Below are 64701 nucleotides of genomic sequence, written 5' to 3'. Positions count from 1 at the left end.
TAAAATAATTATTGTAGACTTTTTTAGCAAATTATTATTATAAACATAATATTTTTTAATAAAATAATATTACTACTTTTTGCTGGAATTAGTATATTTAAATGAGTTTAAGTTATATGCACTACTAAAATAAAAAATTTAGAACAAATGTGTTTTCAATCTTTATATTGATGAATTTAATTCTTTAAAAAATGTGTACATTTCTTTTAAGAGATAATGATTTCTTAGAAAAGAGGAACTAATTCCACGTTTTTTTAATGGAATCAAATTTATCAATATGAAAGTATAGAAACTTTAATCATGTTGACCGAAAGTATAGGAGCTAAAAATATTTTTTTCTCAAAAATTTAACAATATGAACCAATAAAAAAATAATCATTGATGTAATTTTTAAGATATTATTTAAAAATTTAATTATCATATATGATAATTTGTAATTGCATAACAATATAAAAAAAAAAACTTTATACGGCATACTTTATTAATTATGTTTAAATTAAATTCTTGTAAAAAAATTATTGCATACTAAAAAATGTTAACAATACACTCTCAAACACATTCATTATTATTGTTTAGAATTAATTGAAATTCTCAAAATTTAGTTAGTTTCACTTATGATTTTATAATTTGTAATAATAAAATATGTGCTAGAAAAAATAGATAATAGTCAAAATACGTTGCAAGCACTCCTCTTATATATTAAAGGAAAATAGGCACTTCATGTCTGCCTTTGACAAATGAAATATATGTGGAAGGTTATAGGTGGTACGTAGGAAGAAAAAAAAAAGAAAGGAAGGTTATTGGTGGTTTATAACCGTTAGAGAATAAATATGAGAGAGATTTGAGAAGTTAAACTTGTTTCGTATATAGTGAATTGAATAAATGAATATGATTATTTTCTTTGAATTACATCCATACAGATAAATACATGTGTAATTATTAAGACTAGAATAAAGTAAGAAGATTACACCCAAAAAAAGAGAGTAAAATAAGAAGAAAACTAGGATAATTGGGATTACTGTTACTGTAGATTTTATACCCATTGATTGAGTGAGTTAATTTATTTGAAAAAAAAACAGTTTTTATTTAATTTTATTTTCCTGTAAAAAACAGGAATTTGTGTGGTTGTACGGTTCGTTTATAAGGGACCAATTCCATGCGACGTAGGAAGCCACGTAGAGATATATTCATAGCTAGTCGTGTACGCAAAACTCATATCCATGGCGGGGCAATCGCGGAAGTGGATGATTCTGGTGGCCACCATATGGATTCAGGCATTCACCGGCACCAATTTCGACTTCTCCGAGTACTCATCTTCCTTGAAGTCCCACCTCAACATCTCTCAGCTGCAACTCAACTACCTCGCCACCGCCAGCGACATGGGCAAGGTCTTCGGCTGGTCCTCCGGCCTAGCTCTCATGTACTTACCTCTCTCCCTCGTCTTGTTCATCGCCTCCTCCATTGGATTCATCGCCTACGGCCTCCAGTGGCTTGCCATCAAAAATCTCATCACCTTGCCTTATTATCTGGTGAGTCCCTCTATACATGCTTATCAAACTCTCTATAGACTCTATATACTCTCTTAAATAAAATCGAGTTTCCGAGTCAACGAGTCAGCAAATTAAAAAATTTAGACTAAGATGTAAGTTATTTTAGATTATTTTTTGTCTATTTATTGTTCAACATATATTCATATAGTGAGTTATTTTCAAATAAAAAAATTCTCATCTTTAATACCATCAAATTCTATTCTCTAATAACATCAAATCATCGATGGGAATGATTTACCACTATTATAACATCTACAAATTATTATCTAATAAGTGATACATTACTAGACTTAGTTATTTAAGTATTATGAAATTTATGATTTACTATTTTATTGTATTATATTATTGAAATATTTAATTGATATGTTATTTATAAATATTTTGTTATTATTTTTATATGCAGTGGATTCTTACAAATGAGTTGAGTATCCACGAGTTGAGCCTATGAAACTCTCACTAAATTTTCTTGAGTTGGATAACCTTACATGTATATATATACTCTCTTTTTTTCTTCCTTTGGTTTGCTATTACTGAATTCTCCGTTTTCTCTCCAATTCAAACACGGAACTTTGTCAAGGGGGGTTGGGTTTAATCACTTTAAACCAATTAAAAATCATCTTTGCTACACGATTTTAAATACAATTATTATTAAAAAAAAATAAACTTACTCATGTGATTGCATAATAGTGTATAAATTTGACAAGGTTTACTAAGTTGAGTAATCAATAATCATCAACAATAATTTGCGATAGCATTGAGGGTGTGCATTAGTATATATATAATTATTTCAACTTAACATGAATTTTGTCGTGCAAAATATTTCTATTCGGTTTGAGCAAAATTTTCACCGGTGAAAGATACTTGTCATTCTGAAAAAGACATGAATTGTCAATGCATTTTAAGTAGTTAGGAAGCAACTTGCCATTTTTGAATTCTGGAGGGAGTTGCGGTCAGTTTCTCGGGGTGGCCTTGTGGTCTAACATTCGTTACCCTACGAATTTTTTTCAAAAGAAAAAAATAGACAAATGTTTTTTGTTGATCAGATTCACGTAAAATTATGAATATTTTAAATAAAAGAAGTTATTTTGAATAGACATTTTGATCATTAATTACAATTTTCTAATATCTAATGTGTTTTTATTTTAAAATTTATGGACCTAAAGATTAATTTTTTTTAGTAATACCTATTCCGTTACGCTTATATTTTTCTTATTTAGTATTTTATATTTTATTTTAAAGGATAAAAAGTACTTATTCCGGCCAAAGACATTAAAACTAAAAGATTTCCTCGGGAGGGAGAGAGGAAAGTGTTTTTGAGGATGAGAAAAGTTTTTTATTTTTTTCGAAAATAGGATGAGGATAGTTATCATCATATTTTTTTTTATTAAATTTTACTAAATCCATATTACCAACTTTTCTCTTCATTAATTATTCTGGGTCCCCTTAGATATGGGGCGTTCGCTTTTGGAGCTTCTATCCATTTTTTCTCTTTTTGAGAAATTAGAATAGTTTGCCTGAATTATGCATTTTCCAAGTGCCACTGATTAATTTTTATACTTTTTTTTTTTTTAGTTTGAGTGGAAGAAAAAAATTTGATCATATCAAGTGTCAGCATTTTTTTTACTATTTATTCTTTTAAATTTTAATTTTAACAAAAAAATATATATTGTATCAATGAAACTTATTGAAGAGTCGGAATCTGCTATGATGATTTTTAATCACTACAGACAACCCATTCCCAAATTTCAAGATGTGTCTAATAAAAAATTGTAGTTTTCGCAAGTTTAAAAAGGTCGTTATACTATGTTAACTAGTATTTGAATGGATGACATACTTTCTGAAAAGGATAGAAGTTATGAGGCTATAAGTATCCTAATTAATTGCCTCCATAAATCTTTTATGCTATGTGTTGTTGTGTTTTGTACTTGTGGTCATGTTTTCTAGGCACATCCTTTTCATTTAGCAACTTTTCAACTGTATTTTCGTTCATTCTGCTGATCTCAGAGTGACCAAACTCCGAATTAATCAATTGATTATGGTTTCCAAACCCAACAGACGTGGTTCTTTTCCATACGCTACTAGATCATATAACACACACACAAAAAAAAAAGTTATCCATACAATAAATAGAACAATGATACTTACACAATAAAATATTCGCGAAAATGATAAATGACAAATGAAAACAACTTTTGCAAATTCTCTTTCAATTTAATTTCCACTTCAAAGCTTTTGCTTTTCCCCCAAGCTTTACAGTTTAAAATTTAAAGGACTGTTGGCAAGTGATAGTATGATGTAGTAAAGAAACATGCATAATGAGATTAAAGTAGTGGTTACTAGTGGTAATTACAGTATATATGGTTGATAACTGGAGAGTAATAAACCTAGCGAGGTGTAATATATCAAGTGTGATAGAAAATGTGTTACTAGTATTTCACATATACTAATTACAGAAAACTACTTATGTTTTTATTCAAGTTAATTAGCTTTTACTTTGTATGTGGCAGTTCTTTCTTCTGTGTCTGTTGAGTGGCTGTAGCATCTGTTGGTTCAACACAGTATGTTTTGTTCTCTGCATTAGGAATTTCCCAGTTAACAGACCCCTTGCATTATCACTCACTGTGAGTTTCAATGGTGTGAGTGCAGCACTCTACACACTTGCTGCGAATTCAATAGACCCTTCATCTGATGCATTGTACCTGCTCTTGAATGCCCTTGTTCCCCTTCTCACTTCCCTTGCAGCACTAGTCCCAATTCTTCTCCAACCCCCTTTAGACTCTCTCAATAGATCTCCAGAAGCTTCTCGCAGGAACTCAGTGATATTTCTAGTACTCAACTTCCTAGCCATTTTCACTGGCATTTACCTCCTTCTCTTTGGCTCATCAACTTCTGATGAATCCACGTCGAGGCTCTACTTTGGTGGTGCCATTTTGTTCCTCATATCCCCACTATGCATCCCTGGCACTATATATGCTCGAGATTGGTTTCACCATGCCATCCATTCCAGCTTTCGGATGGAAGGCTCCGGCTTCATTCTTGTCCATGTCGATGATCTTGAGCTGCATAAGGAACTCCTCACGCGTCAAAACAGCACTCTCAGTCTCAGCAATGGGGACGGTCATGGCCTGCTGAGTGAGAATGGATCCAAGTATAGAAGTCAGAGTGCAAAATCTAGTGATGTGTGTTGTGGCAAGATGTTTGGCCAGGATCAGTTGGCAATGCTAGGTGAAGAGCACACTGCTGCAGTGGTTGTCCAGAGGTTGGATTTCTGGCTCTATTATGTTACATACTTCTGTGGAGGCACAATAGGACTTGTTTACAGCAATAATCTGGGACAGATAGCTCAATCTTTAGGCCTCAGTTCAAGTATATCTACCCTTGTCACACTCTACTCGGCATTTTCCTTCTTTGGCCGCTTGCTTTCAGCTGTACCAGACTATATTAGAAAGTAAGTATTATCCTCGCCATTTATATATTGTATCATGTTTATGGAGCTTATTAATAAAGAATGTGTCATAAGGGGTATGTTAGAGGAGAAATAATTGTATCAGGCCAATCTCCACCTGATGTCTAACCACATTTTTTTTTTTCAATTTACAAGAAAGAATTAATAATGTGTCATGTGTAGATTGGTCAAGACTATAATAGGGTTCGACAAATCTCCACGTGATATGTAACCACATTATTTCAATTTACCGATAAGAGTTAATAGCATGTCACTTGGAGATTGGCCAGGACCTCATAGTCTCAGACTATGCAATAATTTCTTGTGCTAGAGATTATGTTTTAGCACTTCTAAAAACAAAATGCTACTGACACATTCTTTAACACATCATTTTGTTGGTTTTACATTTTATTTAATGAGTTCCACTTGGGATTCTATATTAGAAAAAGTGGGTTGCTAGTACTCCTATCTTAAGTAGAAAAGCACCTAAGATGATAGTATTTTTCCAAAATGCAGCAAGTTCTACTTTGCAAGGACCGGATGGCTAGCCATTGGACTTGTTCCAACCCCAGTTGCATTCATACTGCTTGCTGTATCAGACAGTGCCGCGGCACTTAAAACAGGCACTGCACTGATTGGTTTGAGTTCTGGCTTCATATTCGCGGCTGCTGTGGCAGTTACATCGGAGCTATTTGGACCCAACAGTGTGAGCGTCAATCACAACATTCTCATAACAAATATCCCCATTGGGTCGCTTCTGTTTGGTTTTCTGGCTGCGTTGATTTATGATGAGAATGCTTACAAAATCCCGGGAGAGTTAATGGCTGACACACTGGTGTGCATGGGAAGAAAGTGCTACTTCTGGACATTTGTCTGGTGGGGAGGAATGTCTGTCCTAGGACTATGTTCAAGTGTGTTGTTGTTCTTGAGAACCAAACACGCGTATGATCGTTTTGAGAGACACCGGATTTCAGCTCAATTGATTGTGTCTTAGATTTTAGCACAGGCCATGGAATTGTTGATACTTGAAGGTGGATGTATAGGGGTTATGATTTTGGAGGCAGAGCTGAAGCAAGGGAGAGTGAAGATTTTGTTTCTCTCTCCAGCAATGCACCAAACAGGAAAAACATGGAAGCTTTGGAAGCATGAGGTTTGAAGAAATATACAACAATGACCCTCTGGAACTTGAATGAGGTTTTGCCACCATGAGTTGGGTCAATGTGAGCAGATAAATATTCTGCTTTGTACATACTACATAGTTTTATGTTTTCTAATAGCTGCTGAAGAAGCAGAGGCAAGATGTATATATATGCTTGGAAGAGATTTATTTACAAATTTCTGCAACAATTTTTTTCTCTCCTTGTTTTGGGCAAAAACAAAAGCTATCACTTGAAAATTCAGGACTTATTGGGATACGAAATTATAATTACCAAAACAATATCTCGAATTGACAATTTTTTTTATAATTTTGATACAGTCGTGTCCGAATAAAAGAAGCAATGATAGAAAGAAAAAGATTAAACCTCAAGGATAGTTACAAAATCTATCTTCTTTTATGCATAGGAATAGTCTCTCATATGCCAACGCCATCTTTGTTGCAGTAAACATAGAAATTGCATATTCACGGCATGCCTTTCCCCTCCTTGCAAGCCTTTCCTTTCCTTCCTTCACCACTGCTTCGAGTGCCTCCAAGAGGGACTCCACATTGGGAGAGAACATGAAGCCAAATGCATCATCAACCACAACACTACCTTTGATGCTCGGAAACCTCGACGCCAAAAGTGGCTTCCCACTCATCATGGCTTCCATCATAGTAAGATCAAGCCCTTGTGGCCTAAGTGTAGGATTGACAAAAATGTCAATAGCATTATAGAATGCTCTTAGCATGGAAGGACTCATTGATCCAAGAACAAGAACATGGCTCCCTAAGTCCCTATACCGATTCTCCCACGGTCCTGAGCCAGCTACAATCAAATACACATTGGGGTACTTGGTTATTAGCATAGAGTATGCTTCGTGAAGGAGAGGGTGACCTTTGTCCTTCACCAATCTTCCAGCTACACCAAGCACTAAACTAGCATTGCTTGGAATGCCAATTTTGATTCTAAATTCCTTTCCCAATTCCACATCTTCTCTGAATTCATCCTTATCTACCCCATTGAGAATTACATGCACTCTTTTGTTGGGAATTTGGTACACATCTCTTAACATCTCACCACAACTATCACTAATGGCAACATGGTGTGCATATTTCCTGAAGAACCTTATCTCATTTAGAATCTTAGGGAGAACACCTTGTAAGCCTTTGTCGAAATTCGGGGATCTAGGCTCGTCTTGCGTACGAGCCAAGTCTTGGAAGATACTAGATTGCAAGCTTTCAAGAGCTATGCCATGCCATGAAACTGCAAGGTTCGGAAGTTCGCGAGCGAGCCAGTGAGGGAGTGCTACACTTTCTGAGTGAACAACATCGAATGGTTCTTTCTGGTTTTGTTCCAGAAACTGTTCCCATGCTTTGTTGTAGCGCCACTTACCCGGCTCCCCTTCATGACAATGGATATAAGGTGAAGAGGGTGCGTTAGCATCTGCTTCTTTGGTTGTGTCTGAAGAGAAGGTTGAAGTGGTTTCTTCTTGTGGGGGAGAGGTGAAGATATGAACCTTGTGGCCACGTTGAGCTAGAGCAGTGTGAAGGGTGTATGCATGGCGCTCCATGCCACCAGGAATGGTTCCAATAGGCCATTTTCTAGAGAAGACAGCGATTTTGAGAGGTACCGGTGAAGGGTTGTGTTCAAGAAATGGGAGTTTGTTCCATGCAAATTCGGCTAAACGAAGATCACCTGACCAGGTTTTGGAGAGGGTGGTGCTTGTGGTGGATGTTTGGAGGAGTAAGAATACTGGTATGGTGCAGAGGACAAGGAAGAAAAGGGTGATGAAGAAAGTTAAATTAGAAGGGGAACTGGACTTCTTGAATTTGTTGTTGAAGGCCATTTCTTAATGGGATTCTGAAATTTTGGACATGGATTTTATTTTTGTGTTTGAATTCTGTGGTCTCTGAGGTGGAAGTTAGATATTATCTATGGGGGGTAGAAAGGCACTAAGGCATGAATGCAATGAACCATGAGCGTTTGTTGGGATGGATTTTGCTTTAATTGCATTTCTCACGCCCCTTTTGAGGGAAAAAAGTGGATTCATGTGGCAAAGGTTTCGTAGGTTTGTGAATCAGAAACTGTATTTAGCATGCACACTACCCGTTCCAAAATGGACCTGAGAGAAATTGAGGATCATTATTAATATGCTGGATTCCTGGTTAAGTTTTGTCTTTTTTATGTAGAAAGAAAGAAACCACACCTTTGGTTAATTAGAAGTTTACAACTACTTAGTACTTTCTTCTTGTAATTTAGAACTACATGTTCTGTTGCCACACAAACTGAAGCAAAGTAGCTGGCCTAAGATATTTGAACACTAATTTTTCTACATTACTTGAATAGTAGATCGTGGTAAAAAAATGGGTAGGTCCTGTTTAACATTTAATTTGGTCATTTTAACTTTCTGTTATTATCACTCAAACAACCCTCTTAAAAAGCCTATTTTGATAATAGAAGTCAATTAGGATGGTTGGTTTGACGCATGTGCTTCCTGAAGGACCGCTGAGCACATTGAAGCTATTGCAATTGGCGTACATAATTTGAAAGGCTTACAATTTGGTCCCTTCTCACCATTAATGAAATATATTAATAGTAGTCAAATCATGTGACGTAATTGTAGGATTTGTTCAGTCCTAAAGCAGTTGAAAATTTACTCCTCTTACTGGCTTAGTGGTTTTCCTTCTCGAGCATGCATATAACTTTAAGTACATAGCAGCATTTACATGCTATTGGAATCTCCCTTGATCTGTAAATCACATGGTAAGGCTTTAACTTGAAGAAAAGAGTTATGTTCTCATGCTAAACCAACCACGTAATTTAGTGGCATTTTTTTTTCTCTGAAGATATCTTAACGACAATAAGATTTAAGGATGGATGAGGCAGCAAATATTTTAGAAAAAGATGGCTCGACCCATCTAGCTGATTGGTCTAAAAATCTAACTGATTTTCATTTTGATCATGGATTGAGAAGATTTCAGTTGTCAAAGGAAGATTTTAATTAATGTACACTCAATAGTTTATCTATATTGCATATATATTTTATACATTTAATTATGCACATATATAGGGTGGTTTGACAATTACTCTTAAACCACATGTTATAGTTAATTAAAAACCACTCTTGTAAAAAGTAGCAATCAAGTTTTTCTGCTAGGAACTGGTGAAGGTTGCTTGTGGTTTGCACCGGCTCTAGCTTTCACATTCACCTTATTATTGTTGGAGACTCTATTTTTGGTAGATTTTGGTGACACTGGCCAGTGTCCACTGGTAACAGCCATGTCCTTGTACTGTTGCAAGCCTTCAAGAGTTTCAACAATCGTTGGCATTCTTGGTCTGTCTTTAGGATTCAAACTTATGCATTGCAATGCCAAATGTGCCATCTCCTTTGCACCCTTCACAGAATATTGGCCTGAAAGCCTTGGATCCATAATGTACCTCAACCTCCTACTGCTACTCAAGTAAGGTTTAGACCAATCCACAAGGTTTTGCTCAGTTTTTGGTCTTGTCTTGTCTGTTGCTCTCCTTCCTGTAAGCAGTTCTAGCAGGACTACCCCGAAGCTATAGACATCACTTTTGGTGGTCAAGTGCCCTGTAAATTAACACTCATATGTTGCATTAAGATCAACAAACAATACCCAATTTGATAAGTCAGACCATATGATATAAACAATCTCCACGTGACATCTAATCATATTTTAATTTATAAAAAATAGTTAATGTGTAATATGAAGATTGTTCTTATCAATCTTCACATGACACATTATATTTTTTAATTTACAAAGAGTTAATAATTTGTCATGTGAAAATTAATCGAATCAATATTCACATGACATGTTATATATTTTTCAATTTACAAATAATTTATGTGATATGGAAATTTATCTTATCAATCTTTATGTGACATATAATATTTTTTTTATTTTTAAAAAGAATTAATAATATGTAGTAAGAAGATTGATCAAGATCCCATCATTTTCAATTATATAATAATTTTTTCCCGGATTAACACCTGCTATTGATTGAATTCCACCTTGGTTCTCATTATAGATGTAATAAAACATATGGCCAGGAAATAGGTGCAAATCACTGATTTATTAATCTTGCCTGTTGAGATGTATTCTGGGGCTGCATATCCATAAGTGCCCATGACTCTAGTCGAAACATGTGTGTTTGATCCCTCTGGCCCCATTTTTGCAAGTCCAAAATCTGACAATTTTGCCGTGAACTCCTATTTTAGACAAAAGCACATGATGCATAAGAGCTCTTTGGATTTAGTTTCTTGTGTTATTCTTCCGTTTTAACCAATAACAAGAGAATGGTTGGTAGTTAATTACGTACTGAATCAAGCAAAACATTGGAAGTCTTGAAGTCTCTATAAATGACTGGTTTCTCAGCTCCATGCAAGAAGGAAAGGCCTTTGGCAGCACCTGTTGCGATTTTTAATCTTGTTCCCCATGGCAGTGATGTTAGCCCTGCAATTACATTCAGTGGTTAACTGAGTAAGTTAAAAAAGAGATAAGTAGACAACAAATAGTTGCTAAATGAGGCTTTGTAGCATATGTTTCAAAGATAAAAATAAACAAGGATTTTGATGCATACTTCTGAAGAGGTGATTCTCCAAACTTCCTCGTGGCATGAATTCATAGACAAGTAGTCGTTCTTCATCTTCACAACAATATCCAATCAACTTAACCAAATTGGGGTGTCTTAGCTGCCCAAGAAAAATCACTTCTGCCTGCAACCCAATCAGATTATTCAATTGGCTCAGCCAAAAAAAAAAAAAGTCTACTTCTAATTTGTTATTATATTGTCTGTATAAAATTCTTTTTTGATTCTCTCTGTTATTAATAAACGATTTTTATATGAACTCTAGAAAAATTTTATGAATAACAATCTTATTTGCGAAAATTTTTTCTCTAATAATTATGCACGTGTGAAGATAAAAATTTTCATAGGACTAAAACTTACAATAGAGATAATTATAAGTGTCAAATCAATGATTTAACTTTTCTATATCCAGATTGAAAGAGAGAAAATTAAACAACTCAAAAAGAGGATGCTGGAATAAAAGTGCTTTTAACAATAATAGTTTAACTTTTTTATATCTAAATAGCAAGAGAGAAAATTGAAAAACTCAAAAAGATGGTGCTGGAATAAAACTGCTCTTAATAATAATGATTAAAAATTGCATGTGCATTTGTTCCCAAAACAAGAGTTTACAAAAGCACAAAAAAGCTTTTGCGCTGGCCTGTATTGGGTTCCAAAATCTCAGGCCCGTAGGTAGAAAAATGGGTTTGGGTCTTTAAAGGGAATATAAAATTTTAAAACGGCAATGGTTAAATATACCTCCCGTAGTTATTACATATACTTCCAAGTATTTTCCCATGGATTTCTGACATTTAATTTTTTTTTTATTAGTGGCAATGAGAGATGAGTATAAGGCAATTTACCATAATTCACATACTCTTCTAAATTTAGATTCTTTAGTTTTGACATCTAATGTGATCATTCTTGTCTCTCTATTTTAGTTTCTCTTAAATATAATAAAGGATTAACTAAGTTTTTAGTTTTTTAATTTTTTTGAAATTTAGTTTTTAGTCCTTAAATAAAAATCTGACTGATTAAGGTCCTTCAATTTTTTTTTCCATTAAGATTTTTAGTTTCTAAATTTTTGTTTGATCAGTCAAGATCCCTATATTTTTAGAAATTTCAGTTTTTAATCCATAAACAAAAGTTTGAACTCATTTTATTTGTTTGATGAGATTCAAGGATTAAAAATTGATTTTTTTTCAAGACTAAAATCCTTAATAAAAAAAAAGTTAAAAACTAGTCAAATTTTTGTTTAGGAACTAAAAATCAAATTTCGAAAAAATTTAGAAAACTTGACTAATCAAATTTTTGTTTAAGGACTAAAATCAAATTTAAAAAAAAAAGTTTAGGGACTAAAAATTTAATTAACCCTATAATAAATAATATTTTTGCAAACTCTATTAGAATATCTCTAACTTAGGTGCTTAAATAAAGTACTTAAAGTTAAATAATGTTACATAACAATTTTTTTCATTAGAGTTAATGATTTAACCGTGTGTTGCTTAAGAGAATTACTTATATAAGTAATCGTTATTTAATTAATTATTATAAAAAAATAATTTTTTCAATCCTAAATTTAATATGACTCAAGTTAAGTACTAACTCTTACAACTTTAGTATTTATTAATTTTTTATATAAATTTTTAAATCTATATGATATTAAAGGTTCACAATTTTAAAATAAACAATTTATTTAAAGAATTTTAAATCTTACAGCATATTTTATTTCACCTTTCTTGTTAAGTAATTGACTCGCACCCATCCTCCAAGAATCAAAATAATATAGTAAGTTATTTTTGCCCTAAAGTAGTGCGTGTCAATATTAAAGTATTCTAAGTTACAAAATTGCCTGACTTTTCTCTTTAGATACCCCCAATCAAATGGGTTGATGGGGCGTTTAGTCCACTCCCACTAGTTGGATCACGCTCATCGTAATTAAAAATTAATTGCGAAGATTCTAATTCTAACAACTACGACAAAAGTAAACGACCCTGATAATGACTAGTAAATTTAATTGCATCAATAAAAGGCCTTTCCTCAAATCTCTATTGTTATGAAGCATAAGAACTTAAGCAGCAACCAATACTCGATCACATATATGCATGAGTTTTTAATTTTTTTTTACTGTGACCACGTATGCAATCATGCATAATACAATAATAAACTTAAAAATCTAATTCTGATATAACTCATCTCCTCTTAATATATTATGATCAACTTGATTTCTAAATATTTTTGTCTTATTACTTCCGCTATAAATTGAGATTATTAGAGTGGGTAAAGGTCACAACCTTTACAGCTAATTCTTAAATTGTTACAGTACGTACTCTTCATTCCATATTAATATATGAAAGGAAACCAAACAAATAAACATAAAAAAAAAATGTAAAATTCAATAAAAAATTCAACTCATGTCATTGAAAACTATTAATTTTTATAATAATTAATTATTTTAAAAAGAATTTATCTATAATGCATCGATTTATATATATATATATATATATATATATATATATATATATATATATATATATATACACGATAATATTATTGTTTTTACAATAATAATTTCTAGTTAACTAATTTGTATAAATGCAGTGTGAAAATTATCTTAATTTAAAAGTCATATATAAGATAATTTCTAATGGTTGATTTATCAAAATTAAACACAATAAAGAATGATATGTGACACTTACAAGCCATTCACGGTGTCCTTGTAATCCTTCAATGTCAAGAAGCTTAACTGCAACAGGCTGTGCCTTCAAACCCAGCCTCAAATTGTCATCTATGTAACCCTTATGCACTGTTCCAAAGCCACCTTCACCCAGCAAGAAATTGCTAGAAAAATTCTGAGTTATCGCACGCAGCTCACTCAGCTGAAAATCAAACAAATCCGAGCCAAAAGACTGTGCAAGATCCTCGTTGATTCGCGTCGACGACGAACGGCTGAGATCGGAGAAAGAGAGCCTCCTGAATGATGGCAAAGGTGCAATGTTCTTTGACAAATCTGAACGTGATGGCTTGCACCTGCTGAAGTTCTTAAAGATGGTTTGGTCCTCTGTGGAGCAGCAATTTGCCGTGAAGGGTCTCCATGGCTTTGATGGCTGCTTCATTTTTCTAGCAAAAGTTGGAGTTAGGGTGCTGTGGGAACGGGTTGTGTGAAATATAAGTACGACCAAGATCATATAATATAGTAATATGTACTATAAAGTTTTTTACTATGTGATAGAGACGGAGGAAAAGATATTCTTTCTTCAACTGCTCTAACCACTCTAGTAATTTTTGGGGGCATTATATGTTGTCAAGTTTATTAACTTATATACGTTAATGTTTTGTTCTTTAATTTGGCATCTATGTGGTGTCTTCATGCACAATACACCAATGTCTTTTTGCCTTTTGGTACGTAGTATTAGGTCCACGCCAGACACGTACCTGTACCTTTTGCCTTGCCTTACCTAAGTGGAGGCAGTAACGTAACGAGCTAGGACTAGCTAGAAAATTAAAACTATTTAGTGTATTTTGCATTTTGGCTACGATAAATTTTGCTTTATATCTAGCTTTGTATTAGTGTCTGAATTAATACGCTATTGGTCTCCTTATATGAAGCAGTAAATTAAGGTACGAATTTTGTTTCTGGTAATTAAACAAAGGAAAAAGATATTTGGACACCCATTAAGGGGTGTTCAAATATCATCACCCATAAACAAAATAACTTGTATAACATGTGTATCTTAAACCTGAAGGTTGGAAATTATATATAGATCAGTCCTAATCATGATTGACATGGATACTGATATTTATGCTGTTTGCCAATATATATGATTTTTTAATTTTTATGTTTTAGTATCTTTAGAAGTGTGTATTACCAAAAAATTATTGGTTATAATTAAGAAATAAATTTAGTGTGAAGTTACTAAGATGTTATATTATATACTCTACTTACTCTAATCATGACCAGGTGGCATGAGGATGTTGGACATTTTAGTGTAATTGATCTCTTTATTATGTTAAAATAAGAGTGCACGCTTGTTTTAATGTAATAACGAGATGCTCGGTTTAGGCAAATTTTGGAAGTTACATGGAAGTCAAATTTTGGAAGTTACATGGAAGTTATTTTTCAAGAAAAGACAGTTTTTTAAAAAGATAAACTTCCATCAACCGCCAACCGTTTTTTTTTTCAAAGGATAAAACTTCCATAACTTCCTTCAACCGCCAAAAACCACCTGTTCTTTGATTATAAATAATCATCCTGGTTCAGAAAGCATAACATGTGAAAAACTCACAAGACCAAAACAAAACTCTTGAATTATAATCTTCTGATTTTATCCGATTGAACAATTTTGGTTGAACCCCGAAATTTGATTCAATCTGAAAGTGTTTATACACGACTTCAGATTTATCCAGGATTATCTCGATTTTCAAAATTAACCAACAAAAGATTGAATCAAATCTTTCGAGATGACGAACGATAGTTCGAAGATGACAAGCAAGTTTGCGAAGTTGGACAAGTTTGAAGGGCAGGATTTCAGAAGATGGCAGAAGAAGATGCACTTTCTCTTGACAACATTGAATGTGGTGTATGTGCTGAGTACACCGATGCCGGTGTATATGGAAGGCGAAACTCTGGATCAAACAAGGAAGCGTTCGAAATGGGAGAACGACGATTACATTTGTCGTGGACACATTCTGAACGGTATGTCTGACTCTCTCTTTGATATTTATCAAAATGTTGAGTCTGCTAAGGAATTATGGGACTCTCTTGAATCCAAGTATATGGCAGAAGATGCCTCAAGTAACAAATTCTTAGTTAGTAATTTCTTTAATTACAAAATGATTGATTCGAGGCCTGTTATGGAGCAATATAATGAACTGCTACGGATTTTGGGTCAGTTTACTCAACATGATTTGAAAATGGATGAATCCATTGCAGTTTCATCTATAATTGATAAACTGCCTTCTTCTTGGAAAGACTTCAAGCATACCTTGAAACATAAGAAGGAAGAGTTGACTCTGGTTCAACTCGGTAGTCATTTCATGATTGAGGAGTCGCTGAGGGCTCAGGAAATTGACAAAGTCAATGATAAAACCGTAGCAGGTTCCTCTTCCGTTAATATGGTAGAGGAAAGTGGAACAGTTAAGCAAAATTACAATGCTAAAGGTAACAAACGAAAATTTCAAGGAAATAAGAACAAAGGTCCAAACAAACAGACAAAATTGTCATGTTGGAAGTGTGGGAAACCTGGTCATTTAAAGAGGGATTGCCGGGTGTTCAAAGGAAAGAACAAGGCTGGTCCAAGTGGGTCTAATGATCCTGAAAAGCAACAAGGTCAGATTGTAGTGAATAATTTTAATTCGAATACGAATTCAAATTATGTATCACTAATATCTGATGCATTCTATGTGCAGGATGATGACGTTGCTTGGTGGTTTGATTCGGGAGCAACAAGCCATGTGTGCAAAGATCGTCGTTGGTTCAAGGAATTTAGACCAATCGATGATGGCTCTATTGTGAAGATGGGCAATGTTGCAACTGAACCAATCCTAGGATTAGGTTGTGTGAATTTAGTTTTTACTTCCGGAAAAAGTTTGTATTTGGATAATGTCTTATTTGTACCTGGTATTCGTAAGAACTTATTGTCTGGTATGGTTTTAAATAATTGTGGTTTCAAGCAAGTACTTGAAAGTGACAAGTACATCTTGTCAAGACATGGTTCGTTTGTTGGATTTGGTTATCGTTGTAATGGAATGTTTAAATTAAACATTGATGTTCCTTTTGTTCATGAATCTGTTTGTATGGCCTCGTGTAGTTCTATAACTAATATGACAAAATCAGAAATTTGGCATGCTAGATTAGGACATGTTCATTACAAAAGATTAAAAGATATGTCAAAAACAAGTATGATTCCTCCTTTTGATATGAACATTGAAAAATGCAAAACTTGCATGTTGACCAAGATCACTAGGAAACCTTTTAAGGATGTTAAAAGTGAGACTAAAGTCTTAGACCTTATTCATAGTGATTTGTGTGATTTGCATGCTACTCCATCATTAGGTCATAAAAAATATCTTGTTACTTTTATTGATGATGCATCAAGGTATTGTTATGTATATTTATTAAATACAAAAGATGAAGCTCTTGATAAATTTAAAATTTATAAGAAAGAGGTAGAACTTCATCAAAATGGGCTAATCAAAACTCTTCGTACGGATAGGGGAGGTGAGTATTATGATCCGGTTTATTTTCAATCTACTGGAATAATACATCAAACTACAACTCCCTATACACCACAACAGAATGGTGTAGCCGAAAGGAAGAATAGAACCTTGAAAGAAATGGTGAATTCCATGTTATCCTATTCGGGTTTAAGTGAAGGATTTTGGGGTGAGGCTATGTTGACAGCCTGTTACTTGTTGAACCGAATTCCTAACAAAAGGAATAAGGTTACCCCATATGAACTTTGGCACAAAAAGACACCAAATTTGAGTTATCTCAAAATTTGGGGATGTAGGGCTGTAGTCAGGCTTACAGAACCTAAAAGGAAAACCATAGGTGAAAGAGGTATAGATTGCATATTTATTGGATATGCTGAACATTCTAAAGTATATAGATTCTATGTGCTAGAATCTAATGATTCTGTTGCTGTGAACTCGGTTATAGAGTCACGAGATGCTATCTTTGATGAACAAAGGTTTACATCTATACCTAGGCCAAAGGACATGAATTCCATGTCGAAAGTCTCAGTTAATATTGAGGATATACCTTTAACTAGTACTGAAACTAGAAAGAGTACGAGAGTAAGAAAAGCTAAGTCATTTGGTGATGACTTTCAACTCTATTTGGTTGAAGGGTCAAGGAATGATATTGAATTTCAATATCAATATTGCCTTAATGTTGAGGAAGACCCAAAGACTTTTAGTGAAGCAATGACTTCAAGGGATGTTGTATTCTGGAAAGAAGCAATCCAAAGTGAGATGGATTCCATCATGCAAAATAATACATGGAAATTGGTTGACTTACCTCCTGGATGTAAGCCATTAGGATGTAAGATGATCTTTAGGAGAAAGATGAAAGTGGATGGTACTGTTGACAAGTACAAAGCCAGATTGGTTATCCAAGGCTTTAGGCAAAAGGAGGGTATTGATTTTTTCGATACATATGCTCCTGTTGCTAGGATATCCACTATTAGACTGTTGTTAGCACTTGCTGCTATCCACAATCTGATGATTCACCAAATGGATGTGAAAACTGCATTCTTAAATGGTGAATTGGATGAAGAGATATACATGAAACAACCTGAAGGGTTTGTTATGCCAGGAAATGAAAATAAGGTGTGTAAACTGATGAAATCTCTTTATGGCTTGAAACAAGCGCCTAAGCAATGGCATAAAAAATTTGATGAGGTTGTGTTGTCTAGTGGTTTTGTTATAAACCAAGCAGATAAATGTCTATACAGCAAGTTTGATACTCATGGCAAAGGAGTTATCATTTGTCTGTATGTAGACGACATGTTGATCTTTGGTACCGACCAAGATCAAGTTGATGAAACTAAGGCATTTTTGTCTTCTAAGTTTGATATGAAAGATATGGGGGAGGCGGATGTGATCTTAGGAATAAAGATCAAACGTGGAAACAATGGTATTTCCATCTCTCAATCACATTATATTGAGAAGATATTGGAGAAATTTAATTTTAAAGATTGTTCTCCGGTAAGTACTCCCATTGATCCTAACCTGAAGCTATTACCTAATAAAGGTGTGGCAGTGTCTCAACTTGAATACTCAAGGGCGATAGGATCACTCATGTATGCAATGATTAGTACTAGGCCTGATATAGCTTATGCTGTTGCTAAACTCAGTAGGTTTACAAGTAATCCTAGTTCTCATCATTGGCAAGCTATGAATAGAGTATTCAAGTACTTAAAGGGAACCATTGACTATGGTTTGACATATACTGGATTTCCTTCGGTTATTGAAGGTTACTCTGATGCAAGTTGGATAACCAATATGGAGGATTATTCATCCACAAGTGGTTGGGTATTCCTCCTTGGAGGAGGTGCTATCTCTTGGGCATCCAAGAAACAGACCTGCATTACAAATTCAACAATGGAATCTGAATTTGTAGCTTTAGCAGCAGCTGGTAAAGAAGCTGAGTGGCTAAGAAATCTAATCTATGAGATTCCATTGTGGCCCAAACCTATACCTCCCATGTCTATCAGGTGTGATAGTCAGGCAACTTTGGCTAAGGCATATAGTCAAGTGTATAATGGGAAGTCTAGACACTTGGGTGTTAGACACAACATGGTTCGGGAGTTAATCATGCATGGTGTGATATCAGTGGAGTTTGTGAGAACTCAGCATAATTTGGCCGATCATTTAACCAAAGGGTTAAGTAGAGATCTCGTAAAAAGGTCGGCTGTGGGATTAGGATTAAAGTCCATCGGAAATCTCTTATGTTAAGATACCCAATTCCCATCTAATATGACATTAGGTGCTGAATTCAATGTGGAAAGCTTAACATGTAGAGATTGGAACACATCATCGAAAGTATCCCAAAAGGAATGTGTTCGGTTCTGTAAGTTAAGGAGGTTGAAGTATAACTTCTCAATGGTTCTTTTGAAAAATTGCATTTACAGGTGCAAGAAAGAAAAGGACTACCTATATAAGCATGAAGTTTAGCCGCTTCAAGAAGCTGGGACTTGGCTTTGATATGCTTATGAAGGATAGGGACACAGGCTAGTAAAACTAGTGTCGAGCAAGAGTAATGTTATAAACTATTGTGCAGATTATCTTCATGTATTCATTATGAATAGAAAGGGTTCAATCCTTAGTGACACCCTGATATTCGAATATTTGAAACGTGTAATTTGCTAAGATGAAATTCAATCGTCACGATATTTCATCTATGCAGTAGTTTGTTGTATGTTATGACTTTGGTGATTTGATCGGTAATTACACTAAAATGGGGGAGGTCTGTTGGACATTTTAGTGTAATTGATCTCTTTATTATGTTAAAATAAGAGTGCACGCTTGTTTTAATGTAATAACGAGATGCTCGGTTTAGGCAAATTTTGGAAGTTACATGGAAGTCAAATTTTGGAAGTTACATGGAAGTTATTTTTCAAGAAAAGACAGTTTTTTAAAAAGATAAACTTCCATCAACCGCCAACCGTTTTTTTTTCAAAGGATAAAACTTCCATAACTTCCTTCAACCGCCAAAAACCACCTGTTCTTTGATTATAAATAATCATCCTGGTTCAGAAAGCATAACATGTGAAAAACTCACAAGACCAAAACAAAACTCTTGAATTATAATCTTCTGATTTTATCCGATTGAACAATTTTGGTTGAACCCCGAAATTTGATTCAATCTGAAAGTGTTTATACACGACTTCAGATTTATCCAGGATTATCTCGATTTTCAAAATTAACCAACAGAGGATATATTTAATTTAAACCGTAAAATATTTCTGATTAGATAGAACCTTATCCGATCCATAAGGATAGTGCTAATAATATCTATGAAGTTATTCTAACTTTAGTTCATAATTTACGTTCACAGATGTAATTAAGAAAACTTAATTAATCGCACCCCTTACAATGAATACATATGCCTGCTAATGATTTGGTAACCTTTTTTTGTTTACGGAAATGATTTGGTAACCTAAGTAACGTATAAACCGCAACAGTCATGACGAAGGGAATGATAGCATCAATTATGTCTTTATTGATAAATACAACTACTGACAAGTAGTAAATGGTGCCAAGCGAAGAGGAGCAGTTGCATGTTGAAGTGCTGGATAAAGTATTGAACAAGCTAGTCCAAAAAGTCATTACAAAAGAGGAAGAAAATAATAGCAAGGTAGTGAATGAGGTATACACACTAGTCTTCTGACTCCAATTAATTTCAACTACCAGATAAAAAAGCATCGATCAATCTAATGTTAATTTTGTCAAACTTAATTTGATCGATCTTTGAAAACGTTGGTCACGGCAGTATCATTTGAATCACTTTCAACCTTGCTAGAATTGCCGTTCATACGATTTTGACTGATCCACATCAAGCCATGTCTATGGTGCTATCTTGGACTACATTTAGGATACATTTGATTTAAAGTTACAAAAATATGTTTGTAAATTCTAATGTAAAATTATGCGTTTTAATGCATAAAATGAATTTCTTGTCTTGAAAGTAAAAATATTTTTAATCTCTTCTAACTTTAATTCAAACATGTACATGAGGAATAGATTTAAACAAATTAAGATTAATACCAACAATTAATGATATACATTATTTTCACTTTTTTTTTCTAACTTTTTTCTCTGACTTTCTTCGTATTTCATCACATTACTTATCATATATTTCACTTACTTCTCTTCTTTTTTTTAAACTTTAATTCTTATTATATAAATGATATAGTATACACCCAGCTGAAACTGTATGCATATCATTTTTCCTCTTGGTATTCACCAATTTTTTTGCTCTGGTGACTGTTGAGAACTCTGCACCTGATGTGTCAATTTTGGTGCATTCTTTTTGTAAGTCTGACCTCTATTATTTTTCCCTTTTCAACACCAAAAGATTTAATCTGAAAATGCTTCGTACCCTTCTATCTTCTAATGTGTATATTAAATTAATCCCAAAATTGCTTTCACTAGAGTTGTAGGACATAAAACTCAATGATTTTATTTGCAACCAATGTATGCTTCAATATAATTAATGAAGTGTGGGTTTGTTAGTGTTGTTTATATGTATATATATATATATATATATATATATCCCAACTATGAAAATGCGGTAGCTATTTTGTTAGTCATCCACTTGCTCTAATGCAGTACTGTATTCTATATATTGAATTTAATTTTTTATATTTAACCGTTGCTTTTATGTTCAACTATCTTTAAAGCTGGTAGAGATATATGTATTGTTTAAGAGTATTGTGTTTGAGAGTTTTTGTATTCAGCTACCTTCTCAGTCAACGATAGCTTTGGTGCAGTGAACTAAACTGGTTTACATAGGTTGCGCTTTGCGGCCCTTGTATTTCTTAGAAAACTAAAAGCTATTATTAATGAATCAAATATGTATCAGGCATGTATTGGTGCCAGATACGTATCAAATATTGATACTTTCACATCTTTAGAGAATCTGAGCTTCATAGATCCCCAGTTATACTGAACTTGTTAATGCATGTACTTGTTAGTGCAGTCCTAGTTTATTTCTAAAAGTAGTTCAGTTTTAGTTCAATTTATTTGCTAAACAGTTCAGTTCTTTTAAGTGCAATTCGGTTCAGTTTTTAATATATTAGTTCCAGTTCAATTCGGTTTCTTATTACCTGGGAAGCAGAGTTATATTTGTGTTTTCTCAATTACTGTCTGTGTCATGTCAACCATATATATCAATGACTTGTTTCTTTGTTTTTCCCATCAAAATATTTCTAAACACACCACTTTTTAACTATTTATAAACCAGGTGCACACAATGAAAATGGAGTTGTTGTACTCAGAAGATCAGTCAGTTGGGTAAAACAACTCTAATGTTTCAATTCCTAACAAGAGGACCTTGTCTAATGACAAAGCAGTATCTTCCTCATGCAGAATTGAACCACTTAATGAACAGAGGAAAATAGAAAAAATGGAGAAAGAATTGGCACCTCGTCTTACTTTCAGCCCTAGTGGCATTGTAAGTCTAATTTATAGAGCATTATAATTCTAACGAGCTATGAAACAAGAGGATTATAATTTTTTTATATTTTTTTTCAGCCTTCAAGCTCTTACAAACATGGTAGCAATGTAAGTATAATTTATAAAGCATTGATTATAATTCTAACTAGCTGTGAAACAAGAGGATTATAAACTTTTTTTGTATGTTTTTTTTTTCAGTCTTCAGTTTCTTGCATCGGTGATGACATTTTAAGTATAATTTATAGGGTATTAAAATTCTAACTAGCTGTGAAACAAGAGGATTATAATTTTTTTGTATTTTTTTTGTCAGCCTTTTAATCTAGACACACTGGCTTATGTTAATTTTACGAGTAGTCGTTTTGATCTTATTCTGAGATTTACAAAGACATATGCTTATCCAAGAAAATATAAACACGAAAGGTATAATGATGCAGAGTGTTAGGATTTTAAATGTTATTAAAAAGACTGATAGGGGACAGGAGGAGAACAAAAATAAAGAATTTTCATGAGGTTAATAAAAATATCTTTTACTGTAATACTATAAAATTATAAATTATAATACTTGATATTTCTAATGCAGTTGATTATTCTTTTAGACGCCCTCGATTTTCATTAGCAGACACAGTCAAACACACACAACAACAACACTGTTAATGAGCAAACACACAGTATGCAGTCGGCAGATATAAATGGTAGGAGTGTGTAAAAATCGGTTTGGAAAAGAGATCGAACCGAACTGGTTTAAACGGTTTGGTTTTTAAACCAAATTTGAGAATCAATTTTTAAAATCAGTTTCAAACTGATTTTAAAATCTGATTCGAGGACTAAACTGGTTTCGAACTAATTAACTGTTTTTTTTTTTTTAAATATTATTCTAATTTCGGAAAAAAAAACAATTTGGTTATTAAGTGAAATTAGTTTGGTTCAAATAAAACGTATTTAAAGAACTAATTCAATTTTATTTAACCGAACCAATTTGGTTCAAAAACCGATTCAGTTCAAACCAGTCTATATGCACACCCTTGATACTACACACATTGCATTTAATAAATGCATATCTATAGCATGCAAGATAGGATATAAGTGCAGTCACTGTGCACACACACCTAAATTATGCAGTATACACTCAAACTACCAACACACACCAGTCACACTAAACCCCACACACCAAAATACTCCTGAGTCCTGAAATAAGCCACAACTTGACTCTGTGAACTGCAGCATACAAAGCAAACATACAGTTTAGCACACTGTGTTAGGACACTGCGTTTGGGCCTAAGCCCAACAACTAAGCTAAATAGGGGAGTTAGAGACATGCCGCTGATGTGGTAGTTGGTTAGGATACGTGAGTTGTTACAGGGAGAGGGAGAAGGAGTGTGACCAGGATTTTAAATATCGGTCTGTGTGTGACCGTGATTTTACTTGTCTGCAACAGTAACTTGGCCACAATTGGGACTGTAGTCGCATTTGTCCGCCATATCTACCAGCGTGATGAAACCCTAAGGCAATCATGACCAATATTTAAAATCTTGAGTATGATTATTCATTCAGTGTCTTTTCTGTTAGAAACCTTATGGGTTGGGCAAAGAGAGGAGTGTGGCTTCCTTAAGAATGAGTGGTTGATGTCAATAAATAAATTACATTCACAAAGTTCCTTATAATTCTGATATTTAATTTTCTAAGTGAAGTGTATAAGTCTTAAGGTCAAAGGAACCAATTCCAAGTCCTTTACTCCACAACTTCCTATGCATGTCTTAGAATGTGTTCTTTAATTTTTTATATATTTAAATTTTCATATTTACTTGAATGTGAACCGACCTTTGAGGAATTTCTAACCATCAACAAGCCTGATGAAACCGTAACATGATCATGATCAATATTTAAAATCTTGAGTATGATCATTCATTCAGTATCTTTTCTATTAGAAACCTTATGGATTGGGCAGAGAGAGAATGATCTCTTCTCTGAGTAACTTTGCTCTGGGATTACAGGGGTTATCTTCTGTAACAGCTCTAGTTTTTCCAATCAATAATATTGTTTTGAGCTTCTATTGAATCTTGTTCCTATCACACTGGTTCATGCAGCAATTCACACACATCTTTTTACTGCAATACTGTAAAATTATGAAATTCTAGTATCATTTCTAATGATATTGTATTGTTTTTCAGATTGTGCATTACTTAACTATCGCATATGAAGAATTCAAAAATTATAGCAAGTTAACGAAATCAGGGGCGAGCGGAAGGAAATTTGATGTGAATACTGGTGCTCTTTATCCATCCAATCCAAATTTGGAAAAGGTTAGTTGTTGAAACCAAATAGCCATTTAAGTTACTTCATTTAGCCATGTTAATTGTCATTTGTGGTTCCTATATCGACTATCGCTATGTTGTGATTCTTATTCTTATGTGATATATTTGTAGTAGCACGCATCCCTCTTCATGAATCAATACTACGGAGTGATTAAACATTTTGAGGCCTTGAAACTTGTGTTTCAATTCACGTGGCAAAGGATTTTTTACCCGTAAAAAGGAATTGTATAGTCACGCAATCTTAACAGGTCTGGAAGTTCGATGCTTTGGTGTTCACCTCCTTCACCTTTCGAAAGCGACAACGATGAAGATGAAAAGGCGGTAGGTTCTTAATGTGTGGTTTATATATAGGCTTAATTATGTTTTTTTTGTAAGTTAATTTTTTTTTAAAGTTTAGTTTTAATTCTGATAAGTTTAAGTTTTTTTTTTAATTTTGATTCCGGTGCAATGTTTTGTTTATTTTTAATTCTTGTAAACGTGTAATTTTTTAATTTTGATCTTTTAAAATTTTTATATTTTTATTTATAATCTTTATAAGTTCAAGTTTATAAGGACTAAAATTTAAAAAATACAAACTTACAAAAACTCCAATTAAAAACATAAACTTACATGTATCAAAAATAAAATAAAAAACACTTACAATTATCAAAAATATATTTAAATCTTATATATATATATATATATATATATATATATATATATATATATATATATAATCCAAATTAATCCAAATCAACTCAAACAAGTTGAGTTGGATAAATTTTGTGTTTGAGTTAGACCCGAATCGAACCAACAATTAAATCTATTGAGTTTTAGGTTGGATCACAGGTTTTGATATATGAACCTATTGACCGGTTAACTTGGCTCGTTAATTTGTTAATTTGTATTAAATTATTATTAATATATGTAATATATAATATATATTTTTAAATTTAAAAAAAAATATTATTGATTATTGATTACATGAACTTATCATCATGAATTGAATAAGTATTAATACATTCTTAACCTTCAAAATCAAAGCAACAATGACTTTATTTATTGAAATCACTTTAGATGAACTTCTAAAAATATTTGGAATCTATTTACAAAGAGTATGCTTTGTAATGTCTTATTGGTTTTGATAGAAAAAAGTGTTTGAAAAACATTTTCACTATGTTTATTGAAACTCCTTATATTGAATATGATATGCTTAATTTCTTATCCCCATGGATAAATAGATAGATATGAGTCATTGGAGTGGAGTGGAATAGAGTCTGAAAACATTACAAAATTTTCTTTTTAATAAAAAATCTAACAAAAAATAATTGCATTTGATTCATTTAATTTATAAAAAATATTGTGCTTTAAAGAGAACAGATAGAATTAAACGTTTTTGTACTTTAAAGAAAACAAATAAAATTAAATGTTTTAACTTATTGATCAAACAAATTAGTTTAAGTTGGATTTCATATTTTTTCTTGAAAAAACGAATAAAAACAAACTGTTCAAATTTAATTGAATTATGTATTTAACCAAACTAAATTCAAACGCTTAATAGAGAGAAGGACAGCTCATCCGAATCCTATACATCTCTTTCAACCTTTGTTTACTTTCTACCACTAATTAATATAAGGGGCTAGAAGCCAATTTTACTTGGTACTTCAATTTTTACTTCATAATCACCATAACCTATAATCAAATGTAATTTCCAATCATGACATGTAGGCATATCTTCATATATGTGAGTGGGACATTTCTCTGGGAACAATGGAGCTGATAGACAAGTCCAACACACCTCCTTCGTGGACAAGGTCAACGGATGTTTCTTCTTCGTTATTTCCTTTTACGACGCAATCTGATGCTTAACTTGAAGCCAAAGGAATACACCACCCAAAATCAAAAATGTAGACAACTACTTATCAAAGATTTTAACTCAGTCTACGTACTAGTATCAACAATATTTCACGGTCAATTAAAATACTTGGTTATTTCCAAAGAGACAATAATGTTTAAGTTCTTCTTAATCAGTGTTACAAGGGAGAATTTTTTTACCGGAAATCATATGAAACTTATTTAAAAATTACATTTTAAGCATTCTAATAACTCTTTAAGGACAATGGTTAGCATGCCTCCGGTTAATTTTCTATACACATTCGAATTTCTTGTAATTACAACTTACCAAAATAAAGTTTAAGAGAAAGACAACAGAGATCAATTACAAACTCACAAGTAGTCAAGTATCACTTAACATTTGCTTCTTTCTCGTCACTGAGAATTGATTTGATTGCAGAAACATCAATTCTAGCTGATTCCTGCTTCACCCATTTGACAATCCTCTCAGCTTCCTTGCTTGCCCTCTCTTCCTCTTCCAACGCTTTCTTCAGCCTCCTTTCTTGTTCTTTCACCGAAAAGGTGCTCGTGTCTGAGAGTATTTCATCATTCTTACCCCACTCAACGTGTTCTGAACTCAACAACACTCCACTGCTTCTTTTACCATTCCTTGCAACACTCTTCTTGGTGGACGGGAAGCAAAAGCAACATGCTGATTCTCCTGTGTACTCTGGCTCCATCATACAATTTTGGGGCATGAAAAAATTGGATAAACTTCGCTAAGGGAATTTGACACCCTCTGAGCTAATTAGTGGGAAAATGAAGAATGTGATAATGTGGAGTTGTTGGGATGAGGTGTACGTTATTTGAATTAGAATCGGAAGGAAAGAAAGGTAGGAGATTATTCTAGTAAGTGGGGTCTTGTTCCTTGTCAGCATGCTATATATATAACGTGTTGGCACCCAGTTTATGCAATTCTATTGAAATTGTGACCATTGTTTGAGCTGGTGAAGGGTTTTAAGTCAAATGTGGGGCTTCTTGACTTTTTTTTCCTAGCTAAAGCTAGGCATTGGAGATGGAAAGGAACTACTTTTTTTTCTGAATAGGAAAGGGCCTAATTATGACATGCATATTTATTTGATCAAACCTAAGTATATTATTCTTAACAATTATTTATATAAATTATAACAATTTGTGTCTCTTAATGAATCGATTCAGAATTTGAAACAAACGATCTAATTCGATTTTTTTTTTTAACAAAATGAAAACTACAATTGATAATTCACCTTAAAAAATGAGTAAATAACATTAATACTTTATGATATTTTTTATTTTCTTAAATTACACATGATATTATTTTTTTAAAATTTTACAACATATTTTCTTATAAAAATATAAAATGTGATACTTTTCAAATAATTAAAAAGATTTGTGTAAGATATAAAGAATATCAAGTGTAATATTTTTCAAAAAAATAAGATAATTAGTATAGAAAGAAAAAAAGAGTATTGTTTGAAAAGTAAAAAGTCTCAAAATATGCTAGAATGATTTGCTCAAAAGAATGAAAAAAAAAGGATTATATTGGCCATTGGAAATTCTTTAGGGGCCTTATTTAGGAATGAGTTAGAAAGTAAACATATTTTTTATTATGTGGATAAAATAATATTTATGAGTCTTGAGTCTTTTAAATATATGACAAGAGTTTGATTTTTTTATTATGTGAATAAAATAATATTTAAAAAAGAAAAGTTGTCTCTCATTAATAATTTGTTTTCTTATTTAAGAATTAGTCTCATGACTTTTGCATGTTAGAATATCTTGTCTTCAAAAGAAAAAAAAATTGAGATAGTGAGCCTTTTTCAAAATCTCATATTTTTCGGTTGAAAAATATTTGATGGAGAATCAATATGTTATCCAGCACCTTAGTGAGAAAAAAATATATATATAAATATAATAAGATTTATCATACGATGGACATAAAAAATAAAAAAATTAAGAATTATTAATGAAATATATAAAATTATGAGTGATTAATGTAATTTAAAAAAATATCTCCATGGTTGTCGGTATCCCCAGGTAGAAAGTGGGGTAGTGGGTCCCTAAGAATGCGGGGGTGGACACGCCCAGTTAGCCGTTGTCGAACTGAAGCAGCTCACGCTCTAGCTACTGCCCCTCTTCCATTTCCTTTTCACACACACTTCCAATGATCACAATTCACAACAACACTCACTCACCTTAATCAAACAAAACCACACACTCCACTCCCAACAACAACAATGGTGGGATTCTACGACCTCTCCGACACCGACAACGACTCCGCCGTCGAAGAAATAATCTCGCAGGCCCAAGACGCAGTCGTTCTGGACCAAGTCTCCGCCATCAACTGCTCCGCCTTCACTGACGACTCCCTTCTCCCCTCCCACCTTGAAACCCGTTTCCGCAACCTCAAATCCTTCCCTCCCACCAAACCCAAACCCAACACCATCGCCAAAGCTCGCACCTTTTCTTCCAATCTCTCTTCAGCAAACCCCCAAAGTCCCAATTTTTCACCACCCAAACAGAACCCAGATTCTGGGTACACCTCGTCGCACGAGAAAAAGAGTTTCAGAGAAAAAACTAAAGACGGGTCTCTTTCTGTTTCTGCTTCTTCACCCCCGTCTGCTTCTGCTTCTGCTTCTTCCCCTTGCTCTGATGAAAGTTCCATGTCTTCCTTGTTCAAACCGAAGCAAAAGGAAGAAGGTTCCAAACAGGACTCTTCTGTGAGGTCTTCGAATTCTCCTTCGCCTCCTCGGAGGAGGGGTTGTTTGTGGTTCTTTCCGAAGAAGAAGAAGGAGGAGGAGAAGGAGAAGAAGAAGAAGAAAAGCAAGCAGAATTGGGGTGATGACTTGTTGTCGGAATTGGGAAGCTTCTCGAGGAAGGAACAACAAAAAATGCTCAAGAAGGCGATGAAGGAAGAAGAGAAGGTTAGCCGCGAGGCTGAGAAGATCGTCCAGTGGGCCAAGCAAGCATCTGCAAGGTTCAACCTTGAGGATGAGCTCAGTGATTGATGACTAGAATACAGAACACTGAATTTTGGGTTTTCTATATCATTTTAGGCTTCGTATAATCATAGAAGAAGAAAATTAGGAGTTAAGCTGTTGCAAAGTAGTATATTGTTTTCTTGTTTCATTTGGGGATAATGGGAGACTATCAATTTCATTTGTTTGTGTTTAGATCGATACAGATATGTTTACATAGTTTGGGGATTGGCTGCACTGCGTTTACACAATGAAGAATGGAGATATGGCAATTTTGTTTTGGTTTCATGATCTCCTTAAATGGGAATTACTTTATTGTATATGTAGCTTTACAATATATTGTACGCTTGTAATTTGTTACAGATTAACAATCCTAGTTCGAACGAATTTGGTGTTTGTTTTGGACTTTTATTTTTTTTCATCTAAACCACAAATATTTTCCATAAGAAACAATCCTATTTCAGCCAGTCAAGGTGATATAATTAATGGCAAGCATAATTATGTTTTTTGGGTTGTTAAAATATATTCTTGTTCTTATTTTCAATTTATTTCTGTGGAAAAAATAAGTTTTCAATTATGTAAATCGATTCTAATACTGTCCTTACATATAATAATTGTCATCTTTAATGGTCCTTTCATAAACACTCTTCACTTTGTTTTCTTTATTCAATCTCATTTGTACATGCGATTTCAAGTAAATGTTTTTCTTGTTATATTTAGGAGGTGCTTGTTAATGAGGAAATCATCTAAACAAGCGTAATCATTTAACTTGGGAATTTATCTTAAAAGTTCACATATTGAAAAGGGAAACCATTAATGAATGTATCAGGCTTTTCTTTCTGTTCAAATGGACCTGTTTGGCTGGGAATAAGCAAATATAAAATAAAACTGTCATATATGATCTTAAACAAGCTGGAAAGTTCATACTTACTTTCTTTTTCTCTTTTATTTGACACACCCTTGCAGATAAATACATTACATGCATGTGAAAAACAGAGCGGGGAGAACTTGGTATAAAGTTTCAGCAGGAATAAAAGAAGCTGTTTATTAGCTGACTCTGATCTTAAACAAACAAGAAAGTTTATAATTTTCCCTGTTTCAATTGGTACATAAATGAGCAGGTATTGCAGCCACAGCTTCAGAAACTGACTTGGACAATTGTAAAGTATTAAAAAAGAATCCGATAATGTGATTAACTTTTCTGAATCAATTAGTCCAATATATCAATTCATCGCATTATTTTAGATCTTATGCTCGCATCTAAGGAATACCTTTAAAATTTAATACAATTCAACAAAGCTTTGTACCTTAAGCCAGTACCTTTTGTCGTTCATTTATGCCAACAGATTGTACCACGCAATAGTTGCATGCGATGATATCTGTTAGTTTCCTTCGACTATATATGCCTTCTCCCTTTTCTTTTGCATTCAATGTTTAACAAGAATTGTTGTTATGGAGCAAAAAAAAGAAGAGAGAAAAAAGAAAGTTGTTAAGGTTGGCGTTTGAAGGGTGGAATCCAATTTATGTTAATCTATGATCCGAGTTTTGTTATAGTTTTCAGATAATCTATTAACACCATTTAAATCCCTAAGATCCAGTAAACGTAGGCCATAATTTAATTCTGCTAGACGAGAAAAGTAAAGATACAAATTACTTTTTCCATATTGATGCATAGGAAGATTTCTTAAATACAATGTTTCTCGCCATATCTTTCATTTAGAATTACAAACAATGCTATAGAATATGGACAGCATAAAATTAACACTTACCCACCTTACTAAGCTTTTCATCTCGAAAACTAAGTTCCTTAGAAAATGACCTAAGGGCTTAAGCAGATGCCAATAATATATCAATCTAAATATTCAAACTGCTATTTCCTATTGCAATTATGCTCTCACATATACAACATACTGCACAGATGATAGAACCACCCAAAAATAATGGCAAGCACATGCTATGGCTTTTCAAATGCTGCACCTATTCCGTGATTATAATATACAATTTTTGCCTCACCTAATCAAAAGACCAATGTTGGTATCGTGTGAAGTTATTCTGTTATCTTGCTGGCTGGTATCATGTCCTGTCTCTGTACATAAGCAGAGGGAAACCATCCAGCATTGCCTTTGCATTCTCCTTCAGACCATCCATTGGGGCCAACCTGGAAATGTAACAACCAAAAGGATAATACAAATACAGCTCAAATCAGTCTGATACTGGCAATAAAGATTATAACTTAATGTCTGAAAAAAATATCACAACATTTTTGTAAATAGTTATTCAATAGTGGCACTTGTAGGTCTTGGAATTTGAGCTTGAAGACTAACTCAACCTCACAAAACGGATTTGTAAGGTGACGACTATCCAAGCTTTATAAGGACCATATTAATCATATCTATAGTCAATAGGAAAATGCACATTAACCATACACCTGTGGTAAAAGATTTCAATATTTAAATTATCTGTTTCATATGTTTAAGTAACAGACAATGGGTATTAGAGCAGATGAAAGTATGAAAATCAAATAAAAAGAATTAACTCCATAAGACTATTTCATTTTTGGTCATTATGTCTTGGGATAAAAAATTTATACAAGTGAAATTTTATTAAATTTGAATTACATGTCTATTTTTCCCCTCTGCTTCTGCATAACAAGAAGACGAGTGATTTATGAACTATGACCCCAACCAATAACCCATAATTAAGGACACCAAAAAGTCCATCTTTTAGTTATTTACACAAGAAAAAATTAAGCTTTTAAAGAATCAGGTTTATCTGAAGTACAGGTGATGATGGATCATAAATAGCAGAACAGTCGTCAAGGAAATACCTGACGAACTACAACAAAATCATCAACTGATAGGCTTAACTCCCCCTCAGCTTGAGCATCAAATGGATGTATGACCTACAAGACAAATGATGATGAACATGAATCAATTTAGGAGAATAATGTAAATGGAAATTGCATTGCACCGAGTTCTAACAAATTTTGGATTATATCATATGGAAAGACTTGATTTTCTTTTTTTGCAGAGATTTGTCAATGTTTTATGTGTATGAACTTGAATGTAATGATCTCACAACATTCATTATTTTACACATCTTGTTTTCTGTAGTTCCTTCGTCATAAAGTATATGAAAATTTGATAATGAAAAGAGGTATCTAGAGTGAGAAGCCATATATTTTATAGCTTAAAATAATTTCATAAATATAATATAGTCCATAAATTCAAATATGCTGATACAAGAAATAGTAATAAGAAGATCAAGATGAGATATCGGTTGCAACAAAAGCAAAGTTAAATATCTGTATAGGCTTCATCTTGAGCAACAGTAAACTGCAAGAATATAGCTGTATGTAATGACGAAGCTGAAGAGAAAGATTTATTCATCTGTTCACACATGACTTACCTTTGCAAAAAAGTATGTGCCTGTTTGACTGTTGTGTTTATAATCGATGCCATTTGAATTAGCATTCTCATCTGCAGGTTGATTATATCCATCTTTTGGCAGTGGAAATGATGTAGCCTCTTTTGGTTGTCTCTCTTCAATTATCTAATTCCAATAACATCAAATTTAAGGTACAGATTATTAATTTAATCAGCACCAGAAAAATGGTCAAAATATTATGCCAGAAGCTAGTAATTATTCTTCCAATTTGAAAAAAAAGAATCAGGCTCTATGGTGAGGGTGACTAACCTCAGTATATAGTTTCTCTAGAATAACAAGGACATGCTGATGATAGGATCTCTCAGCATCCACCTGCCAAAAAGGGGGAACAAATGAAAAAAGAAAGAAAAGGTTTAGGAGAGCAGGATTTTCTCTAGGCTCAGGAATACAAAATATAACTAGAAAAAGAAAAATTGCAACCACCGTACACAGTCAAGCAAACATTAGTTACTATCATAAAAGTCAAATCAGTAATCATATTGGCAAGAGATTACTTCCACAAGGAATCTAGCAATACCATTGTACGAAGACTCTGGAGAGTCATCTGTTGCTGTTGTTCTTCGACAGACAACATAGCAGCAGTTGCTTCTCTACCAAGTGCTGCCAAGGCAGATTTAAGTTCTTTCAACCTTGTTTCTGCATTTTGAAGCCTCACAGCACTCTCTGCAGAAACAGAAGAATTCCTCAACTTTGATCGGCGCCTCAAAACTTCAGCAGCCTGATGAGAAGATAGCTATGATAAATACCATGCAAAGCATACCACCATATGCATGCCATTGTGGAAGAAAATTATTACCTGGGCTTCTACCTCTTGATGAAGTTTGTCATAGCGGTGAGTGAGGTGGCGTGCATCCTCCAAAGGAGCTCCTGTTATCTGTGCCCGCAGTGGCTCAGAGATCTATACAAAAACCTGAAGCAGAATTAGCATAAAAATTGGGGATTTGGGGGGGGACATGATTGGAACTTGGAAATCACCAATACCATGTGTTTTATTTTACTTGGATAGAATGGAAGACTAAAAATATTGGTATATAACTAACATACAACTGAAGGGAAAGACAAAAAAGTTGTCTTACATAATAAATGGTCATTTAGTAATAATTCCAAAAAACCAGGTTTCCCTTAAGTAGCACTAGCAAGTAAACAGTTTCCTTGTCTCAGTGAATAGTTTGGAAGAACTAGGGCTTCTTATTCCCTATCAAGCAAAAAAGAAGTAATGTCCTAATATAAATATGGAGAAGCACGTGAATGTTTCTATTGATTTGCTTTTGGTCAAGTTGAATTCCAGAAACCATGTGCATGTGTTGGTGTTGGTCAAAAATCATTGCAGCAAGGCTACCACCAATAAATAAGGTAGGTATAATGTTACACTAAAAAAACATTAATTTTCACATTAAATATATCATATGCTACACTATAATTTCACAAAATGAACTCTTACGAACTATGCTTGAGAGTACAAAAGAAATTCACCAAAAGATTACCTGATCACCCAAGATCCCGAGCAAAGTTTCCCTCTCATTTTCCATTGTATCGTATGTGTTACCAAATTGAAGAGAAGCCCTTGCAAGGGGGTAACTACTACCTAGATTCTCAGTCCCATACTTACAGCAGTCCCTTGCCATCCTCCTCACTGAATTATAGAAAACAAAATATCAATTATCAATCTCAAGGCATAAACCAAAGCAGCAAAGGTGCAAAAAGCCAAAAGCCAAATTCACCTATCTCCATCTGCTTGGAGCTAACAGAAATGAATCCTTCAATAGCACGAACAATATGCCGCTGAAAATGCTGTGAGCATTGAGCAACACATTGGTTATAAACATAACCAAGCAAAGCTTCCTGAACCAATTAAATAAGATACATGGTTTGAAAATATATATATATATATATATATATATATAAGAACCTTGGCTGTCTTTGTAGAAGTGTATAACTTTTGAAGTTGCTGGAGACATTCAATTTCAGATTCATCAGTCATGAGCGGTTCATTGCTAATTTGGCCCAACTGTCTAAGTATAGCCTGCAAAAAAAAAAAAGCACCATTATGATAGAAGACCAAAGTCAAACAAACAAAACCACTAGAAACACACAGAATCAACACTTTTTACATAAGGATCCCACCCCATCAGTTCAAATCAAACCAAAAGTAAAAAACTGACCCTTTTCTTTAAAACCCCACTTTTAAAAAAAAATTCAAGGTAAATTGATATATGATCACATGCTACAGAAGCAGTTATAACCTAAATAGTAAGTAAATAAATAGTAGCAGCACTGAATTGAGAAACACCCCACAAAAAGTTTCCCATTTTTCATCTAAGAAGAAGAATATGAATGAAGACCTGCTGTTGCCTGGCAACTTGCTCCCTCAATTTGCTTGCTTGCTTCCTTATAGCATCCATTCTTCACCCCTTTTATTGTTTACAATAAAAACAGTTACTTTTTTTGCAGTTCAAATAGAAAATGATAAGAAAAACATAGTCTTTGCGTTTGGTTTTCAATTTGTTGAGGCAGAAAAGCAAGGCAGGGATGGAAAGAAGAGGATTGATTGATTGATTATTACCTTTACCAACCTGGCTTGCTGGGTCTTTCTAGAGAGAGAGAGGTTTCCAAATAGTAACTTAGAAGAGAACAGAAACAGAACACATAAATTATGATAATAATTGAATGAGTTATGAGAATGAAAGTGAAAACTGAATCATGTTGTAAGAGAAAGAGGAGAGAGAGAATCTTGGGGGAAAAAAGCGTCTTTTTTGGACTTTAACAGCACCGCACAGAGACACGCGCTTGACTTAGGGACATAAAGTGTAATTATAATAAGAACTGAAAATATTTCTTTTTTATTTTTAATTGTAGAAATGAAGCATAAAATAAAAATAAGATGTGATTTTTGTAAAAAAAAAAACAACTTTCTCTAATTGAACGAACTATAAATATTAAGCATTCTACGAATTATATAAATGACTTTTTCATGGCATGGGTTAAATGGAGTAAAACTATTTTTTTTCTTGGAAAAAATACATTAAAAATAAAAAATAAAAATCTATTACATAATTTTTTTTATTTCTTAGCCTTTAGCATATTTCAAAAAAATAAGAATTAAAATTATTAACATTAGTAATAAAAACAATATTAACTATTTTTAAAATATAATTAAGCATTAAAGTTAGAGTTTAATGATAATACATTGTTATTTAATTATAAATTATTATTAATATAATTTTTAAGATTGTTCATTTAAGTTAATAAATTTATCATAAATATTAAATTTTAATTAAGATTAAGTAATGATGTAAAATCATTTTACAGAAAGTTATTTTAATCTTAGTGTGTTTTAGTGTGTTAACCTGAGTATAAAAGAATTCAAGATTAATTTAAAGAATTTGATTTTTTTTCATTTTAACCAAAGTAAGTTAGAAAACTAAATCTTTATTTTATACAAATATCTTGATGTATAGAATTTCTGTTTTGTGTAGAATATATTTTGAGACATTTTATAGAATAATAAAGAGTACTGATTTTAAATGCAACGATATTTATCTTTCCAATGTCATATACAAATAATATTTATAAGGAACATTTTTTATTTATAAATGTTAACCATTTTTTATTTTTGATATGATTATGGGTTTTAAGTTTTTGAAAATTTTTAAAATTAAAATGAATTTTCAACTTCATGATTTTAGTTTAAATTTTTAGGATTTTTAATTTTTAATTTTTAATTTTTGATATCAAATCTTAAATTTCAGTAATTGAAGTGACTTTTTATTCCTTAATTCAAGCTCATTTTGGTGACAAATGAGGAACCAATATTTTTTTCCTTTCTTCTCCAATAAACATTTTATTTATAACTATTAAGTGAATTTTATATCTTCTTGATAGTAGTAGACTTATGACAATGAAAATAATAATAATTATTATTATTATTTTATTTATTTATTTGTGTTAAAGAAGAAAGACCAAGGAAACGATCGAAATTGCTAAACATGCCACCACTGATGATTGTCATTTACATTGTTTTCACCTTCATAATTGTTGTTACTATTAATTATTGTTGTATTCATTATAGTGTGTTTTAAAAGGCTTTTAAAAAGTTTATAAACTTCTTTAATTCACTTATAAATTACTTTAACTAAAATAAATTTATTTGATACACGAATTTATTTTAATAACTTATTTTTTATTTTTCATAAGCTAACAAGCTCTTACACAGTTACACCTTTTTTCTTGTCTTTCATTGAAATATGCCAATAGCATTTCATGCTAATACCAAGCAACCAATAGCAGTTTTTCAATGTAGCTGTTGGCTAATATTTGTTTGCAGCTGGCACTAATTTTTGTACGTTTTTAGTCCTCACAAAGCTTCAAAATCAGCATAAAATAATGGTACATAATTGAAGAACAGAAAAACCACAATACTTAGTGAATGATCAAGTCTCACTCTGACCGGCTGGACATGAGTCAGATTACAGATTTTGTTTAGTTAGAAGGATTTTTCGATTGAAAAAAGGAAAGCACAATAAAGAATTAAATATGTGGGATATGTTTACTAATCCATCAAACTAGTCATCATTTTTAATACTTGATAAGAAGGAAAGACCGCAATTAGCTGAATTAATTATTTTTCATGAAAACATGTACAAAAATACTCTAAATAACAAGAATCACTTGCAAAAGTGGGGCCCCTAAGCTTATACACTTAAAAATTGGACCAACTAAATGTGACAAACATTACAAATGATAGGATAGTTTAGAAAAAAAATATTGCGTATGAACTTGTCCATTAACAAAGACTAGGGAACGTGTGAACTTGTCCCGCGATGGCACCTGACCTAGAATCACAATTTCTGTCTACAGTGGTGTAATCAAGAATATTATTATAAATTACATATTAGATTATCCTAATTTTCCTTCTATTTTTTTCTCAAAAAATTTTCCTTTTATTTTATACTTTTATTTTAAAATGTTTTTATTTTAAAATTTTACATAAAAATTCTCTTATATTATAAATATATTACACTTAATCAAACTATTAACTTTTATTTTATATACAGCAAAAAAAACTATTACTTTTATATGCAAAAAAAAACACATATAATGGCACATTACATTCCCTCACTTTATTTTTTTATATTTTTATTAAATATATCAGAACTAAATCTCCTTCACTAGAATAAAATTTTGACATTATTTAATAGTTAAATGATAAAAAAAAACAAAGTAATATATGAGAATAAATACTAAAATAAATTATAGTTTTTGTATCTTTGAAATAAAACTAATTTATTAGGATTAACTTAAAATAAATAAATAAAATCTTGATACCTGGATTAGGATAAAAGATCCAATTGAAAATCTAAAAAATTAAACGACGTTTATGGAAATAAATTAATATTGTCATTTCATAATAGTTTAAATTTTATGTTAAGATTCATATTTCAAGAAATTTATACTTATTCGCTTTATCAATTGATTCTAAAAAATAGTAAATTAACTTTATTAAATCAACTTTGAATCATCTTATTAGTTAATAGTTATATATGTGATTGACTTTTTTTATTAAGTTTTCATTACGATAATTTATACCAATTCTCGCCATTTCAAAGATACAATTATATATTATTTCTAATGTTATTAAGTTATTTTAAGTTTTTTTTTGTTCAAGTATTTAGCGACTTCAATTATTTATTGTAATAAAACACATTCATTTTAAATATATTTATAAAATTAGAAGTATAGTCTATAAGAATTTAAAATTAAAAAAAAAGAGGGACTTGTGTTATAAATTAAAATATAAAGGATGTTATGTTTGGGACAAGTTTAACTTTATCTTTATCTTATCAGAATTTTTTATAAGATTATTTGTGTTAACTCAATGCAGTAAGTGTAAACGAGAAGACATTGCAAAACACAAACACAAATGGATCTAAAAAGTAAAACTGAAAGACAACCTGAGAAATGAGAACCACACTCATTAGATGAATTCTTTTATGGGACATATATTACAAAAATAAATAACAAGAATCACTCGCAAGAGTGGGCCATCTGAACTTGTACACATTCATATACACTTAAATTGGAGTGAAGAAATGTAACAAAGATTACAATGCTAGCAAAGAGAAAGAGAGAAAAAATAGAGGGAAAAAAAAACACGAGGAAGACTGGAACCAGCGATTGATCGAGTAACACATACAACTCCATTCACAAAGACGAAGAAATGTATGAACATGTCCAATGATGACATGTGACGGAGAACCACAACAACTACTACCATGTAGTGTAGTGAAGAACCTCTTTCATTATAATTCCAGTTAAGAATGAATGCAACTGAGATGAAAATTAACACTGCAGATTCTGACCCTCTATAATCGCTTCTGACTTGCAAGGAATTTGCAGTGACATGGGTGCAAACACAACAACATACTTTTAGTTTGCCTTTGCAAGCTTTCTAATCGGAGTTGGAGTCATAGAAGTCACTAGGGCATGGAGTTACGACCTCGGATTCAAGCAATTGCACCACTCGGTGCATGGTGGGTCGATCCTCTGGACTTGAGGAAACGCACTGAATAGCCACAGAGAGCAAGGCATCAAGGCTCTCCATTTGCACCCCTTCACATAGAGGGTCAACAATTTCCCTCGGCCTATTTTCTGTAATTAGAAAATTCAACTGCAACAATGACAAATATGTGGCATTAGAATGGTGATCCATTACCCATTAGAATAGCAACTAAGACATGATTGGCTTGCTTAGTAATCACATAACAACTACACAGCTTATGTATGTACTAAAACAAGATGGAATTTGGCTCCTCTAAGTGCATGGTGCACTTTAGAGGGTTAGTGCAGAGTGATCACCATTGATTAGAAAATTATCCATTTATAGAGGTAAAATATATGCATATGTTAAACAAATTATGAAATTGTTAAAATCACAATTATTGATTTTACGCCAAACTTTACCCTCGAAGTGTGGGATGATTTTTAAAAGAACCAAACCCAAGAAGATGATAATAAATTACAATTATTTTACCATGTAACACTCACTCAACCCACTCTGCTGATTAGTGACAGCCATAAGGAAGCCCGTTGTAAAACATAAGGTCGTATAGTCTCAGTTAACAAAAGATACTCAATGTGTGTTTATATTAAAATATAAAATATTTAGTTATTTAAAAAACAAAAAACTAGAACGAGATCATAACTTATACTAAAATCCAATATTTGTGTGAATGACATACCCAACCAACAATATTGAGACCCTTTTCAATGAATGCTGCGTCTGTTGGCCGCTTTCCACTCAGCACTTCAAGTGTCAACACACCAAAGCTATACACATCAGACTTCTCAGTTGCTCTGCCACTTTGCATATACTCTGTCATGAAGTAACAGAAGCTTGCTCAGACAACCATGGAGTTAAAATGCAAAACTAAGTTTAAAGATAGCCAAATTTTAGCACACCCCAAACATAACCCACATTTTTAATGTTGCAAAATTGTGAAAAGCTCAACACGTCTATTGATCATTAGCAGCTACTTTACTTTGCGTAAACAAAAAACAATAAAGTAAAGGTTGTAATCATATTCAGTCATTTTCCTCATGTTTCATTGGTTAGTTTGGCTACATTGGTTCGCTCACCCTCCCTAATGCATCTCAATTTAATTATAATTTCTGATTTCTTTTCTACAAATTCTTAGTGCATTTGGGCATATATCCTTAGTAATTTTGCATAGTTTTATCTTCTTAGTTCATGTTACTGCTCTTTTGTTTATTTTCTATGTAGGATGGCCTTTCAACCTTTGGATAAGATGAAAGTAATTGGGATTGAATGGAGTATGGAAACAAGAAGCTATAGATCACATCTCCTGGAGGAGTGCACGACACTTGTGGAATGTAAGGATTAATTAAGATATTTTAGTTTTTATGTTTTTATTATTTTTTGGACATCACTTAGGAACTCATATATTTTAGTATTTTGGGCCTCCTTTATGATCTTTTTGTTTTTATTATATCTTAGGACTGGTTTAGAAACCCTACTTATAAAAAGGGTTTAAAGACCCTTAAGGGAGACTTTTGCCTCTCTTGCAATGGCTGGGTTCTTCTCCTCTCTCTTCTAAGTTGTTCTTGTGCTCTCATGAGGAACTGAACGCTTTTTCTAGTTCAAGGTTAATCAAGGCCAAGTCCTTCAACAACGAAGAACTTCATTAATAGTTTAAATGCTAAATACCACAAATCATGCCCCGGTCAACTATCTATCTGGCAAATATCATATTCATTCTACATTGCCTACCTGGAGCTAGATAACCAAACGTTCCAGCAACAATAGTGGTGATGTGAGATTCTTCATCCTCCAGAAGTTTGGCAAGTCCAAAATCAGAGACCCGAGCATCCAAGTTTCCGTCAAGTAAAATGTTGCTAGATTTTATGTCTCGGTGTATGATCCTGGGGGAACAATCATGGTGCAAGTAGGCAAGCCCTTTTGCAGCTCCCATGATTATATTCAAGCGTGAATCCCAGTCTAGTTGCTCAGCTCTTTCTGTTCAATGCATCACAAACATCATTATCCCCCCAAATTGATTTAAGCAAAGACACGATACATTGAAGATGTAAATTTTAAAAGGAAAATACATCTTCTGATAAGATTACAAATGAGGTTGCTATGTAACATCCACTTTAAACATATTAGAATCTGTATGAAATTTCTGCCAATGAACAAAGCTTTAGAAATATACCCAATTGAACAAACTAAAAAGAATAATGCATCGTATTGGCAACCAAAGAAAGCCAGATAGAACAGGATTTAAGAAGTAACAATAAAAAATAAATTAAAATAATGAAACTTCTTTTTTAGGACAAATCTTGCTCCTTGTAATTTTAACCCCTTTCCAGGAAACTAGTTATAAAGTGCATTTACCTATAAGGTGCAAATACTATTGTTCAGAGCATACCATTCAGAAATAATATTTTCAGATTATTGATGTCTGCTTCATCTATCATACAATATGATATTGAGCTCTTAGGACTGTCATCTAGGCAGAGCCACAATGCTTGTTAGTTGCTATACTACCTTCCATGTTAATTGAATTTGTATCAACTAGTGCAGCATTGATAAAAAGGTGTTATTTAACAACCAAATATCTGAAGCATAATACCATGATATCCCAAGCAAATATAAGTTATAATAACCTAATCATTATGCAGCAAAATGTTCTATCGAAAATAATTCTCAGTTGAGTAGGCATTTCATATCAAAAATTCACATGAGCTGCTATGATGAAGAAAAGATTGCTATACTTGTTTAATAATGAATGTTCATAACAAATTACCCTAGATATTTATGTTGTGACCTATTTTGAGAGTAAACTAAGGGTTCTCAAAGAGTTTGGCTGGTTTATAAGGAGCACCAAATGATAATTACCACATGAAGCATCTACTCTTTAATTACCACATGCCCCCCCCCCCCCCCCCCCCCTCTAAAATGCCCACACTTATACCCAAAAATACAGCTGTTTCACGCATAGATATGATGATCAAAATATAGAAAGTATTCAAATAGGGATCTTACCATGAAGTGCTTCGTCAAGACTACCACCTGGTAGGTAATCATATATTAACAACTTTGACGTGGGTGAATTGCAATATCCTCGTAAGTTCACTAGATAACGGTGTTTGATGCTACCAAGAATTTCAAGCTCCCTCTCAAAAAAACGATCAAACCCCTCATTCAACTTTACAATCCTTTTCAAAGCAAACACATTCCCATCATCCATTGCTAGCTTGTAAACAGTTCCAAACCCCCCTATCCCTATTATGTGTTCCTCATTCAAAGTCTCTAGTTTCTTGATGATGTCTTTTGAAGAATATGGTAAGTCTCCATGAAACATCACAATTGATGCACCTACAAGACATTTTGGGCATTCCAAGTTTTAAGGATTTTTCAATGTAAAGTAGAAAAAAGATTACTCAAATAGGTCTATATGAAAGCTGCAGAGAGATAAGGAGAAAACCTGCACCAACATCCATTGCCAGACTTATTCTGTCGTTTTTGCCAAACTTTTTATAAAGAAAACAACCCCAGAAGCACATAAGTGCCACCAAAAGTAGAGCTCCCACAGTTGCTGATGCACTGATGAGCAGCCGGCCAGAATATTTCTTCTTTCCTATTTGATTTTGGTCTATAAAGAAAAACAATAAAAATCAAAATGGTATTTATGACAATGTGATTAAATTGACAATACTATATACAACACAGCCAAAACCATTGTCGTGAACACAAAATTGAGTAGTTAAGTCCATTTAAGGCTTGTGCCAACATATCAAAAGTGAGACATACTATGAAATTGTCCGCATGCATTATTAAGAAATATTCAAGAAAGGAAAAAGAAACTTGGGTAAAAATTACAAAAGCAATAGTTCCATTACTTGTGTTTCTACTTAAAAAAATATATATATTAAAAAAACCATGCATCATTAAAACAAAGAAAGTTGTCATGAGATCAAATGAAGGGTTAAACATGAGATTCAAAAGTGCACATTTTTACCTGAGTTAGTAGATTGACCATTGGTATCCGGCAAACCATCATCTCTACATGTTGAATTTATTTTCACTCCACACAAACCACGATTCCCAACAAAGCTGCAACAAGGCACATTTGTCTCAATAATTGAAAAATAGATTTAGTTCCGTAGAGATTGACTATTACATTAGGATAGTGTAATATCATTAATCACAAAAGATAAAGATATAAACATTTAAAACATAATTATTGACAATGGTAATATCAAGACCTAATATATCTATAAAAATAACAACCAGCATAACATAATAAAATAATCATAAAGCTAGAAAAAGTTAATGCATAGTCATATATAATACTTAATTTATGCCTACAGACATCTGTGCGCATGGGTAATAAGTAACAGTTAATGATTACAATGTCAAAATACGGGTTAATACCATAGTGCAGTGTAGAATATGCAAATAGCTTGATACCTCATAAATACATTATTTAATAGATTTAAGTCAAACCTTGAGCTTTTGTTTGAGAGAGGCCAAAGGAAAAGAAAAGCACAATGTATACAAAGAGTACACATGCCTTTAGTTTTAAATATTTACAAGCAAGCAAAGCCTAAATACAGAAATTTAATATGCATTTCAGTAGCAAGTGAGCAAAAAATAAAGCATTCATGTTCAAATATTTAAAGGCAATGGCATACAAATTATACAATGAATAAGTCATCCGATAAGGGAGCAGGAACATGCTTTTAATACACAGCACACTAGTACATATAAGAATACAAATAAAAGTGCACACTAGATTTGACCTGAAATTAGACTATTAACTGTTCATGATCTAATCTCAACCACATGATTCCTTCATCTTAATTTTCTTTTTCTTTCAAGTAAATTATTCAGTAATCTAAATAGTAGATCCAAAATAATTACTAGGTATGAAATTCCTTTCATGTGTATTGTCTCTTACTTAAAACATATACCAAATATTGTCGATCAGGACTCACATGATGCTATTGACATTCTCAATTACCTATTCACACTCCCCAATAACAATTCAAATTTGTAATATCCTAAACTATGCTCACCTAAACAATTTCTACTCAATTTAGTCAAATTAATTTATATTACTATTTATTTATTCACTCTCCAAGTTAATCTTAATTATGCTAATCTTTTCTGGAACATCAAACTCTACATTCTTCAGAAGAAAATATTAAAATACAAGGAAGAAGTTCACAGTTCATACAATGAGCATTTTTTCACAATTTAAATGAGTAACTAGCAAGCTAACCAGGAAGAAAAAAAAAAGATAAAAGGAAATTTGAATTTAAATAATACAAATACCAAAAGTCATAAGATTTTGAATACTCAAATATTTAATATTGTGGGGTGGAAATAGATTAATATAAATATATTAATTAAAATTCAACTTTAATAAAAGGAAAGCATCGGCACTTAACTTACAGAACATCTATAAACAGAAAAGGTCATACTTACGAGCTTCCAGTAAAGTTGGCAAGGACACCATCAGAAGGTATAGGTCCGACCAGAAAATTGGTTGATACATTGCTTCAGAGACAAGACCACAATAGTAAAAGATTCATTCTTGTTTAAAATAAAATAACAAAATACTAAAAAATGAAGTATTGTGGCAGAAAAGAAAAGCCTACATACAAATTTTTGAGATTATACAACTTCCCAAGTGATGCAGGAATATTCCCACTGAGGGAATTGCTTGATATATCCCTGTAAAATGGGGAGATATGTTGATGAATATGATCTTTGCAAGACTGTAATGCCAAAACTATCAAATTTGAATTTCATTAAAAAAGGAAGAACTAGAAAGTTCACCAAACAACTAAACTACTGCACACTACTCCCATCTCCAAATTAGCTTACACATTGCATGCATGAATAAACCCACCACTCACTCATAAATGCCAGATAATCATCTCAAATATTACTTTTTCTTTCCCTTTTTTCTTTCAGTGCCCACTCTTAGGCTATTTATTCTTCAAATGAAAACAGAATGAATGTGCACTACAATACTCATAGTGTTTAATCCACATCCACACCCAAATAATTATATACAAATTACAAACAACAAAGAGAAGCATAAACTAAAAGACAAACTCACAAATTTTGAAGCTGTGAAAGGTTTCCTATTTCACTTGGAATCGCTCCACTAAGGTAATTACCCTGTAAAAATCTGTAGAACCAAAATTAGCAGTTATTACCAAGTAGCAACATAGAACAATTGGATTTATCGAACTTAAACCTCAAAATAAAGAACAAGATCTAGTAGTTATATAACATATTAGAGAAATTTGTTTCTGAAAAGGAAGTTATGTGAGACACAAACTGCAAAAATGTCATACTATAAGTTAATATGAAGAATATAAGAATTCTTGTAGAAAATGCAATATAGATTGCACACACACACACATACACATATATGTAACAAGCAATCAGAATAAGTATGTACATTAAATTAAACACTTAACAAAAGTGAGATGATGCAAATTTGAGTTATCTTAATATCATCAACAACTAAGATGAAAGAAGATAATTTTCTGAGGTAAATAAAAAAACAAAAAAATGGAACAGAACTAGGCAAATGAACCAAAGTTAATACATACATTCCCTCCAATTCAGTGCAATTTCCCAACTCTGGTGGAATTGACCCATAGAAGTTGTTGTTATGAAGAGCACTACAACAGATACATTATCATGAAATAAGCAATTACATAAAAGTATCAAATAACTTAAAATAAAAGATATATGCAATCAAAATTTTAAAAATACATACAGAACCCTCAGATTCTCTAGCTTCCCAAGGTCAGGTGATATAGACCCACTTAACTTATGGTGAGATAGACTCCTACAACATCACCAATGAAAGCAATGTTAGATAAAAAAATTCCAGACAAAACTGTCAGCAAGTCTCCTGTCATTAAAATTAATAAGTTCCACAACCAAAGTATTATACAGATGCAATCTTTCAAGGAAATTTACACCTAAAAACAGTGATCCTTTCCTGCTGTAATGAAAGCCCTACTCCAATACAAAACCCATAAAAGAAAGGGGAGATGAACACACTAGGGTGGAAGAATTTAAGTCTGGCATTGAGCTATAACAACATCATATAGACTAAAGCAATAAGAAACTGAAAATGGCCTAATGGTTTATGAGAAATTTACAATCAGCACTAGATGTAAGACTAAGACAATAAATTTATTCACAAAATCTATAGTCTAAATCAGATTATATATGTTCTAGATGAGGTAAAAAAAATTGAATTAAGAAGTATAAGCCAGGTTTGCCATATTTATAAACACAACCAACATCATACAATCTATTTGCCCTTTAATAATAGATGTGACAAATTACACCAGTCAATCAAACACTTTCATCTCTAGAAAAATGACTTATAGTAAGTGTGAGACAAGAAATGACTTATGATCATTATAAAAACTCACAGATGTGTTACTCTTTTGGTTTTCAGATCACATTTCACTCCTTTCCATTTACATGGGTCAGGATCCTCTGGCCTCCACTGTAATAGGATACCATCAGAACTAACAACTGATGTCCTAAAGCTGAGCAGCACCTCACCTACAAATGTGAGAGAATATAATATGCTATCAAAATGATTGTGCACATTAAAAGGAATCTACCTAAAGAAACTAGTTAAATGTTAATTTCAATCAAGTCCCATGAAAGAACGAATGCATAAGAAGATGGTGAAGTTCTACAGTAGATTAAGTAAAATTTAGTTCAAAGAAATTATTATGGAAGCATAATGAAAAATAGCAATAGTTTCAGTCAGACCGGGGAATATCACAAGTATACGTATGATTATGTCCAAATTCTGATATACGTAACATAAATGCGAAATCTGATCATATTAGAAGCAAGATTATATCCTAATCAACCATAGCCTCTAAAGTAATAAGTTAAATATAAGTGTAAGAAATATATATATATATATATATATATATATATATATATATGATCATACCATCGGGGGTGATTGCTTCGCTTTTATTGATTACAACATGTATCAGCAGAACATAAAGAAGCCACGGCCATTGCCATTTCAAAAGACAAATGCCCATAGCAGCACTGCTCAATAATAATATGGTTAATAGAAGTCATATGAGAAAAATGTCTCTCTCCACCATGTAGCTATCTAGTTGATATGAAACATCAACAGCGCAGAACTGCAACAAAAAAAAAAAAAAAAAACTATGCTGAGATTACAACAACAGACAAGAATCATCATTATATCATTTATTACAAACTCAATAACGGAAATTAATTACAGCAGACAAAAAATAAATTCTATTTCGGCAGTTATTCACATAACACTCATAAAAACCGGTACACATGTAACATAAACCTCACCGAGGCGAGTAAATAAAAACACAAAATTAGTTTTCTATATTTAAATTTTAAAAAAACGATGCATACGAACAAAATCAATAATAATTAATATACAACAATAGAAGCAAATGCTTCAACTCGAGTTCGAAAAATTTCAGCTCAGCAACACAAGCACGATTCTATCTAGATAGCAAGAGAATAAAAAGTAGCACCGAAGCTAACTAGGCAAACAGCTAGAGTAGACTAAAGAAGAATTGAATTGAGCATATTTGAAATCAAAAGCATTGAATGCGCAAACATCAAATCGAAGTAAAATAATCCGGCGCCTCAATTGCAGGAACAGCGCTGGCGAAAATCGAGGAAGCTGAGAAAGAGAGAGAAAATTGCAAACTACGCACTCAGTCAGTGACCTCGAATTCGATCTGAGATGCGAGTGTGTGAGAGAGAAATGCAGGTTGAGCTGTAAAGGAATAGCAACAAAAAACGTTAAAATAAAAACCCTCTCTCTCTCTCTCCCTATCTTTCTTTCTCACTGCGTTGTGTGTGTCTGAGATATCTTTCTGTGATTCCAAAGAGCGAGTGGAGAGTGTGCGTGTGAGTGAGTGTGAATAAATGGATGCTAATGCTAATGCTAATGTTTGCTATGTTGGGGAATTAAAGGGGGAACCAATGGGAGCAAAGCAAGGCTGTTCCGCACGTGAGAACATCGACACGCCGTACGTGCGACCGACGCATTCGCAACCCGTCACAGCTCACACAGCACACCAAAATGACGCCTGTAATACCATTGCATTACATTACAACAACACTTATCCCTACTTTTTCGCTCACAATTTTTTTTTTCAAAGGTAGTATTAATGTATTTAATTACGTGTTTTACAACTAGATAATCTAAACTGGATAAGAAGTAGTATTAATGTAACAATTGATACTATTAATGTAATATTAATACTACTAAATATAAAATATATATTTTCCCGGTATAGTAGGATCAATTTAGTTATTTAAGATTTAAACAAATTAGTTTATCACACATTTAAAAAAAATCAAATCTACATATATTTATCTATATAACTATGTACATGTAAATAAATAAACTAGAATCAAGATGAAGTATTTATGTAGAATTTAACGTTGTTTCCTCAACTTTTGGTTTTGTTGTTTTTTATTTTTAAGGTAAAATTGTATTTTTAACTCCTTAGCCTTTACTAATTTTAATTTTAGTTTTTTTTAAAATTTATTCACGAATTTAGTTTTCAATTCTGTCAAATCCTGTAAATGTGGTCCTCAAGTTTAGATTTGAATATTGATTTTCACAAAGAAGGGTTGATTGACACGTGTCACGTTCTGATTAGACATGAAAAGGTGTGCTCAAGAGTTAGTTCTAATATTTTATGTTGACCGTCCAATCAGAACGTGACACGTGATCATTAACGTTCAAATTTGGGCTTGGAGATCACATTTACAAGATTTGATAGAATTACGGAACTAAATTCGTAAATAAATTTAAAGGAAAACTAAAATTAAAATTGGAAACAACTAAGGGACCAAAAATGCAATTTGATCTTATTTTTATTGAAACGGAGTAACTTTATTTCTCTAAAAGGAAAAAAAAAAGTGTAGGATAACATGTAATTAGCATTTCCAAGTTGTTCCGTGTTCATAAACTACACACCAAAATCTAAATTTATTTATTTATTTATAAATTTAAAGAAAATAAAATATAAGTTAAAACAAGCTTTCTAACTCCTTTCCTTACTTCTTCTATAAAAAAAAAAAAAAACTTTTTTCTTACCTATGTGATTTACTATTGGTTAGTTTATAAATTTGATATCAACTTGCTGCTTGTTATATTTTACAAAATTATATAAATTTCAGGAAAAAATAGTTTTTGGATATTCTTATAACTATAATATTATAAAAATAAAATCATAAGATATTAAATGTAGTAATTAAATAAACGTTTAAATATGTTTTGGGTTCATGATATATATTCATTTTGGCATCTAGTCTCTAATAAAAATTTTCTTTGAATCGGATTTCTAATATTTTAAAAGTTTTGTTCGAGTTCTCTGTTGTTAGTCGAAATCCATTAACTGTTTACATGACCGTTAATCAAATATGTTGGCATGCGTATGTGGTGCATGTGCTTACGTGAAAAAAAAATTATTATTTTTATTTGGCATCATTTGACCAGGTCTACGACTTACCCTCTTTATTTTCTTTGCTCTTTTTAACTCCTCCTCCTCCTCTTTCCATTCTCTTTCTTCTTTTTCTCTTTCTTTGTCTTTGATGCAAGTATGGTCGTGGAGCTCATGATGGGATATCGAAACGACAATTTCACATAAGAGAATGTGGTTTGTGAAGTTGTTGTCATAGGCCCAACAACAATTCCAGACAACATCTAATTCAACCTCAAACTTAAAGTCTTCCATGGAAAACATCGACACCAACTACAGAGTTGTCTCTGACATGGTTGTCTCTAAGTTCAAGAAGATCATTTTGCTTTTGGGCCACACCAGACCGATCATGCGCGTTTTAGAAGAGTCGTTACTGCTCCCCCTCCTTTACTTGCAGAACCTAGAGTCTACCGTGCTATGCCACTGTGGCAAATCTCGCCACCCACCTTTCACACTCATGTTGTTGTCACTTACCACTCCTTGGTCCCCAGTGATGACCTCGATCACAATGTAGTTGAGGTAACACTTCATTTTTCGTAAAATAAATTAAAAATGATTCTTATCAAAATAAATAGAGTTTTAGAAAAATGATGAAGTTTTTATAATTAAATAAATAAGGAGATATAATTTTATTAATTAAAATAATGGTTTGAAAGAAAATAAAAAGATATTTTATTTATTCATTTGATAGAAACTAAAATAGAGTTTTTTTTATTAAACAAATAAATAAATAAATAGAGTAAATAATAGGTCGAGAGTATCCTAGCAATAAATAGAAATATATTAGGTCAGTTTTCAGACTGACGATATATTTCTATGATTTCTCTTCCTCTCTAATTTGTTTTTCCTTCTTCTCTCAAAACCATATCTTTTTCTTGCATACACTCAAATCTGTTTTAGTAAAACAATGATCTCATACTCTTTAACCATTGGATCATCGTGAAATTTGAACACCACCTCTGGAACTAATTTTTTCAGACTCACCGTTGAGATTTGTGAAATAATGTTCTTGAAGAGAGAAATTAGTCTCACACGTTGACAGTGAATTAGAGGCTACAATCTCTTCTCCTTCTTTGTGACGCTTGGAAATCCTAGCAGAACAATTAAAGGAAAAACTTGAGGAGTCTCACAAAAACGCTAGAGATGCCACTATTACTATCTGACTACACCCATGAGCCCGTTTAGAGGTAAGGGATGATTTTATCGCAATTAGGGTTAAAATAAATATGTGTAGGGATCTTTAGAGGATTAAATTGAGGTTTATTTTAAGATGTTTATTGAATTATAATTTTCCTTTATGATTATAAATACAATATTGTTGTGTTTAACAGACCAATTGATGTTCTAAGGCGAATTGGTTAATAAACTAGAGTGCTCTTGATGTTTTCATGTTTTTTACCTATGATTTTGATCCATTGATTTTAATATGATTGTGTGAAATTGTTTGAGGGGTTTTACTCCCTGTGTTGAAGCATTTTGTATGAATTGTTATATTGAGATACATGTGTATTGAGATGTTGTATGTATTGAGTTGTGAGTTATGGACTATGCAATCACACAATTGTAAGACTCTTTAAGGGCGACGAGTTTTTGCACAATGAGTATTGTGATGAGATCCACTGTGGGAACCCGACGAGTTGAATCACTTTGAAGCGCGACAAGTTAAAATGATTCTGAAAACAATTGAGTAGTTGTGTATATTACATAGTTCATAGGTAAAGTGTATATGATTCATGAGGTGTAATAACATGTTAAATTGGGATTATACCATTGTGATTAAGACCGAGTGTATGTGATAAATTGAGTATGTAGTGACTTGTAATATATATGTGCATTGAGATGTTGCGTGTACTAAGTTATGAGCTATGAATCGTACAATCACATGACTATAAGACCCTTTAAGGACGACAAGTTAATGCGCGACGAGTATTATGATGGGAACCATTGTGGGGACCTGACGAGTTTAATCACAAAAATGACAAGATAAAATTATTTTGAGAACAATTGAGGAATTGTGTGTTTTGTACAGTTCATAGATAGAGTCTGTGTGCTAAAATGTTTTTTGGGTTGAACCTGAATCAAGAGGGAAAGACCATGACAGACTCTTTGGAGTCTAGGCCTTGGGGTAAATACACCCGGTTTGAGTGCTCATTTAAGTCTGTGTCGATCCCACATGGTTGAAGCATTCTCGCAAAACAACGTGACCCTGACTGTTCTCCTTATGATTTTACCTAGTGAGAATGACCTAACTTACTAGTGTGTGGTTTGTCTTGTCATGTACTTCTTGGTGTCCGATGATGTTTTTCACTAACATGGTACCACATTGCATATGGGATTGAGTATTAGTGTATCTGTTGCATAACGCTTGTGTATTGATCAATATTGATTGATTTAGTGATATTGTGTTTTGATCCTTGAGTACGTGAATAATGTGAAAATGAATGAGACGTGTTGTGTTGTGATGTGATGTTACGCGACAAAGTGGTGGAATGACTTGAGTTATGTTTAAGTAAGTTGTATTTTGTTTATATGATATGTATATCTACATGTTGTCTTGTTTCTCTCTATTAGTTAGGAATGTGATAACTCACTCCCCGTGTATTGTTTGTGTTTGGATCCTGTGATGATCTCGAACTTTGTATTCGTTGGAGCAGATGACTAGGTGAATTTCTTTAAGGAACCTTGTGCTGAAGGACGTCAAAACATAATGCTCTAATAGGATGTGACATTGGGGCATGAATTTTGTTTAATTACATAATGTTTTGAGCCAATAAAATTTCTGATAAGTTTTATTTGGTAATAGTGAAGTGAATGTGAACTTTGTACTCTTTTGAAATGCTTTTATTTAAATGTATTTTAAAAACTTTTAATTAATTATGATCTTTTATTTCTTTTATTATTAGTACATATATGTGTGGGGTAGAATGTGTCACAATTGACATGGTTCTCAAGGCCGAGAAGGAGGTCGAGGTTGCGAAGGCCAAAGTCAGCATCGATGGCGACGACGGAGAAGCCGAGGCGGACGAGGGAGAGGCTAACGTTGGCAGTGGTGGTGGTCTAGGCCATGTCGCCCTTGCTGGAGGTGATGACGATAACAAGGGGGTGGAGCCGGAGAGTTCGGGCTTGCAGTTCCATTGGAGGGCAGAGGAGGGCTTGGGTTTAGGTTTTTTGGGGGTTAGGGTTTTCAAGGGGAAGATGGGAGAATGAGGGCGGAGGAGGAATGTAGAGTTGCAGGTGATGGTGGCGTCGGGGAAAAGGTGGAGAGAGGGCACTGGGAAGGGGAAAGAGGGGGAGGAAGAAGAAGAAGAAACACAATGGTTAAGTGAGTGAGTGGCTACTCGAAGTAAAAAATAAAAGGAGAAAAGGTTGATTCTTTTGGTTTAAGGTTAGCTTTTTCTTTTCTTTTAACCTAAATCCAAACGACATTGTATTACTTTTTAAAATTAAAAAAAAAACTTTTTCCACAAAAGTACGTGACACCACTCATGACATCACACATCGCATGCTAACGTGTCCGATTAACAATTATGTAAAGAGTTAACGGATCTTAACTAACGATAGAGACCTCAGACAATATAGAAATACTCTTAATAAATTTTTACAAATTAGTCATATGTTTGAAAATAAAATCAATTTTTAAGATGAAACAAACTTTTCGGTAATTTAATAAATCTATAATCTAGCTAAAAGTAACATGCCAAACATAATTTAAAAGGATCTAATTATTTCAATTAGACAATCTCAACTATATTTTTCTTTTTTTATTTAATTAAAGTGCATTTCACACACGTTACTATTTTAAATTACTATTCTCTTATATTTATTTATATATTTAGAATGAAATTTAATCATATTAAAATAAATATTCATCCAGCACCGACTAAAATACAAAAATATATATAATCATTGAACATGGTCAACATGCTGATTAAACACGCCAATCATAAAGGCAAAATACTCCTATTATAATTGAAAAATACACAGAAAAAGATCATTGAATACCACATATTGGCATATTGATGTGACATAATGAAATAATGAATAAAGTAGATAAGAATTATTCCTTTCTTCTACAGTGTAAATAATTTTTATTTTAAATATAAGTAAATCTTAACCGACTAATCTTTATTTAATAAAATTATCTTCAAAATATTCATAATTTAATAAATTCAAAATTTTTAATATTTGATATTTATTTTCACTGAAATATAATTTTTAAAAAATTATGTTTTAATTAAAAATAATTAATATAATCTAATGAATTAATCTAATTTTTAATAAGGATTAAACATAATTTATTTAGCTTAATTTCATTTTTATAATTTAATATCTTTTTTCATTTTTGTCATTGTAAGAAAAAACATTTTAATTCTTATAAAATATATTTATTTTATTTTTCATCCTTGAAATATTTTAGATAATACTTTAAATAGTAAAATATAATATTTTGAATGATAAAAAAATATTATTTAAAATTTTTTAAGGATGAAAAAAAATAAACTCATTTTAATAACTAAAATTAAAAAAATATAAGAAAAAGGATAAAGAATATTAAGTTATATGGAAAAAAATTATATTTAAACTTTTTTTTTATAATCAACAGCGGGGAGAGTACGTGATAAAAAAAAACGTAGTTTTATAAGAAAGCACGAGGGTGGGACCCCACTTACGTCTCCGCCATTCGTCGTCTTCTTATTTCTGTTTTCGTCGTCGGATTTCAAGTTTTCGCACACTACACACAGAAAAAAAGAGAGAGAAGATGACGCGGGGAAAGCAGAAGATCGAAGCGCAGAAGCGAAACGCAGAGAGGAATCAGAAGGGAAAGGGCTCTCAGCTCGAGGCCAGAGCCGTTGGCCTCAAAGTCATCTGCCCCATCTGCAAGGTTTTCCCTTTTTTCTATCATTCTTCTTATTATTTTCTCTATGCCATGAAAAAAAAATTGAATTTTTATTATTGGGTACCTTTGAATTTGATTACCCTTTTGTAGTAATTGACTCAAGGGTTATGGCATCAAATCAGCCGATCTGGGCTTTTGTGGTTATTACTTTTTTTTTTCTTTTTGCTTTAAGAAATTTCTTTTTTGTGTTTTTCTAATTCGAAAGTTTTGATTGGATGACTAATAGCTCTTTCAGCAGCTCTTAAAGGTGAATGGCTTTGTTGATGATGCAAAGGGGTTGGTATGATTAGTATTTGGCTTCAAGTGATTCAATTATCAATTTGGTTAATTATAGGCTAGTTGGGTTGGGTCAATTATTTTAAAGATGATGTTTTGTTACACTTTGTGCCTAGTTGGCTCTTTGTCGGGTTATAAACTTGTGGTTTGTTTTTTTAGCAAAAAAAAAAAATTCGAATTTCAATAATGTGTGATGGAAGGCACGTTACTGCTGCTGTTGAGGATGTCAGAGCAACTTGTGCAGTATCTTATTTAGAGACTCGTGTTAGTCTTCATTTTGTTGTGATTTATGATGATCTAGTGTCTTTATTTGATGTGTGATTTAAAAATGATACTACATATGCTAGGATTTAAAATATGATTACCTTTGCAATGGGTGTTGTCGGGTTTCCTATCGAGTGGCGTGGCTCCAACCCAGAATTAGGTGCATGTTACACTTGCATTTTGCAACGCTTGTTGGAGATTAGGTTAATTGTGGACCAGTAAATATACTCTTTTACAAATTAAAGCATTGAAGTTGTAAATTGTAATTGCTAGGATACAGTCCTCCTTTTTAACTTCGGGGGACAGACAGAGATCCAAAGCGTAGCATTAGTGTTGTTACTTGTGACATAAGGAAAGGTTTTTGGGGGAAATGTACTACTTTTGATGTAATATGTTTTTAAATGAGATTGAGAGGGGTTTCAGATTCCTTAACAAACTATGTTGTGCTCTTCGCTTCATATTTGAAGGGAAGAGAGCTTTATCTTTAGCTTTTGCTAGTTATTCTTGTGCCTTTTTTTCGTGTTTTGTAGGATTACTTGTTAGTGTCCTTTCTTTGCATTGATTGCTTTACTTTCAAACTTCATTCTCTTTCTGATGAGAAAATCAACCCAGTAAGGGACATTCCAATCTATTTTTTAGACACATGCAATTTCTTTATGGGCGAAGTAATTTTTGGCCAAATTTATTGTCAGATAATTACCAACATCTATAATTGCTTTTGAAAGTACATCATACTGGTTCAAATTGTGATTTAGATTATCCAACTGAGTTGGAAGTTGGAACTTGAATTTATTTGCTTTTATCCTGTTCCTTGCTGTAGTGAGTTTCATATGTTGATTCTCATGTTGGGGCATGTCACATGGTTCTTGTAAACTTTGGTATTGCAATTTGTAAGTCTGAACTGTCTTCATTCTTCAGTAGTGAAGTCATACTGAAATTGACCTGGTTTTGAGGGGTTGCTTTATATGCCTGACAAATTTTCTTCTTCTAAGTGCTTCTTAGATGTGTGGGTTTGCAACAAAAACTTATCACTAGCAAATAGAAGTTATGCATGAACTGAACCTACAAAAACTTTATTGAGTAAAGAATTTTGAGGGAAGATCATATTTTTCCCATGTATTTTTCAAAACTGAACTGCTGAAGCATCTCCCTAGAAGAAGAAAATTATAAGATCTCTTTGTATTAGTTGTTGAATGTTTATGCATTTATATTATTATTAAATAAAGAGCTCTGTCATATTTACATATAAGAACTTACTATATAATTAGAAATTCTAAGTTTGAGGAACTTACATTAGACACACTAGAGGCCAAGTTTTTACATTTAATGCCTTGTTTTAAGCCTTTAAGGTATGTTGGTCATTTAGTTGGGATGGCAAGGATACTATTGTTAAATTGGGTAATGGGCACATTCAATATCGACACTTCCTGGAATTTGTCTGTGTTGTGGAATCGTTGTATTTCTGAAGATCTTTTGCATTCTTAAATATCTTGTATAATGTATCTTCATACTGTTGCACATTGTTTTTCAGGCCCAACTTGCAAATCAAAACCAACTGGTTGATCATTATGCTTCCAAACATCCGAAGGAGAAACCTCCTGCAGAGTCAAGCTAGTTATATTTGAGCAAATGGTACAAAAAGTCCCCAAAAAAAATTGCTCTCTAGGTGTGCCTTCGTGCTTTTAATGTAATTCTCCCTGCTTGCAGGCAGGTTGCAACATGTTTTAAGTTAATCATGTTAATGTGCATTATTGTGAGATCCTAAAGGATCATAAAAACTGCGTCTATCATTATAAGAATATCATCATGTTGCTAACTTGGGGGTGGTCATAAAGGATTTTACTTTTTAAATTCATGTTCCATTTTGTTACGGGTTTGTTAATTGACCCAATCCCAATATAAACCACGAAAATTAAACAAAAAAAAATCTAACACTAAAAATTGAATAAACTGAAAAGAGAAAAAATGTTTTTATTTTATTTTATTGGATTTAAAAAAGATTTCAAACACTAAAAATTTAATAAACCGAAAACAGAAAAAAAATGTTATTTTAAATCTAATTTTAAAAATTAACCCAATATAATTTTAAGTCTTGTTCTTTTATCAATCTCAATTGGGTGTCGAGGGGCTTTCATTATATGAATCGGTGATATACTTGTTGAGGTATGATACATGAATAATAATTTATATAATATTATTTTATGTATATTTTTTTATTATATTTGAAATTTTTTTCTGTCCCCTTACTTTTCTCTTCTTTTTTTTTAAAAAAAAATTATCGTATAAATATCATTTCTCATATTTACTATGGCAGTCTAATGAAGTGGCCGAGATTAATGATAGTACCTTAATTACTCTTATTCCAATAAATTTTTGTAATATCTCATATAGACACCTGTGCTGGTTTTGGGTAAGGAATTTTAAGATATTGTAACCTCGGCCATTCGTTAAAAAATTGGCACCTAAAACACCACTAGCAGAGGAAACTACGTGAAAGTTGAAACAGCAACGGTGGAGTAATAACCATGGGCAAAGTTTCTTATTCTAACCTCACCCAAATTCAGAGACAAGAAAGCTCAATCTTCGTCAAGTGATGCTTCTTCTCAATCCGAGTCTAGCGAGTTTCAACCCAACAATGGGAATAATTTTCCAAAGCTGATGAATAAATAGAAATTTGGTTGAATTTCATATTTTTCCTTTGATGGTGAGGTGAGGTGTGTGCCCACAAAGTAGAGGGGATCAAGGCTTTTTTTCCCCTTTCTGTGAGAAACCTTCTATAAAGGGATAATTAGCAATAATAAAACCACTAGTATATTCCTTTGAGCAACTCTAATGGAGGAGTTTCTTCTGACACGCTAAAAGAAATTGGGCCAATTTAGCACATGGGGTAATTTTTTTTACATTTTTCCAAGGAGTGGTTTTTAAATTTTTTTTTTGGAAGTCATATATTAAATTACAACTTCTAATTTATTTTTTTTCAAATAATTTTTTATTATTTAATTAATATAAAAATGAAAAATTTTAAATTTAATTATATGTTATTATTTTTTTACTTGTTATTAGTTTGATTTAAATTTTTTATATGATTTTATTTAATATGTTATATATTTTTTGAATATTATTTTATTTAATATATTTTTATATATTTCTACTTCGTATTATGTCCGCATGTACCTTAGGAAAATAAGAGAGTTTGAGGTTCAAGATTTTGTAAATACGTGACTTCACCGACGAGCAATGACATGCATGGTCAAATTGAACAAATGATTATTTCCTTACTCGCATGCAATTGCAGTTTCTTGCAATTTAAATTATGATCACTTTGTTGACCTTGTGTACAAGTTAAAAAATATTTTCAAAGTTTATGAGCATCACTTTCATTCCCTTGGAAGTGAAGACAAATGGCCTGAATATTTAGGTTCATATTTTATGTCTAATCCTTTGAAATGATGAGAGACATCGAGAAAGTCAACCATACATAATGAGATGGATAAATTAATTTTAAATAGGCTTAGGAAATACTCATTTTTTAGAAGTGGAGACAATCATAGTAACTATCCTTACAAACAAATAGATGACTAATATTATTTCTATTTTTTATGTTTCTCTTTAATTTGTATTATTCATTTTATATTAATATATTATGTTGTTTTTATTTTAATAACTACTTTTATTGATAAATTATTATATGTTATTAATAATAAGTTCTTTTATACAATAAAAATAATATTATTTGATAAATTATAAGTTAATATTAGTAACAAAATATTTTAATATTTTCATTTAAATTTTAGTCCTTTTTTAAATTTAAGTATTTTATATTATTTTTTTAATTTACAAAATAAATCAAATTCTTTAACATTAGCAAAAAGAATCATCTAAATTTTAAACATATAAAATATATTAAATAAAAAAATATTCAAAAAATATATAACATATTAAATAAAATCATATAAAAATATATACAAAATATTAAATCAAACTTTAAAAAATAATAATTTATCATATAATTAAATTAAAAATTTTAATTTTTTATTAATTAATTAAATAAATAATTATATTAAATAAAAAATATTTAAAAAAATTTGAACAAAAGAAATAAATTAGAAGTCGTGATTTTATATATGACTTCTAAAAAAATAAACCGCTTAAAATAAAAAATAATTTTTTAGGACTTTAAAGTAAAAAAAGAAGGTCTACAACTTTAAAGTCGTATAAAAAAATAAAATTTACAAATTTAAAGTAAAAAAGAAAATTATGACTTTAAAGTCATAAAAATAAAAATGAAAAACTTATGACTTTAAAATTATAAATTAAAAAATTAAATAAAAAAATTTACGATTTGAATTAAAAAAGTAAAATAAGAAGTCATAAGGGATATTATAACTTCTAATCCAAAAATCATAAAGTCTGATGATTACCCTAAAATAGATAATAATTTAAAAATGACTCCAATTGAAAAAATTACCCCTATGTAGGAAATTGACCAAGAAATTGTTTGATATTACTTTTCTGGATCTAGAGAAACTTTGTGGGTTACTCTTAATTTTTGGGGTGCTACTATGAGCAACCGTTGCTCTTGCTGTATGGTGGATCCCTCGCAGGTAATATGAATATAAAATTGTAGTTATTATATTTTTAATAATTTATTGTTTTTAGTGGGGTTCATTTGAAAAAAATTATTGAGTTTCTTGATTGAAGTAAAAAAATTAATTGAGATATTTAAAGTAAGAAATGTAACGTGATGTTATAATAAAATGTAAAATAATATTAAAAAAATAGAAGATAAACTTTGATGAATTTATTAGTTGAAGATGCTCTTACCTTATGTAAAACCCACCTTCTAACTGTAGATGATTATTTCCTACTGTTACCCTACCAATAATATTCAACAGAATAATTATGTATTAATTCTCGTTCCCTCTAAAAGATTGTTAAAAACATAGACTGATAGTAGACCTATAAATCACAATAGAAGACTGCTAGCCATGTCCTCAACTAATGATTAAAATATTCAAATCATGAACGAGACTCGTTAAATAGAGAGTGAAACTTAAATAACTATAATTCTCGATAAATTTAAGGCAGAAGTAAAGAACGTATTCAAAGAGTACGCAATTAGCATTTTTCATTACAATAAAAACATTCTGACAATCATCTTCCAATTCTTCCATCATCTTTAATCTATAGCCATAAACAAATTAATATCATTAGAGTCAACATTCATCTCTATCACCATTGTCTGAACTGGTGAATGAGTTTCTTTGATTCTTTTTACAACACACTGCAGGGAAAAAATAAATCATGAATAACACAAAGCTAGACCACTCTTGTATGCTGAGTCATCCAACACCATAACTTTACTGTGTTGTTAAACATTGAAAGCTAAAAACAATATGCCTTTTCATGATCATCCTGTTAAATTTTTTATCTCAATGCATGTTTGGGGGTGTTGTGCAAAAAGGGGCATGCGTCATTTGAAGCAATTCCAAGTTGCTTCAGCGTCATTTTAACCAATTTGACACAAATAGTCATATTATTATGTGCGGTTTTAACGCTAAAACAAACACATTCTCAATCACATTGGGATCATTCCATAAAAAAAATTATCAACTATTAAACAAACTTGGCATCCCAACAATATAATAATATAATATATATGTACATATATAAGAAAAATCATACAGACAGCTTAAATACCATACCCGTCTTTAGTTACATGTCCCAGAACATATTATCATTCAGAAGTATCCCTAAATAGTAAAAACTCTTTCTGTATCAATTTTCAAAAGAAAATGTTCATATACCCCTATAAGTACTCCTTTCATCAACCAAATTCTCCTTTCCCATATTCTCTGTAATCAAAAGCTACGGTGAAGATTAGTTCGTTCTGTGCTAAACTTAGAATCATATAATAAATGGAAACAACAAAGTAATCAGCTACAAGTAATCCAAGCCATTGCCTCCGTTAGTTAGATTCATTAATGAGTTTGTTCAAAAGGGTCGTCAACAAAGCATCCCTTCTCTCTGCCCTACTCTCTTCTCTCATTCTCCTCTGTTCTTCCCTCTCCCTCCATGCCTGTTCAATCATTAACCTCTCCCTCTCAAGCTTCTCCATTGACTGCCGCCATTCCTGTTCAAACAACTGTCTTTCATGAGCACGCCTTTCCATCATCTCCCTCCACTGCATCTCCATACTTAACTGGTGCTGGAAAAATTCCTTGAGCATTTCCTGAATACTAGTACTATTACTGGCAGAATTTGATGGATTGCTTGCCCTTGAAGACTTCTCCACTCCAACTTTGTCAACTTTCCTTTTGCGGGTATTACTTCTGGAAGGTTTTTCCTCTTCACTATCATATTCAACCTCATTGTCATCTTCTGAGAGTTCCTCTGATGACCGATCTCCACTTGATCTTTTCACCCCTTTCTTGGTTTGAGCTGAACGAGTTTCAGATTCAAGAAGTAATCGTTGCATATTATGTGCCCTTTGGGTAAAGACCGCATGCAATTCTTCAAAAAATGGACATTGCTTGCCATGCTCTGGGTCAGATGTCTCTTTTCCCTGCATAAATATTACCACATAATTTACTATGTAAAGTTAAAGATATGCCTTTTCTGCATTTTCCGAGAAAAAAAAATCATGCCCAGTCGCACATCAATATAAACTCACCCAACCCTACATATAAAATCCCTATAAGGGCTTTTTCAGAACATGCACAGTCAGTATGCAATTTTTGGTGAGTTCAGGGATCCATGTTGGAGAGATCCAAAGCATTGGGTTTTTATTCTCACATGACCGTAGTTAGAGGGTGGGGGGGTTCCTGAAGTTTGGCCTAAACTGTAGCATGCACACCCTATAACCAAATAACTTCACAACATATAAATGATCTGATCAAGAGTGCTTACCACCATATCAAAAGCTTAAACTTTTGGCACATAATACCCTACATCAAACTCAGGTCCTTCCCCATTTAAGACATAGGATATGGGCCACTGGGTTGAATTTGATTTTGACCCACAGACCCAACATATATACTTCTGAGTTCCCACCCTTTGTGCGTACGAATAAGGCTTCATATACATGAACTTAATACAATTCAATGGATCATAATCAGTTGTCCATACACAAACATCATAGAGTTAATATAAACATACATCTAATTTCTCTTCCATTTTCTTTTCATCTTATTTTCCTATCATATATCACATTTATCACTTTCTCAGTCTCCCGTTTCTTTTTATCTTTCTATTTCTCTCTTCCTCCCACCTACATACAGAACACCTCAAAATGGGGTGTTAAGTTGATAATTTCGCAACATCATACGATATTTCATCATGTTTGAACTAATCCAAATGAATGTCATTACAACAGTCGGCAGCAAAACAATCAAACTGAACATCAACAAAAAAGATTCAACGACACGCCAAAGCATGCTCAAAATTCATCAACAACGGAAAACGCCACAATTGACCAAACGAAATGCTGCAACAGACACAAAGGATATAAGGAAACACTATTAGAAAGGGAGAGAAGAAACCTTGTAGCGATTAACGAGATTCTTCCACTTGCATTTACACTGTTCGGGGCTTCTCCTGAACCCTCTCTCCCTCATCTTCGCACTCACCACTTCCCAGAGCGTCTTGTTCCGCTTCGACGCAGTGAAGTCTCTCTCCAGCTCCGCGCGTATCGCTATGAACTCCCGCGTCTCCTGCTGGCTCCACTGCGGCTGCGCCGGCCCCCTCTCCTCCCTCGCCGCCGGAACCGCCGGAGACATCTCGCCGGACATCACCGACGCTGGATTCAGCAGCGACGGCGGCATCATGCCCAGCCGCGCCGCCAGCGCGTCCTCCCCTCCGCCACCGAACATTGACCTCTTAGCCACCGCAAAGTCGTTTCAATCAGACCAAGTGAGTTTGGGATTAGGGTTTTGGAAGTGAGAAAGCGCAAAATGGAAGTGCGAAAGCTGAAGCTGGTGTAAGCCTCGGAAAAAAAATATCCTTTTTTTTTTTTAATTTTCTTTCTTCTTTTTGCTTACTTTCCGGTTTCGCGAGTTTGCTTTGTCGACAAGACAGGAATCGTTGACTATCGCTACCTACGTGTGAAAATCTGCCACCTCAAAACGGCACCGTCGTTTATCGAATTTACGCTTGTGCCCCTTCATTAATTAAAGCTGCTAGCCATTGTCGGTGTAAAAAGTTACGCCGTTTTGGATTCGGATGCACTGAACGTGGAATAAATCAAATTAAAAAACAACTTCAAATAAATAAATAACTTTATCTCCTTAATTTATTACTACTTTAAATTAAATGGGTTGCACTCTAATTTAATAGTTTAATAGTACTTTTAAATAAAATAAAAAACTTTATAAGATAAAACTAACGATTTGTTGTGATTATGATGATGGAATACTCTCAATATTGAAAGAGGAGGGATTTACTTGCTTTAAGAGCTCTAAAAAATAAGAATGAGTTATTTATTATAATAATTAAATCTTAAGAAAATAAATCATACCAAAGAGGAATAACTTAAAAAGAGTTATTATTAAAGTAAGTAAATTCTTTCTTGTATTAAGATTGATTTATCTCATAAAAATAATTTAATTTTCTTTCATCATTCATTGTCCACTTAAATTCAAGTGTTTTTCTATTCATATCTTTCTTTTGTTTGAATTTATGTGATTGATAGATTGTATCCTCACTCATGTTAAAAGAAATTGAAACTTTGATAAGTGATGTCATATTTAAAACATTTTTTACTTCAAACATACTTAGCACTCCTAAAATTATAAATATATTTGTTTTTTTATAAAAATTTAGTATATTTTTCATTTTTATAAAATTTAAATATGTTATTTTTTACCTGAAGTAAAGTTAAAATATCTAAACTCTTATATATATATTAGTTATATACATAACTAATATAAAAATGTTACATTTATATCATTTGTGCATCAATGTAAAAATCATAACCATAGGCTCGTATGAACCTTGCTTTGAGTAAAAAAAAATATACATTTTAATTTTATAAAGAAAAAAAATTAAAAATTTTGCATAGACAAAAAATATATATATTTTTAATTTTATGAAAATGAAAAAGATATTTTAACAATGTTTTTTTACTTTTGCTCCTCACTGACAGAATATGCACTTTGACCGGCAATTCTTGATTTTTAGTTCTCAATTTGTTC

General features: G+C 32.4%; 9 protein-coding genes and 1 long non-coding RNA gene across 11 annotated transcripts; 4 read left to right on the top strand and 6 right to left on the bottom strand.

The window, feature by feature from the left end:
• The first annotated feature begins 1166 nt into the window (after nucleotides 1–1166).
• On the top strand, nucleotides 1167–6456 carry LOC100814771 (protein NUCLEAR FUSION DEFECTIVE 4). The gene is made up of 3 exons (XM_003516451.4): nucleotides 1167–1529; nucleotides 4058–4998; nucleotides 5512–6456. The coding sequence occupies exons 1-3, from the start codon at nucleotides 1221–1223 to the stop codon at nucleotides 5987–5989; spliced, it is 1728 nt and encodes a 575-aa protein (XP_003516499.1). The 5' UTR covers nucleotides 1167–1220; the 3' UTR covers nucleotides 5990–6456.
• Nucleotides 6441–8623, bottom strand: LOC100817087 (uncharacterized). The gene has a single exon (XM_003517042.4). It carries the CDS (start codon nucleotides 7978–7980, stop codon nucleotides 6520–6522), a length of 1461 nt encoding a protein of 486 aa, XP_003517090.1. The 5' UTR covers nucleotides 7981–8623; the 3' UTR covers nucleotides 6441–6519.
• Nucleotides 8624–9032: 409 nt separating this feature from the next.
• Nucleotides 9033–13881, bottom strand: LOC100814241 (probable serine/threonine-protein kinase PBL15). Its single transcript, XM_003516450.4, has 5 exons — nucleotides 13424–13881; nucleotides 10737–10872; nucleotides 10476–10609; nucleotides 10242–10365; nucleotides 9033–9726 (listed from the first exon to the last, which is right to left on the bottom strand). Exons 1-5 carry the CDS (start codon nucleotides 13838–13840, stop codon nucleotides 9275–9277), a joined length of 1263 nt encoding a protein of 420 aa, XP_003516498.1. The 5' UTR covers nucleotides 13841–13881; the 3' UTR covers nucleotides 9033–9274.
• Nucleotides 13882–24218: 10337 nt separating this feature from the next.
• Nucleotides 24219–26814, top strand: LOC121174953 (uncharacterized). Its single transcript, XR_005891747.1, has 4 exons — nucleotides 24219–24298; nucleotides 24575–24706; nucleotides 24830–25039; nucleotides 26426–26814. It is a non-coding gene; the product is annotated as an uncharacterized lncRNA (long non-coding RNA).
• A 6-nt stretch (nucleotides 26815–26820) lies between these two features.
• Nucleotides 26821–27565, bottom strand: LOC102666935 (uncharacterized). Its single transcript, XM_026128482.2, has one exon. It carries the CDS (start codon nucleotides 27286–27288, stop codon nucleotides 26941–26943), a length of 348 nt encoding a protein of 115 aa, XP_025984267.1. The 5' UTR covers nucleotides 27289–27565; the 3' UTR covers nucleotides 26821–26940.
• Nucleotides 27566–28522: 957 nt separating this feature from the next.
• LOC102666803 (uncharacterized) lies at nucleotides 28523–29934 on the top strand. Its single transcript, XM_006573425.4, has one exon. It carries the CDS (start codon nucleotides 28807–28809, stop codon nucleotides 29575–29577), a length of 771 nt encoding a protein of 256 aa, XP_006573488.1. The 5' UTR covers nucleotides 28523–28806; the 3' UTR covers nucleotides 29578–29934.
• A 1251-nt stretch (nucleotides 29935–31185) lies between these two features.
• LOC100816554 (SH3 domain-containing protein 1) lies at nucleotides 31186–35769 on the bottom strand. Its single transcript, XM_006573424.4, has 11 exons — nucleotides 35558–35769; nucleotides 35337–35405; nucleotides 34904–35017; nucleotides 34716–34785; nucleotides 34479–34627; nucleotides 33791–33892; nucleotides 33512–33712; nucleotides 33244–33306; nucleotides 32956–33099; nucleotides 32375–32449; nucleotides 31186–31705 (listed from the first exon to the last, which is right to left on the bottom strand). The coding sequence occupies exons 2-11, from the start codon at nucleotides 35394–35396 to the stop codon at nucleotides 31595–31597; spliced, it is 1089 nt and encodes a 362-aa protein (XP_006573487.1). The 5' UTR covers nucleotides 35397–35405; nucleotides 35558–35769; the 3' UTR covers nucleotides 31186–31594.
• A 3199-nt stretch (nucleotides 35770–38968) lies between these two features.
• LOC100816028 (LRR receptor-like serine/threonine-protein kinase FEI 1-like) lies at nucleotides 38969–48671 on the bottom strand. Of its 2 annotated transcripts, XM_014779099.3 has the most exons (14): nucleotides 48292–48671; nucleotides 47529–47730; nucleotides 46987–47122; nucleotides 46317–46388; nucleotides 46147–46218; nucleotides 45645–45716; nucleotides 45182–45253; nucleotides 45005–45076; nucleotides 43533–43627; nucleotides 42999–43166; nucleotides 42557–42889; nucleotides 41282–41527; nucleotides 40233–40366; nucleotides 38969–39661 (listed from the first exon to the last, which is right to left on the bottom strand). In XM_014779099.3, exons 2-14 carry the CDS (start codon nucleotides 47623–47625, stop codon nucleotides 39443–39445), a joined length of 1788 nt encoding a protein of 595 aa, XP_014634585.1. In that variant the 5' UTR covers nucleotides 47626–47730; nucleotides 48292–48671; the 3' UTR covers nucleotides 38969–39442. The 2 variants fall into 2 exon arrangements, with proteins under 2 accessions (XP_014634585.1, NP_001241081.1); NM_001254152.1 differs by lacking the exons at nucleotides 45645–45716; nucleotides 46317–46388; nucleotides 48292–48671 and having other exon boundaries at nucleotides 39443–39661; nucleotides 47529–47625.
• Nucleotides 48672–54792: 6121 nt separating this feature from the next.
• Nucleotides 54793–57357, top strand: LOC100500226 (uncharacterized). The gene is made up of 2 exons (NM_001364496.1): nucleotides 54793–54955; nucleotides 57042–57357. Exons 1-2 carry the CDS (start codon nucleotides 54833–54835, stop codon nucleotides 57123–57125), a joined length of 207 nt encoding a protein of 68 aa, NP_001351425.1. The 5' UTR covers nucleotides 54793–54832; the 3' UTR covers nucleotides 57126–57357.
• Nucleotides 57358–61153: 3796 nt separating this feature from the next.
• LOC100812635 (trihelix transcription factor GT-3b) lies at nucleotides 61154–63558 on the bottom strand. Its single transcript, XM_003516448.5, has 2 exons — nucleotides 63052–63558; nucleotides 61154–62075 (listed from the first exon to the last, which is right to left on the bottom strand). Exons 1-2 carry the CDS (start codon nucleotides 63379–63381, stop codon nucleotides 61479–61481), a joined length of 927 nt encoding a protein of 308 aa, XP_003516496.1. The 5' UTR covers nucleotides 63382–63558; the 3' UTR covers nucleotides 61154–61478.
• Between the last annotated feature and the right edge of the window lie 1143 nt (nucleotides 63559–64701).

The sequence above is a fragment of the Glycine max genome, chromosome 1, assembly GCF_000004515.6.
Source record: "Glycine max cultivar Williams 82 chromosome 1, Glycine_max_v4.0, whole genome shotgun sequence".
NCBI classification, from domain to species: domain Eukaryota; kingdom Viridiplantae; phylum Streptophyta; class Magnoliopsida; order Fabales; family Fabaceae; genus Glycine; species Glycine max.
The sequence above is the reverse complement of the archived record's forward strand: the minus strand, read 5'-3'. Positions and strand labels throughout refer to the sequence as shown.

Excerpts from the sequence above, each read along its gene's own strand:
- LOC100816028 (XM_014779099.3), bottom strand. The coding sequence starts at position 47,625 with ATGGGCATTTGTCTTTTGAAATGGCAATGGCCGTGGCTTCTTTATGTT. Across the intron at positions 45,717-46,146 it reads TGCACTGAATTGGAGGGAAT|ATTTTTACAGGGTAATTACC; the intron begins GTATGTATTAAC and ends TTGGTTCTACAG. Across the intron at positions 42,890-42,998 it reads GGCAATGGATGTTGGTGCAG|GTGCATCAATTGTGATGTTT; the intron begins GTTTTCTCCTTA and ends AATGTCTTGTAG.
- LOC100500226 (NM_001364496.1), top strand. The coding sequence starts at position 54,833 with ATGACGCGGGGAAAGCAGAAGATCGAAGCGCAGAAGCGAAACGCAGAG. Across the intron at positions 54,956-57,041 it reads TCATCTGCCCCATCTGCAAG|GCCCAACTTGCAAATCAAAA; the intron begins GTTTTCCCTTTT and ends ATTGTTTTTCAG.
- LOC100814241 (XM_003516450.4), bottom strand. The coding sequence starts at position 13,840 with ATGAAGCAGCCATCAAAGCCATGGAGACCCTTCACGGCAAATTGCTGC. Across the intron at positions 10,610-10,736 it reads GGAGAATCACCTCTTCAGAA|GGCTAACATCACTGCCATGG; the intron begins GTATGCATCAAA and ends ATGTAATTGCAG. Across the intron at positions 9,727-10,241 it reads CCCAGAATACATCTCAACAG|GGCACTTGACCACCAAAAGT; the intron begins GCAAGATTAATA and ends GTTAATTTACAG.
- LOC100817087 (XM_003517042.4), bottom strand. The coding sequence starts at position 7,980 with ATGGCCTTCAACAACAAATTCAAGAAGTCCAGTTCCCCTTCTAATTTA.
- LOC100812635 (XM_003516448.5), bottom strand. The coding sequence starts at position 63,381 with ATGTTCGGTGGCGGAGGGGAGGACGCGCTGGCGGCGCGGCTGGGCATG. Across the intron at positions 62,076-63,051 it reads ATCTCGTTAATCGCTACAAG|GGAAAAGAGACATCTGACCC; the intron begins GTTTCTTCTCTC and ends ATATTTATGCAG.
- LOC102666803 (XM_006573425.4), top strand. The coding sequence starts at position 28,807 with ATGGTGGGATTCTACGACCTCTCCGACACCGACAACGACTCCGCCGTC.
- LOC102666935 (XM_026128482.2), bottom strand. The coding sequence starts at position 27,288 with ATGCCCCAAAATTGTATGATGGAGCCAGAGTACACAGGAGAATCAGCA.
- LOC100814771 (XM_003516451.4), top strand. The coding sequence starts at position 1,221 with ATGGCGGGGCAATCGCGGAAGTGGATGATTCTGGTGGCCACCATATGG. Across the intron at positions 1,530-4,057 it reads TCACCTTGCCTTATTATCTG|TTCTTTCTTCTGTGTCTGTT; the intron begins GTGAGTCCCTCT and ends TGTATGTGGCAG. Across the intron at positions 4,999-5,511 it reads GTACCAGACTATATTAGAAA|CAAGTTCTACTTTGCAAGGA; the intron begins GTAAGTATTATC and ends TCCAAAATGCAG.
- LOC100816554 (XM_006573424.4), bottom strand. The coding sequence starts at position 35,396 with ATGGATGCTATAAGGAAGCAAGCAAGCAAATTGAGGGAGCAAGTTGCC. Across the intron at positions 35,018-35,336 it reads AAGTTGCCAGGCAACAGCAG|GCTATACTTAGACAGTTGGG; the intron begins GTCTTCATTCAT and ends TTTTTTTTGCAG. Across the intron at positions 34,786-34,903 it reads CTTCTACAAAGACAGCCAAG|CATTTTCAGCGGCATATTGT; the intron begins GTTCTTATATAT and ends CAATGCTCACAG.